Source organism: Lolium perenne, chromosome 4 (assembly GCF_019359855.2).
Source record: "Lolium perenne isolate Kyuss_39 chromosome 4, Kyuss_2.0, whole genome shotgun sequence".
NCBI lineage: Eukaryota > Viridiplantae > Streptophyta > Magnoliopsida > Poales > Poaceae > Lolium > Lolium perenne.
This window is the reverse complement of record NC_067247.2, coordinates 161,173,170-161,245,258: the sequence shown is the minus strand read 5'-3', so window position 1 is coordinate 161,245,258 and position 72,089 is coordinate 161,173,170. Positions and strand designations below refer to the sequence as shown.

At 41.9% G+C, this 72,089-nt stretch overlaps 2 protein-coding genes and 1 long non-coding RNA gene across 3 annotated transcripts; 1 reads left to right on the top strand and 2 right to left on the bottom strand.

Annotated features, from left to right (window-relative positions):
* Positions 1 to 37,226: 37,226 nt before the first annotated feature.
* LOC127294343 (F-box/FBD/LRR-repeat protein At5g22660-like) lies at positions 37,227 to 45,054 on the bottom strand. Its single transcript, XM_051324143.2, has 4 exons — positions 44,289 to 45,054; positions 38,247 to 38,686; positions 38,013 to 38,156; positions 37,227 to 37,892 (listed from the first exon to the last, which is right to left on the bottom strand). The coding sequence occupies exons 1-4, from the start codon at positions 44,932 to 44,934 to the stop codon at positions 37,491 to 37,493; spliced, it is 1,632 nt and encodes a 543-aa protein (XP_051180103.1). The 5' UTR covers positions 44,935 to 45,054; the 3' UTR covers positions 37,227 to 37,490.
* Positions 45,055 to 46,743: 1,689 nt separating this feature from the next.
* Positions 46,744 to 48,671, bottom strand: LOC127347342 (F-box/FBD/LRR-repeat protein At5g22660). The gene is made up of 4 exons (XM_071829229.1): positions 47,643 to 48,671; positions 47,583 to 47,608; positions 47,370 to 47,513; positions 46,744 to 47,254 (listed from the first exon to the last, which is right to left on the bottom strand). Exons 1-4 carry the CDS (start codon positions 48,628 to 48,630, stop codon positions 46,877 to 46,879), a joined length of 1,536 nt encoding a protein of 511 aa, XP_071685330.1. The 5' UTR covers positions 48,631 to 48,671; the 3' UTR covers positions 46,744 to 46,876.
* Positions 48,672 to 52,552: 3,881 nt separating this feature from the next.
* Positions 52,553 to 54,162, top strand: LOC127294342 (uncharacterized). Its single transcript, XR_007846565.2, has 2 exons — positions 52,553 to 53,109; positions 53,368 to 54,162. It is a non-coding gene; the product is annotated as an uncharacterized lncRNA (long non-coding RNA).
* The last annotated feature ends 17,927 nt before the right edge of the window (positions 54,163 to 72,089 follow it).

Sequence of the window (72,089 nt, the reverse complement as noted above, 5' to 3'; positions counted from 1 at the left end):
TGAACCGGTGCAGCAAAACTCACATAAAAGACATATTGTAAACATTATAAGACTCTACACCGTCTTCCTTGTTGTTCAAACTCTTTACTAGAAATTATCTAGACCTTAGAGAGACCAATTATGCAAATCAAATTTTAGCAAGCTCTATGTATTTCTTCATTAATAGGTGCAAAGTATATGATGCAAGAGCTTAAACATGAGCACAACAATTGCCAAGTATCAAATTATCCAAGACATTTTACCAATTACTACATGTAGCATTTCCCGTTTCCAACCATATAACAATTAACGAAGCAGAAACTTTCGCCATGAATACTATGAGTAAAGTCTAAGGACATATTTGTCCATATGCAACAGCGGAGCGTGTCTCTCTCCCACACAATGAATGCTAGGATCCATTTTATTCAAACAAAACAAAAACAAAAACAAACCGACGCTCCAAGCAAAGTACATAAGATGTGATGGAATAAAAATATAGTTTCACTAGAGGAACCTGATAATGTTGTCGATGAAGAAGGGGATGCCTTGGGCATCCCCAAGCTTAGACGCTTGAGTATTCTTGAAATATGCAGGGGTGAACCACCGGGGCATCCCCAAGCTTAGAGCTTTCACTCTCCTTGATCATATTGTATCATCTCCCTCTCTTGATCCTTGAAAACTTCCTCCACACCAAACTCAAAACAACTCATTAGAGGGTTAGTGCACAATTAAAATTTACATGTTCAGAGGTGACATAATCATTCTTAACACTTCCGGACATTGCACAAAGCTACTGAAAGTTAATGGAATCAAAAAATCCATCAAACATAGCAAAACAGGCAATGCGAAATAAAAGGCAGAATCTGTCAAAACAGAACAGCTCGTAAAGACGAATTTTATTGAGGCACCAGACTTGCTCAAATGAAAATGCTCAAATTGAATTAAAGTTGCGTACATATCTGAGGATCACTCACGTAAATTGGCATAATTTTCTGAGTTACCTACAGAGGATTAGGCCCAGATTCGTGACAGCAAGAAATCTGTTTCTGCGCAGTAATCCAAATCTAGTATGAACCTTACTATCAAAGATTTTACTTGGCACAACAATGCAACAAAACTAAGATAAGGTGAGGTTGCTACAGTAGTAACAACTTCCAAGACACAAATATAAAACAAAATTGCAGTAGTAAAACAAACACATGGGTTATCTCCCAAGAAGTGCTTTCTTTATAGCCATTAAGATGGGCTCAGCAGTTTTAATGATGCACTCGCAAGAAATAGTAGTTGAAGCAAAAGAGAGCATCAAGAAGCAAATTCAAAACACATTTAAGTCTAACATGCTTCCTATGCATAGGAATCTTGTAAATAAACAAGTTCATGAAGAGCAAAGTGACAAGCATAGGAAGATAAAACAAGTATAGCTTCAAAAATTTCAGCACATAGAGAGGTGTTTTAGTAACATGAAAATTTCTACAACCATATTTTCCTCTCTCATAATAATTTCCAGTAGCATCATGAGCAAACTCAATAATATAACTATCACATAAAGCATTCTTATCACGAGTCTCATGCATAAAATTATTACTACTCCCAACATAAGCATAGTCATTCTTATTAATTGTAGTGGGAGCAAATTCAACCAAGTAGCTATCATCAAATATAGGAGGGAACTTGTAATCATAATCAAATTTATCCTCCATAACAGGCGGCACCAAAAGACTACTATCATTATAATCATCATAAATAGGAGGCAAAGTATCATCAAAGTAAATTTTCTCCTCAATGCTTGGGGGACTAAAAAGATCATGCTCATCAAAGCCAGCTTCCCCAAGCTTAGAATTTTCCATAGCATTAGCAACAATAGTGTTCAAAGCATTCATATTAATAACATTCCCATTAGCATGCATATAAAGTTCCATGGGTTTTTTAATTCTCTCTTCAAACACATCATGTCCTAATTCAAGATAAAGTTCATAAAGATCTCTCATATTTTTGTTGTTTTCCATTATGCCTAACTAGTGTAAAACAAGAAACAAAAAGATGCAATTGTAGGATCTAAAGGAAATAGCTTCGAGTACTTACAACGGCGGAAAATAGCTTAGTAGCCAAGATCCGGAGTGTGAGTACCTTTTACCTTTCCTCCCCGGCAACGGCGCCAGAAAAGTGCTTGATGTCTACGGGTGCTTCTATTCTTGTAGGCAGTGTTGGGCCTCCAAGAACAGAGGTTTGTAGAACAGCAGCAAGTTTCCCTTAAGTGGATCACCCAAGGTTTATCGATCTCAGGGAGGAAGAGGTCAAAGATATCCCTCTCATGCAACCCTGCAACCACAAAGCAAGAAGTCTCTTGTGTCCCCAACACACCTAATAGGTGCACTAGTTCGGCGAAGAGATAGTGAAATACAGGTGGTATGAATAAGTATGAGCAGTAGTAACGGCGCCAGAAAAGTGCTTTGCTGCCCAGGACTGGCGTGTGGTTGATGGTGGTAATATTGCGGACGATACGGATGCGGTAGAACGATAAACAAGCAAATGATAGCGATATTTAGGAACAAGGCCTAGGGATTATACTTTAACTAGTGGACACTCTCAACATTGATCACATAACAGAATAAATAAATAGATGCTAGACTCTACACTCTCTTGTTAGATGATGAACACCACTAACTGTGTAGGATTACACGAACCCTCAATGCCGGAGTTAACAAGCTCCACAATATTCGATGTTCATATTTAAATAACCTTAGAGTGCACGACAAATCAACACAACTAAACCAAGTACTAACATAGCATGCACACTGTCACCTTCACGCTACGAAAGGAGGAATAGATCACATCAATACTATCATAGCAATAGTTAACTTCATAATCTACAAGAGATCACAATCATAACCTACGCCAAGTACTACACGATGCACACACTGTCACCATTACACCGTGCAGGAGGAATAGAGTACTTTAATAACATCACTAGAGTAGCACATAGATAAATAGTGATACAAAACTCATATGAATCTCAATCATGTAAGGCAGCTCATGAGATCATTGTATTGAAGTACATAGGGAGAGAGATTAACCACATAGCTACCGGTATAGCCCTTAGCCTCAATGGAGAACTACTCCCTCCTCATGGGAGACAGCAGCGGTGATGAAGATGGCGGTGGAGATGGCAGCGGTGTCGATGGAGAAGCCTTCCGGGGGCACTTCCCCGTCCCGGCGGCGTGCCGGAACAGAGACTCCTGTCCCCCAGATCTTGGCTTCGCGATGGCGGCGGCTCTGGAAGGTTTCTCGTACCGTGGTTTTTCCGTATCGAAGATTTAGGTCAGGGGCCTTTAAATAGGCGAAGAGGCGGAGTCGGAAGTTCGACGAGGCGACGACACAGTAGGGGGGCGCGGCCCACACCCTGGCCATGCCAGCCTGGTGTGTGGGGCCCCCAGGGCTCCCCTCTGGTGGCTCTCGGGTGTTCTGGAAGCTTCGTGGGATTTTAAGACTCTGGGCGTTGATTTCGTCCAATTCCGAGAATATTTCCTTACTAGGATTTCTGAAACCAAAAACAGCAGAAAACAGGAACTGGCACTTCGGCATCTCGTCAATAGGTTAGTTCCAGAAAACGCATAAAATCATCATAAAGTGTGAACAAAACATGTAGGTATTGTCATAAAACAAGCATGGAACATAAGAAATTATCGATACGTCGGAGACGTATCAAGCTCCCCCTCTTCTCCTTCATCGCCACCACTGGCCCTGGTGCCCAACGACGCCACCATTCTTGTCTACCTCGCCTAGCACCGACCACATCGCCATAGCCGCCATAGACTCGCCGGAGAACGCGCGCGCAGAACGCGCCAGCATGCCGCTCGCGTCGCGACCATGCACGTCGCGGGCGCACACTAGGCACGCGCCACCCCACCAGCTCGCACTCGCTCTGGCCCCGCTAGCAACGCGTTGAGCATCGCCGTGACACCTCAGACCCACCAGACACGCGCTCGACCCGACCCTGGACCGCTGCCGCCGGAGACGGAGAAGAAAATCCCGTAGACGCCGCCCGACGACACGGAAGCAATGCGTCGCCTACAGACGCCGCCCGACCGTGCCGTTGCTACCTATAGCTTCGCCTGGACGAGGAGAACGCTGCCGCACCGTTGCCTAGCCCAACCGCTCGCCGGAATCGCCGCGCGCTTGTCGACCTTGCCACTGCCCCGCAGCACCCTCGCTCGCCTATAAAAGGAGACCTCCACTCGTCGATCTGAGCACACCATCACCTTCCCCTCTTCTCACTCGACCGCCAGAGCCACTCCACCGTCGACATTAGCCACTGACGCCACCCAATCGAAGCCTCACTGCCGCCAGACGCCGCGGAAGCTCGCCATCGATTGGAGCCGTTCCAGGAGCCGCCGCCGGTACCAGGAGCTTCGCCGTCGACTACACCTTCCCCGAGCACACTGCCAACCACCGCGGGAGCCCTGGTTAGCCCTCCGACCCCCTAGCGCCGCCGTGCCCGTAACCCTCTCTCGTCGGAGAAGACGACGATGGTGAGCCGTTGGATTGCCTTCTAATCCAACGCGCCGCGTCGCTCGTACCGATTCGGCGTGGAACAGCCGCTGACTTGTGGCCCCCACGCTGTCAGCAGGCCCACGCGCAATGGATGCGTTGCTGGGCCGTTTTTCCCTTTTTCAAACCGTTTCGGCCCAACTCAGTTTCCCGCCGGCCCTTTTAATTCAAATCTAAATTTTCCAAATCCATTTAAGTTCAATACTGGCTCCAACTTTGAAAAATCCATGGAATCTGTTTGGCTTGGCCAAATTTAACAAATTTAATATTGTTGGAAAGCTATGAAAAAGATATACAATATGCCACTGGTCCCACTTCAAGATCTATTGTAGAATTAATCTGATAAAAAGATGAAGGCAGGGACTTTTCTCTATTCAAATAATTATTAAAAATCAACCAAAATAGATATTAAGTTAATTCCAACTCCAATAGCTCACACTTGACTTACACTAATTGTTTCTGCAAGAAAATGGTGTGGTCACTTTGCATGATCATGCCCTAGTTTAATTAATGGACAATATGGCTAGTTTAGTTAAGTGATATTGTCCAAAACTATTATGCAAATCATATGGAGTATTTAATTCATTTAAATCTTGTCCCAAATGAATTCATGTGATGTTTGGACCCCTGGCCAAACTCTCTTATATGAATTACTTGGAGATTTAAATCATTTGTAGCATTATTAAATGGTATGAGGTGGTCTACCTCATTTAAATCATTTTCTCAAATGATGATAATGAATGTTTGACTTAGGTCAATATAAGTTCACGTGTGATTGTTTGAGAAATTAAATCTTAAGAATATTTCAATGAGAGGAAATTATTTCTCAAGAACCCTATGGAAACTATCATTTACATATTAAATAAAAGGAAATTATTTCTCCTCAAGCAACACAACCAATGCACCATAATTAGATTAATGGTGTGCTTAGAATAGTTTGTGTGAATATATGTGATGTATGGAATACCCATTGAATTAGTTGAGTGATTATACTCGTATTTAAATTTAGACGCTAGCACCGGAGAATACCCGGAGGAAGAAGGTTGCTACCAAGAGGAGGAGGAGGAGAACTTTGAGAACTACCAAGGAAAGCTAATATTCTTGCAAAGTGCAAAGCCCCTTTGGGGCAAGGCACCATTAGTCTTACCTTTTCTTACCATAAGCCTACCCCAAGTTTTTACCATACAAGTTTTACTTGTTGTTTTCCAAGAGTTACTTTTATAGTTAACTTTGGTCAAAGTGAAAGAAGTTTACTAGAGTAGTAAAGTTAGTCTCAATCTAGCAAAGCAAGGTAGCACCCCTCATGATTTAGAGCTAGTGCTAATGAATTAAAACTTGACTACTCTAGATGGGAACAATGTGACTTGAACTGAATTTTGAAACCTTGGAATGATGAAGCATTCCATTGAATGAATTTTTGAAGGTGAATATGACAAAGAGAAGATGGTGATTTTTGATAAAACTGATATTGGTTTGAATGCGATACCTTTCCAATATTGAGTACCCCCACAATACCTGATTATGGGTAGGGCTTAACTGGAAGTTTATGCGTCTTAGTATGGGTTCCCTCTGAACACACATCATAGGGGTTATGCTTGAGGCTGCCTCCGTTGTTGAGGAATGATGTGAATTGAGGTGAATTCTACGGCCAAGCCTCGTGCGAGTTCCGGGTTGACAGTTGGTCTTCACTGGGAGGCCAAGCTCATGGGGAGAGGTGCTCATACTAGGATTTGTAAGTGAAAGGTTATGGTTGATGATCCGCGTACTGTGTTACGATGCTTCGGGGTAATCCCGACGGATGAAATCAAATGTTGTGGCACAAGTGTGCAACCTCTGCAGAGAGTAAATCTATTCGAATAGCCGCGTCCACGGTTACGGACGGTTGGAAAGGCCATACAGTTTCCGATGTCAAATTCTTGAAAATGATATTGAAATGAAATGGGTGAAAAGAATGGTGAAGTGGTGAATTGAATTGAAATCACCACTTGAATGGTGGGAATGACACTAATGTTCCCACTTGAGTTAGTTAGCACATGAATAAGCTTTTAATAAAATACTTGTGAACTAAAATTGGCTTTATGCAAATAAACTAGAGCTTAGCAAACACTACTAGAATTGTCTAGCACTTACATTAGTATTAGTTTGCGAGTACTTGAAGTACTCACGGCTTTGTCCCTGGCTATTCAAATGGCTAGAGTATGAAGATGAACAAGGAGATGACCAGCAGGACGCCTACGACAACTAGGAGTCTTCCGACGTCAAGCGTTGGCCTGTGGACTAGAGAGTCCTTGTATCTTACGCTTCCGCTATGAACTTGTGTTTGTTCGTTGATCAATAGATCAACTATTCGTGTAATATGGATGATGTGATTCCAATTGTAATACATTATGGTTTGTAATGAATGATGACTGTGATACTTAACTATTATGCCTCGCAACAACAATATTCCTGGGATTGCGATGTATGACATAATAGGCATCCGGACTTAAAAATCCGGGTGTTGACACCAAGTACTTGCCTCCAACCTTTTCAGCCCAGCAAAGGAGGAAATTCTTTTATGACTTAAGGCATTATTTTTGGGATGACCCACACTTATATAAAGAAGGAGTGGATGGTATTCTGCGAAGATGTGTTCTCGAATATGAACAACAAGAGATATTGAGTAAATGTCATGGTAGTGCTTATGGAGGACATCACGCCGGAGATAGAACCGCGCAAAAGGTTCTACAATCAGGTTTTTATTGGCCCACTCTCTTCAAAGATGCAAGAAAGTTTATTTTATCTTGTGATGAATGTCAAAGGGTTGGTAATATCTCCAGACGCAATGAAATGCCTATGAATTATACTCTTGTTATTGATCCATTCGATTGTTGGGGATTTGACTTCATGGGACCTTTCCCTTCTTCAGAAGGTAACACTCATATAATTGTTGTTGTTGATTATGTTACTAAATGGGTGGAAGCTATACCCACAAAAAGTGCTGATGGTGAGACCTCTTTAAGAATGCTTTTAGATATTATTTTTCCTAGATTTGGAGTTCCTAGATATCTTATGACTGATGGAGGTTCTCATTTTATTCATGGTGGTTTTAGAAAAACTCTTGCTAAATATGGTATTAATCATAGAATTGCTTCTGCTTATCATCCTCAAACTAGTGGGCAAGTAGAACTATCAAATAGAGAGATTAAATCTATCTTGCAAAAGACTGTTAATAAATCTAGAAAGAATTGGGCTAGTAAATTGAAGGAAGCACTATGGGCTTATAGAACTGCTTATAAAAATCCCATGGGTGTGTCACCGTATAAAATGGTTTATGGAAAAGCTTGTCATTTACCTTTAGAACTGGAGCACAAAGCTTATTGGGCTGTAAGAGAACTAAATAAAGATCCTAAACTAGCCGGTAAGAAGAGATTGCTACAATTGAGTTCTCTAGATGAATGGAGAAATGAAGCTTATGAAAATGCTAAACTCTTTAAAGAGAAAGTTAAGAAATGGCATGATAGAAGAATTATCAAAAGAGAATTTAACATTGGGGATAAAGTCCTATTGTATCGGTCTCGTCTCAGATTCTTTGCAGGGAAATTACTCTCGAAATGGGAAGGACCATATGTCATTGTGGAGGTATATCGTTCAGGAGCAATTAAAATTAGTTCTCTCCAAGGCGATGCCACACAAGTGGTGAATGGACAAAGACTCAAGCATTATATCTCTGGAGATTCTTATAATGAAGATGTTGATGTTATTCGAGTGGTGACTCCAGAAGCTTTCATCAAAGGTCAAATTGACAGTCCGGCAGAGTTCGACTTTGAATAGGTAACAGTACTGGTAATAAAAAGTCCACGTTTACTTTCCGAACAATGTTTTTGCTATTTTTGGAAAATATGAAAAATTACGAGATCGAAACGGAGTGGAGGAGACGCATGAGGGCGTGCCCTCATAGGCCGGCGCGGGCCCCAGCCTAGCCGCGCCGCCCTATGAGGTGGCTCCCTCGTTGCCCCTCTCCAACTCTGGTTCGACCTGGTACTTTCCTTTTGTCGTAAAAATTTCTGCTATATAATCCCCCGGACCCCTGGAGGTTCGTATATCGTTTTCTCGACGTGTTTTGTTTCGAGCTGTTTCTGCCAGGATCTATTTTCAATCTAGAAGCATCATGGTCTCCAACAACAAGGGCAAGGGGCTTTCGGATGAAGATATTCAAGATCCCGAGTGGAAAGAGGTGGACGAGAGCGTCAAGGAAGAAGATGAAGAAGAAGTGGAGGAAGACTCGCGTGCATACCCGCGTGCTACCATCGCAAGCATCGAGGTGGTGGAGAACCCTTTCAGTGCCAAGAAGAGCGCAAGAATTCGCACCGGAGGAAAGGTTCCACGTCACTACCTAGCTCCAAAGACATCTTCTCCAGGCACCTACAATCCCTTCCGCAATCTAATTTACAGTAGTCAAATTGAAAGGACTCCCAAGGCAGTATTGCCTAGCAATTGGGATATAGATCGTTCTAACACTGCAGGAAGGATGAAGCCTGAAGCTGAAGAGTGGAGAAATAACTCCAAGAGTTGGGACTCGCCATCGGACATACTTCTTAACCGCGTCGAGCACAATTCGGAGATGATCTGCAACCTCATGTACAAGATTGATGAGCTTCAGGAGCTTGTTGAGAAGCTTGTCAAGAATTCATCACCACCACCGCCGAAGGAGTAATTCATCATCGGTATTGGCATCCCCTTGGTTTGTTCCAAGCTTGGGGGAGTGCCGCGGTATCACATCATCACTATCTTTTACTTTTTACTATCAAGTAGTGTCATATCATGAGTAGGGAAGTTATCATATAAGATGGGTTGCAGTACGGAAGTATCTCTCCTTTAGTTGGTTGTCTATGTATCCCTTGGTGTGAGTTATCGTTATGGATTATTAATGAGAAGTCTTATCATTTACATATTGCACATCTTATTTTAGTTTGCAATTTCTATTATATGATTGATCTTGTTGTTAGTATTGGTATCACTTTGGGAGCATTGAATAAATCTATTTGGTTTTGGCAAACTTAGCATTGGTCAATAGCAACAACACTTTGAGGTTTTAGTAGAAAAGAGAAATACATGTAGTTGTTTCATTGTCTTCCTTTCTTGTTAGCTCTTAGCTTATTATTCTGAAGTTAAAATTGTTTGTGCTTACAAGGAAGATGCATGATAGTTTCTATCACATGTATATTTGTTTGTTTCCCTCAACTCTTATGCTTGCTAATTAACCTTGCTAGCCAAAAACCTGTACTCAGAGGGAATGCTTCTCGTGCAGCCAAACCTTAACCCAAACCTATGCCATTTGTGTCCAGCATACCTACCTATTATATGGTATTTTCTGCCATTCCAAGTAAATACTTCGTGTGCTACCTTTAAAATAATTCAAAATTTACTATCTCTTATTTGTGTCAATGTTTTATAGCTCATGAGGAAGTATGTGGTGTTTTATCTTTCAATCTTGTTGGGCAACTTTCACCAATGTACTAGTGGCTTCATCCGCTTATCCAATAATTTTGCAAAAAGAGCTGGCAATGGGGTTCCCAGCCCCGATTAATTAACTTTCATAATTTTACAAATAGACACTCCTCCATGGTATGTGATTGTTGGAAGGCACCCGAGTATTCGGTTAGCCATGGCTTGAGAAAGCAAAGGAGGGGAGGAGTGTCATCTAAATAAAACCAAAATAAAAAGGCACTCCTTCATGGTATGAGAATGATTGGAAGGCACCCGAGGATCCGGTTAGCCATGGTTTGTGAAAGCAAAGGTTGGAAGGAGTGTCAACCAAGAATAAAATTTTATGGGAGCCGCTCTTCGAGAGTTTGTCTGGCAAGGGGGTTAGAGTACCCGCTACCATTCATTGACAACAACAAAAACTTCTCAAAATGTTACTTTTATGCTCTTTATGATTTCAAAATTGAAAAAGCTCTAGAACATGATTTAATCCCTGCTTCCCTCTGTGAAAGGCTTGTCTTTTACTTTATGTTGAGTCATTAAACATATTTCCCTCCATCTCAAGCAAGCATTTGAGTTGTTGTGATCAAACCATTTATATTGTGATCTATTTCATCATGCCTTTTACTCTTCCTTGTTTAGTACAAGTTTTATCTGAATGAATATAGCTTTGAAAGTTATCAATGATTATGAGGAGAATATTATGATTGAGTATGCAAGTTGTGCCATATAAGCTTTAACATAATCTGTTAATTGTTCTCTGACCAAGAACGAAGTTTGCCATCACCAATTATGATTTCTTATGCACCTTTATTTGTGATTACCCTCTACTTGTTTCAAGTTGAATTATATGAGGAAGTTGTTCACTAGAATGTCTTGTGTGAATGAATATGATGCTTCTTGTCCGTATTTTATTTATCGACTCTTCACTCCATAAACATGTGGTCCTGTTTACCGAGTTCAGTTTCGCTTGGGGACAAGCGAAGCTAAGCTTGGGGGAGTTGATACGTCCATTTTGCATCACTATTTTATATCATAATTTAATGTTATTCATTGAAATATTTCGTATTTGGAGATGATACTTATGTTATTTCATCTATTTTGCATGTTTCATGATTATTGGAGGATCGCGCACCGGAGTCAGGATTCTGCTGGAAAAAGCACCGTCAGAATGCAATATTTCAGAAGATCAACAATTGACGGAAATTATATGAAAAATCCTATTTTTCCAGAAGACGAAGGGAGCCAAAAGGAGGAGCCGAGGAGGGCCGCCATGCCCCCCCCCCCTCACAGGCCGGCGCGGGCCCTGCCCTGGCCGCGCCGCCATGTGGAGAGGGGGCCCACAGCCCGCTCTGGCCTCCTCTCCTTCGCGTACTTCTTCGTCCCGAAAACCTAAGCTCCAGAGGATAGTCGCGAAGAGTCACAGCCGCCTCTGCGGGGCGGAAAACACCAGAGAGAAAAGAGCTCTCCGGCAGGCTGAAATCTGCCGGGGAAATTCCCTCCCGGAGGGGGAAATCGACGCCATCGTCACCGTCATCGAGCTGGACATCATCTTCATCATCATCACCATCATCTCCATCATCATCACCGCCATCTCCACCGCTGCACCTCGTCACCGCTGTAACAATTAGGGTTGGATCTTGATTGTTTGATAGGGGAAACTCTCCCGGTATTGATTTCTACTTGTTATTGATGCTATTGAGTGAAACCATTGAACCAAGGTTTATGTTCAGATTGTTATTCATCATCATATCACCTCTGATCATGTTCCATATGATGTCTCGTGAGTAGTTCGTTTAGTTCTTGAGGACATGGGTGAAGTCTAAATGTTAGTAGTGAATTATGGTTGAGTAATATTCAATGTTATGATATTTAAGTTGTGGTGTTATTCTTCTAGTGGTGTCATGTGAACGTCGACTACATGATACTTCACCTTTATGGGCCTAGGGGAATACATCTTGTACTCGTTTGCTAATTGCGGGGTTGCCGGAGTGACAGAAACCTGAACCCCCGTTGGTATATCGATGCAGGAGGGATAGCAGGATCTCAGAGTTTAAGGCTGTGGTTAGATTTATCTTAATTACTTTCTTGTAGTTGCGGATGCTTGCAGGGGGTATAATCACAAGTATGTATTAGTCCTAGGAAGGGCGGTGCATTAGCATAGGTTCACCCACACAACACTTATCAAAACAATGAAGATTAATCAGCTATATGAAGCGAAAGCACTAGACTAAATTCCCGTGTGTCCTCAAGAACGTTTGGTCATTATAAGTAAACAAACCGGCTTGTCCTTTGTGCTAAAAAGGATTGGGCCACTCGCTGCAATTATTACTCTCGCACTTTACTTACTCGTACTTTATTCAACTGCTACATCAAAACCCCCTGAATACTTGTCTGTGAGCATTTACAGTGAATCCTTCATCGAAACTGCTTGTCAACACCTTCTGCTCCTCGTTGGGTTCGACACTCTTACTTATTGAAAATACTACGATACACCCCCTATACTTGTGGGTCATCAGTTCCCCCTAGACATGTGCATCCAATTAAAATTGCATTTGAACAAGGAGCACATCATCTAGGATTAAAAGTCTCTAACATTTTATAGGCTAACCAACAAGTGCAAGGTGCAAGGAGTAAACAATCAAATCCATTACTTGCACTTGAGTAGAGACAAAGCAAATGTGAGTAAAGACAAGTGCTGAGTTTAGAGATCATACCACAAGTAGTCCATTAAGTCTTTACCATAGATAGCTAGATACATAGCAAATGTCTCACATATAAATAAGTAGCCTATGTCTCACACACACATAGACAAGGTCCATAAAACATAATGAGATAGTTCACAACAACTAAAAGCCATAAGTCACAAGCATAAAGAGTCAAAGAAATTGCAAGCTTGTGACTTCCCATGCAAATCCCATACCAACCTAATAGAACTCTTCTCCCCCTTTGACATCAAGACGCCAAAAAGGTTGAAGAGTGATGCTAGCCTCCCGAGAGACTCAAGGGAGGTCCTCGACATCATCGTAGTGAGAAGATTCGACACTATAGGAGGGTCCGGCTTCACCATCAGACCATTGGCTGTGAGAAGAGATCCACTAGGGCTTCAGAATGATATTATCTTCAGATCCTGGAGGAGACACTTCCAAACCAAGATTTCTCATGATGCTCTTATGGCGGCGCCAAGCTTTCTTATCGGCCACATAGGAGTCAGACATCCGCTCCTGGATATCCAGTTGGAGACAAAAGGTCTTCTTCACCTTGATCTTGAGCTTGTTGTACCAAGATGGCTCGAGCATAGGGTCATATATGGAGTTGGTATTTGACCCAAGTCCCATATGAATAGTAAATCCATCGATCTTAGGAGCGGGAGGACTTGTAGAACCTACTGTAGGTGCTGTTGTGGCTGTGGCAGGAGCTGGGAGCCCATGATCTTTGATAAAGAGCTTCTTGCTAGGATGCTCGGTAAGAGGTGAAATCGGTTCAAGGCTCGCACCATCAAATTTCTAATGCCACACTTCACAAATGAGCTTCACGATATAGGGAGCAAATGAAGGAGACCTATTTTCCACCATACGCAGATAAATCTGGTTCCACAAGCAATCCATGGCATCCATCTGCACACCCTTGCCCCTCCGGAGGTGTGTCTCAAGCATCAAGTCAATGACAAATGAGTGAATCTCATCAACGTTACCTACTTTGACGGCAACGGTCTCACGGTAGATGTGAAGCATGATATCATAGATGGGTTGAAGACCGAAAGTGAACCCAAGCTTGCATTTACCAGGCATATAGAGCGGCTCAAGTACATCCTTGGTGCTTGCATTATTGTCTCCTTGAAACCTCCAACCACTAGTTTCCTCCTCACATTTTTCCGGAATGGGATAACCCAGAATGTGTCCAAAGTTGCTCCAAGTGGTAGTGAGTACCTCATCACGAGTCATCCAAGTAATGGACCGAGCTTTATCATCATGAAAATAGACCTTGGCATAAAATTGAGTCACAAGATAGGCATCATAGTTGCATTGGAGAGTCATAATAGGAGCAAACCAAACTCCTGGCAAATCCCGAGTGCTTCATGAAAGTATGCCTCCTCTCCATATGGCCAATGTTGATATACCGTTGATCAACCACTTTTACCTTGGGAGGATAGACTTCATTGAATATTCTCTCTTGAACTTCGGCGTAGAAGTGAAGATTGCGGACTCAAGTAGCCCGTGGCCCCTCATAGGGGTTAGTGGAGCGAAGATCCATGTACTCATGAAGGCGCATCTTGGCATATATAGGACACAATAGTCTTCTTCCCCTTCTTCTTATTGGCCATACAAACACCATGAGCAGTAGTGGAACGGGGCAAAACTTCATCGTTTTCAATAAACTCGTCCTCAACTGACGGAACCCCTCTTCTCTTGCGCGGTCTCGCCGAACCCAATCCACTAGCACCTGTGAATTAATAGAGCAGCGTAGAGGGACATATGGGATAAGTGCACAAGCTCATTTATTTGAAAAGCAAATATATTCTTGACCCAAAATAAAATTCATGAGGATGATAAATTTTTTGGCCACATATTATAGGTGAAGGGTACTACAAACTAGTGTGGACATAGATCAACAAGTGATACTAACTCCATTGCAAGATTTAGCCAAAAATCTGAGCACATAGCACCTAGAACCATATACGTACAAACTCAAAATACGACCAAAATATGCGGGAAAAGGTGCCCATGCATACCGGAGGCCATGGAGGAGGTGGGGATGGGGAAGACCCCCACGGAGCCGATCTGGCGGGAGGGTGGCCGGAGGGCCGGCGGCCGGCGGTGGCGACCGAAACGGGCGACAGGGTTGGGTGGTGCGTGCGGGTTGGGGGCAGCTGTGAGGAAGAGCTACGCTCGACCCCAGCCTGCCCCGTGTAAGTCGTACCTGCCCGAGGCCGGCGGTAGTACTAGCCAGGCCCCGGCGGTACTACCGGCCCAAGGTGGGTGGAGATACCGACCAGGTGGCCGCGGTACTACCGGCCCGTAGAGGCTCGGGTCGGCCAGCCACCTTCCCCCCCTCCCCCCCCTTTTTTTAACAAAAGACAAAATTGGGGCTGTTTTCTTTTTGTAAAAACAAAGGTTTTGGGATAGACAAAAGTTTTTTCCTTTTTGAAAAGACATTGTGGACCTTTTGAAACGAGAATTTTGATTTGAGTTTTTCGAAAATGAGCTCGTGCATAGATAGAAGGTTTTAGAGATGAGTGAATGGCTTATGCTACAAACTATTAAGAGAGGATATGGTATTATGGACTCAACTTTGCAAGGATCAAGCAAGAAAAGGCAAACATTGAGCCAATTCCCATAAGAACATGTAAGACAAATAGAAACTCATTAAGATCCAACTAACATCAACTCTTCATAAGAAGAGGTTGGTGGCCTAGGCCACCATATATGAGTGTTATGGTATGGCAACGCAAAGATATATCTTGGCCCCAAAACCAATACTCATCATTGAAGCTCACATATCAACACATGATATAAATAGAATGATTTCTTAATTTTGGCATTATGGGGGGAGGGATAGCTCAATAATTTAAACCGCACTCCCCCTGTTTTCATGCCCACACCTAAACCAAATAGAAGTTGAGGAATAGGTATGTATGCAAAGTGTTCAAGCCAAGCTACTTGAATCTATGATATTTAGCTCATTCCTAAAGTAACAAAATCTTGCTTCATTAAGAGGCTTCGTAAATATATCCGCAAGTTGGTCATGGTTACCAATGAATGACAATTCAATATCACCCCGGGAGACATGATCTCGAATGAAGTGATTGCGAATCTCAATATGCTTCGTTCTTGTGTGTTGTACGGGGTTGTATGCGATGTTGATGACACTTTGGTTGTCACATAAAAGAGTTACTTTGTCACAAGTGACACCGTAATCCTTTAAAGTTTGCCTCATCCATAAGAGTTATGTGCACCCACTAGTGGCCGCCACGTATTCGGATTCAGCGGTAGAGAGAGCTATACAATTTTTCTTCTTAGAAGACCAACACACCAAGGACCTACCAAGAAATTGGCAAGCCCCGGAGGTTGATTTCCTATCATCCTTATCTCCCGCCCAATCCGAGTCCGTATAGCCAACAAGTGAGAACCCATAACCCTTTGGGTACCATAATCCAAATATTGGGGAATGAACCAAATATCTAAAGATTCTTTTGACCGCCACCAAGTGGCTTTCTTTAGGAGCGGCTTGATACCTTGCACATACACCTACACTCAACACAATATCCGGTCTATATGCACAAAGGTAAAGCAAGGAGCCTATCATGGAGCGATATACCTTTGGATCCACGTCCTTACCACCGGGATCAAGTGCAAGATGGCAATTGGTTGCAATTGGAGTCTTTGCACCATTCAAGTCCTTCATATTGAATCTCTTGAGCATGTCTTGAATGTACTTGGCTTGGCAAATGAATGTTCCTTCTCTCAATTGCTTGATCTCAAATCCAAGAAAGAACCTATTCACCCATCATGGACATCTCAAACTTGTCGGTCATAAGCTTTGAAAATTCTTCATTGAAATCTTTATTAGTAGAGCCAAAGAAAATATCATCAACATATATTTGGCAAGTGAAAAGCTCCCCATCAACCCTCTTAGTAAAAAAGAGTGGGGTCGATTAGCCCAAGTTGAAATCCACGGTCTAGTAACAACTCTTTAAGGTGCTCATACCACACACGTGGGGCTTGCTTAAGGCCATAGAGTGCCTTATCAAGTTGATATACATGTTTAGGAACTCGAGATCCTCGAACCCGGGAGGTTGCTTAACAAAGACCAACTCTTTTAGAGGTCTAGTAAGAAATGCACTTTTAAAATCCATTTGTTGCAATTTAAAGTTATGGTGTGAAGCATATGCAAGAAGGATACGGATGGACTCAAGGCGAGCCACAGGAGCATAGGTTTCACCGAAGTCAATGCCTTCCACTTGAGAGAAACCTTGAGCCACTAATCTTGCCTTGTTCCGAATGACAATACCATGTTCATCTTGCTTGTTCTTGAATATCCACTTCGTGCCAATAACATTGCGACAATCTTTGGGCTTCTGTACTAATCTCCATACTTTGTTCCGCTTGAAGTTATTGAGTTCTTCATGCATAGCATCCAACCAATCGGGATCTTCAAGAGCATCAAAGGCTTTCTTCGGTTCCACCATGGAGATATAAGCTTGATGATCATTAAAGTTGGCTAGTTATCTCCGGGTGGTCATTTGCTTCCTCAAATCACCAACAACTTTATCAAGAGTGTGACCTCTTCTTATCAATGTGTTGGAAACTCGTTGCTTGTGACGGGATTCGATATCCTCAAAAGATCTTCGAGGAATCACTTGGTCTTCTTGACTATTTTGATCCTCGTCTTGACCATCAATTTGAGCTTGCTCAATTTCTTGAGTTTGCTCTTCCTCATGAGGTTGATCTTGGACATCACTTGGGGAAGCACCATCATCATTGAGTTTTTCTTGTTCAACACTTGGTGCTCCTCCATCAATCTCAATAGGGTGATCTTGACCTTGATCTTGCTCACAAGAGGGAGGGTCTTGAGCTTGTTCTTCGGCTGGTGTAACAGTGTCCACAAGATCCGGAGCTTGTTGAGTTTGTGATGATGAGGGCTCCACTTGAGTAGAGCATAGTCCTTCCCGAGGCACCACACCGTGTCCCTCAATGGGGACGTGAAATCTCGTCCCCATTCTTACTATGGTGTCTTGAGGTATTTCACCATCTGCACAAACATCAACTTGCCCCACTTGGGAGCCATCATTTTCTTCGAATGTCACACTACAAGATTCAATGAAAATCGCGGAGACTTTGTCAAAGACTCTATAAGTGTGAGATTCGGCATCGTAACCAACAAAAATACCCTCCAAAGCTTTAGGTGCAAATTTAGACCAACGAACTCCTTTGATTTTATGGAAACACTTACAACCAAATACTCGGAAGTAGGAGATATTGAGCTTATTTCCTCTGAGGATTTCATAAGGATTCTTGTTCAGGCCCTTGCGGAGATAGAGCCGGTTTGAGGAATGACATGTGGTAGAGATGGCTTCGTCCCAGAAGTCATAGTGAGATTTATACTCCGACAACACAGACCTTGCCATATCCATGAGAGTCCGGTTCTTCCTCTCCGCAACACCATTTTGTTGAGTGGTGTATCCAGCGGAATATTGATGTCGTATCCCCTCATCACGAAGGAAGTCATTGAGTGTGTAGTTCTTGAACTCGGAGCCGTTGTCACTTCTTATTGCCAATATAGTAAGGTTGTGTTGACGTTGCACCTCAGTGGCAAAGTCGATGAAGATTTGTTGAGTCTCATCCTTCTTCTTGAGAAAGAACACCCATGTATATCTTGAATAATCATCAACAATAACCAAGCAATGTTTCTTCACACCAAAACTTGCATGAGTAGTGGGGCCAAAAAGTTCAACATGAAGGAGTAGTACTTGTACTCGCTCGTGTATGTGTATGTAACTGTACTCGTTCTTTGTACGCAACTGTACTCGTGCTTTGTACGTAACTGTACTCGGGTGTCCACTAAGTGGTACTCGTCCTTCATTGTACTCATGCTATCTATGCAACTGTACTCATCCTTTATGGGCAACTGTACTCGAGTTAACCTATACTTGATACACGGTATAATCTAAGGCGTTCAAAATAAAAAGAGCTACCTATCTACAACTAGCATGCATGCACGCGATCGATAAGAGAGGTATGTAGCTAGCTGATCTATACTAGGTAGCTAGTAATCGAACATGTACTCATCTCGCGCTAGTTGAAAAATATCTACTTTAGATATATTCCAACAATAATAATAGTTAACCTTGAAAAATGGTTATAATAGAACTTACAAAACTTTAATAAATAGGTGATCCTATAAAATAATATGCAAGTGAACCAAACTCTCAAATAAGAAACCAAGACCTCATAATAATCTTTAAAATGCTTTGAGTAGAAATTATCCACTTTAATAATTCAGAAGAGATTTGTATCTCAAGGAGAAAAAGGAATTTCAAAGAACACATAAATTCATGATTAAATTGAAATCTAAATAGAACTCACGAAGATACAAATAAAATTATGCATTAAACATTTTTTCTGGACAATAAAATAATGCAATGATCATTGTTATTAAATCCTAATTAAAATAGTTAGAAATCTGCAAAAATAACAAAGTTCAAATTTGAATTCAAATAAACAAAACCAAAAGTGGAAATTGAAAACAGAAAATGAAAAAGAAATAGAAAAGAAAAAAAGAGAAAAGATGATGGGCTTACCTGGCTTACCAGCCGCAGCAGCCCAACACCATCACCACACAGCAGCCCAGCCTAGCCCGTATACCGGTTCGCTCGGGATAAGACCGAAGACGAGGTCATCGTCTTCGTCTTTGCCATCGACGACGCATGGGAGAGCACCAGATCCATGAAGAGGGACACGTCCTGGCCGCCGTTACTGACCGAGCGCTCGACGACGACCGCTGGTGGCTGTATAAATACGGGGGAGGAAACCCTAGAGTCTCGATTTTCTTCTTCTCGCCGCTATCCCGAAACCCTAACCCGCCAGCAACCGTACCACCACACCGATTCTGACCACCCCGGAGCCAGCCGATGGGCTCAGGAGGAGCGCCTCGTCATCCTCGTTCACCTGGTGCAGTCACGCGTCAAGGGGAGCTCGGTGGAGGGGGAATTTGGCCGTTCCCTTTCGCAGTACTGCGAGGGAAATGGCGACCGCCTCGTCGCTTCCGTCCTCGATCGACTCCATCGACCAGCTGGAAAGCATCAAGGTGAGATTGCGCATCTCGTGAGCATCCTATTGAGCCCTAGATCATGCAGTAGAACCCTATCACCGCCGACCACCATCCGCCACCGCTGTCCCTCATCGCCGTTCATGATCCGGTGACCAATAAAGAGCGGTGCGACCACCACTAGATTCGCCTCACAGTCTCGGTTCCAACAAGCACGCGCACAGCCCCACGGGATCCACCTAGCGTCGGCGGCGTCCACGACTGGCCGCCAGCCAGCAGATCCATTGCCACGGTGGCAATTTTGACCTTGGTCAAAGCCACGTGGTAGCTAGCATGGACATTGGTCCACCAGTCACTGGTAGTGGGTAGATCTGTCTAGGTACGTTTAGTATTTTCGATCTATTTCAAATTACACAAAATCTCTGAAACTTTGCAAGAATAAATAAAATTTATTTCAATTCCTAAAAATGTAAATAAGATATCAAAATGCTCATAAAAATAAACACTATCCAATAAAAAATATGATTTTTTATTTAAAATAAAAATTTAATTGTTTAACCTTTATTATTTAAGCCTTTTCTTTTATTCTTAATTCAATTAAAATTCAATAATTAGGAAAACTTTCTAAAATAAATAGAGAGAATTAAATCAATAAAGAAAACACTAAAACTAATTTTCCTTTATCATCATCTTATTAAATTCTTATTAAAGGGATTTAAAACCTAAATAATATTTATCTTAAATATTAATCTTCTTAATTCAAAGGTATAAGTAACTTAAACTTGATCACTAAGTTATTACCTTAAGATTTGCATCACAAATAGGAAACCCTAATTCCATATTGAATAAAACCATAATCTTGTCATGTGAGAACTCTCCCCTAAATCCTATTAAGAACCCTAACTCTATTATTTTATGTGAACCCTAAATTTCTTTTAGCCCTAAACCCTATGTTATAAAATGTGATCATGTTACTTTCTTTTGACTTATAGATTCATAATTAGCAAATAAATACATGTTCATGCCCTCATAAAATAATAGAGGCCTATCACTTGTAAGTTGGTATTCCATGTATGCATATCAATAAAACCTAAGTAATCTAGTAGAACCACCTAAATATAAACCCTAGTTCCTACCCTTCAAGTCATCATCCTTAATTGAACATATTTAGTATCAAACCATTTTGATCCATTCTAATAGTAACCATATCTAATACTGGACCCTACATGCTCATACCCACTAAAACCTACTAGTATTAGATATTTATGAACCCTCCTATTTAGGAACCAACTATTCTTTACTTAATGTATCCAATAGCAAAACCTAGACACCACAAGTATAGGGGGTGTATCGTAGTATTTTCGATAAGTAAGAATGTCGATCCCAACGAGGAGCAGAAGGTGTTGACAAGCAGTTTCGATGAAGGATTCACTGTAAATGCTCACAGACAAGTATTCAGGGGGTTTTGATATAACAGTTGAATAAAGTACGAGTAAGTAAAGTGCGAGAGTAACAATTGCAGCGAGTGGCCCAATCCTTTTTAGCACAAAGGACAAGCCGGTTTGTTTACTTATAATGACCAAACGTTCTCGAGGACACACGGGATTTTAGTCTAGTGCTTTCGCTACATACAGCTAAATAATCTTCATTGTTATGATAAGTGTTGTGTGGGTGAACCTATGCTAATGTACCGCCCTTCCTAGGACTAATACATACTTGTGATTATACCCCTTGCAAGCATCCGCAACTACAAGAAAGTAATTAAGAATAAATCTAACCACAGCCTTAAACTCTGAGATCCTGCTATCCCTCCTGCATCGATATACCAACGGGGGTTTAGGTTTCTGTCACTCCGGCAACCCCGCAATTGGCAAACGAATACAAGATGCATTCCCCTAGGCCCATAAATGGTGAAGTGTCATGTAGTCGACGTTCACATGACACCACTAGAAGAATAACACCACAACTTAAATATCATACCATTGAATATTACTCAACCATAGTTCACTACTAACATTTAGACTTCACCCATGTCCTCAAGAACTAAACGAACTACTCACGAGACATCATATGGAACATGATCAGAGGTGATATGATGATGAATAACAATCTGAACATAAACTTGGTTCAATGGTTTCACTCAATAGCATCAACAACAAGTAGAAATCGATACCGGGAGAGTTTCCCCTATCAAACAATCAAGATCAAACCCAAATTGCTACGGCGGTGACGGTGTCCAGCGGTGGAGACGGCGGTGATGATGGTGGAGATGATGATGATGGTGATGGAGATGATGTCCAGCTCGATGACGGTGACGATGGCGTCGATTTCCCCCTCCCGGAGGGAATTTCCCCGGCGGATTCCTGCCCGCCGGAGAGCTCTTTTCTCTCTGGTGTTCTCCGCCCCGCAGAGGCGGCTGTAACTCTTCGCGAGGTACCCTCTGTGGCTTAGGTTTTCGGGACGAAGGATTTCGCGAAGAAAAGGAGGCGAAAGGGGCTGCGGGGCCCCCACACCACATGGTGGCGCGGCCAGGCCATGGGCCGCGCCGCCCTATGGTGTGGGCCCACCCTGGGTCCAGCTGGCTCCTCCTTCTGGCTTCCTTCGTCATCTTGAAAAATAGGATTTTTGGTATAATTTCCTTCCACAGTTGATCTTCTGAAATATTGCGTTCTGACGGTGCTTTTTCCAGCAGAATCCTGGCTCCGGTGCTTGATCCTCCAATAATGATGAAACATGCAAAATAGATGAAATAACATAAGTATTGTGTCCCAATACGAAATATATCAATGAATAACAGCAAATTATGATATAAAATAGTGATGCAAATTGGACGTATCAACTCCCCCCAAGCTTAGACTTCGCTTGTCCCCAAGCGAAACTGAGCTCGGTAAACAGGACCACATGTTTATGGAGTGAAGAGTCGATAAATAAAATACGGACAAGAAGCATCATATTCATTCGCACAAGACATTATAGTAGACAACTTCCTCATATAACTCAACTTGAAACAAGTATAAGGTAATCACAAATAAAGGTGCATAAGAAATCATAATTGGTGATGGCAAACTTCGTTCTTGGTCAGAGAACAATTAACAGATTATACTTATCTCATTGAGCAGCGCTCTCATGTTAAAGTTTATAAGGCACAACTTGCATACTCAATCATAATGGTCTCTTCATAATCATTGATAACTTGCAAAGCTATATTCATTCAGATAAAACTTGTACTAAACAAGGAAGAATAAAAGACATGATGAAGCAAATCACAATATAATGGTTTGATCACAACTACTCAAATGCTTGCTTGAGATGGAGGGAAATAGGTTTACTGACTCAACATAAAGTAAAAGACAGGCCCTTCGCAGAGGGAAGCAGGGATTAAATCATGTGCTAGAGCTTTTTCAGTTTTGAAATCATATAAAGAGAATAAAAGTAACATTTTGAGAGGTGTTTGTTGTTGTCAACGACTGGTAGCGGGTACTCTAACCCCCTTGCCAGACAAACCTTCAAAGAGCGGCTCCCATATTATTTTTATTTTGTGTGGCACTCCTTCCAACCTTTCTTTCACAAACCATGGCTAACCGAATCCTCGGGTGCCTGCCAACAATCTCATACCATGAAGGAGTGCCTTTTTATTTTAGTTTTATTATGATGATGACACTCCCCCCAACCTTTGCTTACACAAGCCATGGCTAACCGAATCCTTCGGGTGCCGTCCATCAATCACATACCATGGAGGAGTGTCTATTCAGTTTAATTAATTTGGGACTGGGAATCCCATTGCCAGCTCTTTTGCAAAATTATTGGATAAGCGGATGAAGCCACTAGTCCATTGGTGAAAGTTGCCCAACAAGATTGAAAGATAAAACACCACATACTTCCTCATGAGCTATAAAACATTGACACAAATAAGAGATACTAAGTTTTGAATTGTTTAAAGGTAGCACATGAAGTATTTACTTGGAATGGCAGAAAATACCATGTAGTAGGTAGGTATGGTGGACACAAATGGCATAGGTTTGGGCTAAGGTTTGGATGCACGAGAAGTATTCCCTCTCAGTACAGGTCTTTGGCTAACAAGGTTAATTAGCAAGCATAAGAGTCGAGGGAAACAAACAAATATACATGTGATAGAAACAATCATGCATCTTCCTTGTAAGCACAAACAATTTTAACTTCAGAATAATAAGCTATGAGCTAACAAGAAAGAAAGACAATGAAACAACTACATGTATTTCTCTTTTCTACTTAAACCTCAAAGTGTTGTTGCTATTGACCAATGCTAAGTTTGCCAAAACCAAATAGATTTATTCAATGCTCCCAAAGTGATACCAATACTAATGACAAGGTAAATCATATAATAGAGATTGCAAACTAAAATAAGATGTGCAATATGTAAATGATAAGACTTCTCATTAATATTCCATAACGATAACTCACACCAAGGGATACATAGACAACCAACTAAAGGAGAGATACTTCCAAACTGCAACCCATCTTATATGATAACTTCCCTACTCATGATATGACACTACTTGACAATAAAAGTAAAAGGTAGTGATAATGTGATACCGCGGCACTCCCCCAAGCTTGGAACAAACCAAGGGGATGCCAATACCGATGATGAATTACTCCTGCGGCGATGGTGGTGATGAACTCCCGTCATCAAACTTCCAAGGAAGAGGTTCTCCATCAAGAAACGACATCTTGGTCTCGGGAATCCTGAAACTAGCAGCACGGCTTATGTATTTAAACCTATTTTCATACTCACAGTTCTGATTCTGAACGTCATAGAGTTGTGCTTCGAGCTTGTTGGTGGTGTCGTGAAGTGAGAGGATGTCGCACCAAAGCTTTGCAGTTTCCTTCTCATGTTCAGCAATGAGTTCAGACACAATCCTGTGGAAGATATCCACCTCACGCTCAGCCATCTTCTTGTATTTGAAAACCTCTTGTTCTAGCTTCTCCATCCTGTCTTCCAAGCTTCCTTCTCCTTTAGGACCCTGGACATCCTTGATCTGCAGTTCTCCTTCAACGAGCAGCAACTCCTTGGGGTGCATCCTCAGCTCCTCCATGTACAAGTTGCCAATATCCTTGCCGGAGCTGTCCTTCGGAGTTTCCGACGAAGACATGATGGCTCTAGATCCGAAGCAAATCCTGGCAGAAACAGCTCGAAACAAAACACGTCGAGAAAACGATATACGGGCCTCCAGGGGTCCGGGGGATTATATAGCAAAAATTTTCACGACAAAAGGAAAGTACCAGATCGAACCAGAGTCGGAAAGGGGCAACGAGGCGGCCAAACCATAGGTCGGCGCGGGCCCAGGTCAGGCCGCGCCGGCCTATGGTGGCACCCCCTCGTGCGTCCTTTCCACTCCGTTTCGAACTCGTAATATTTCATATTTTCCAAAAACAGCAAAAATATTGTTCGGAAAGTAAATTGCGTACTTTTCATTACCAGTACTGTTACCTATTCAAAGTCGAGTTCTGGCGGACTGTCAATTTGTCCTTTAATGAAAGCCTCCGGTGTTTCCACTTGAATAATATCAACATCAACATTATAAGAATCACCTGAGATATAATGCTTGAGTCTTTGTCCATTCACCACTTGCGTGGCATTGCCTTGGAGAGAGCTAATTTTGATTGCTCCTGAACGATACACCTCCTCGACAACATATGGTCCTTCCCATTTCGAGAGTAATTTCCCTGCAAAGAATCTGAGACGAGACCGATACAATAGGACTTTATCCCCAATATTAAATTCTCTTTTGATAATCCTTCTATCATGCCATTTTTTAACTTTCTCTTTAAAGAGTTTAGCATTTTCATAAGCTTCACTTCTCCATTCATCTAGAGAACTTAATTGCAACAACCTCTTATCACCGGCAAGTTTAGGATCTTTATTTAACTCTCTAACTGCCCAATAAGCTTTGTGCTCTAGTTCTAAAGGTAAATGACAAGCTTTCCCATAAACCATTTTATAAGGTGACATTCCCATGGGATTTTTATAAGCAGTTCTATAAGCCCATAGTGCATCCTTCAATTTACTAGCCCAATGGTTTCTAGTTTTATTAACGGTCTTTCCCAAAATAGACTTAATCTCTCTATTTGATAATTCTACTTGACCACTAGTTTGAGGATGATAAGCGGAAGCAATTCTATGATTAATACCATACTTAGCAAGAGTTTTTCTAAAACCTCCATGAATAAAATGAGAACCTCCATCAGTCATAATATATCTAGGCACTCCAAATCTAGGAAAAATAATGTCTAAAAGCATTCTTAAAGAGGTCTCACCATCAGCACTTTTTGTAGGTATTGCTTCCACCCATTTAGTAACATAATCAACAGCAACAAGTATATGAGTGTTACCTTCTGAAGACGGAAAAGGTCCCATGAAGTCAAATCCCCAACAATCAAACGGTTCAATAACAAGAGTATAATTCATAGGCATTTCATTACGTCTGGAGATATTACCAACCCTTTGGCATTCATCACAAGATAAAATAAACTTTCTCGCATCCTTGAAGAGAGTTGGCCAATAAAAACCTGATTGTAGAACCTTTTGCGCGGTTCTTTCTCCGGCGTGATGTCCTCCATAAGCACTACCATGACATTTACTCAATATCTCTTGTTGTTCATATTCGGGAACACATCTTCGCATAATACCATCCACTCCTTCTTTATATAAGTGTGGGTCATCCCAGAAATAGTGCCTCAAGTCATAAAAGAATTTCCTCCTTTGCTGAGCTGAAAAGGTTGGAGGCAAGTACTTGGAAACAATAAAGTTAGCATAATCAGCATACCAAGGACTGTCTCGCGAGCTCACCTTTATTACAGCCAATTGTTCATTTGGAAAACTATCATTAACAGGAACAGGATCATAAGCAATATTTTCCAATCTAGACAAATTATCAGCAACAGGATTATCAACACCTTTCCTATCTACAATATGTAAATCAAATTCTTGCAAAAGAAGTACCCATCTAATAAGCCTCGGCTTAGCATCTTTCTTTGTCATAAGGTATCTAATTGCAGCATGATCAGTATGAATAGTAACTTTTGAATCAACAATATAAGATCTAAATTTATCACAAGCAAAGACTACAGCTAATAATTCTTTTTCAGTTGTAGCATAATTTCTTTGAGCAGCATCAAGAGTTTTACTAGCATAATGAATAACATTCAGTTTTTTATCTACTCGCTGTCCAAGAACAGCGCCTACAAAGAAAATCACTAGCATCACACATAATTTCAAATGGTAAGTTCCAATCAGGAGGTTCAACTATAGGAGCAGTTGTTAAGGCTTTCTTTAGAGTTTCAAAAGCTTCCTTACAATCATCATCAAAAACAAAAGGTACATCTTTTTGAAGAAGATTAGTAAGAGGTTTTGAAATCTTGGAGAAATCTTTAATAAATCTCCTATAAAACCCAGCATGACCAAGAACACTACGAATACCTTTAACATCCCTAGGATAGGGCATCTTCTCAATTGCTTCAACTTTAGCTCTATCAACTTCAATACCTCTCTCAGAAATTTTATGTCCCAATACAATTCCTTCATTAACCATAAAGTGGCATTTCTCCCAATTAAGAACAAGGTTAGTTTCTTCACATCTCTGCAAAACTTTATCAAGGTTTCGCAAGCAACTATCAAAAGAATTCCCATAGACGGAAAAGTCATCCATGAATACCTCTACAATACTCTCACAAAAACCATGAAAAATAGCAGACATGCATCTTTGAAAAGTAGCAGGAGCATTACATAAACCAAAAGGCATACGTCTATAAGCATAAGTTTCATAGGGACAAGTGAAAGTGGTTTTCTCTTGATCTTTAGCTTTAACAGCAATTTGTGAAAACCCAGAATAACCATCAAGAAAACAAAAATGAGTATTTTTAGACAATCTTTCTAGCATTTGATCAATAAATGGTAAAGGGTAATGATCTTTCTTAGTAACTTTATTAACTTTTCGAAAATCAATGCACATTCTATACCCTACAACTACTCTTTGAGGGATGACCTCATCATTATCATTAGGCACAACAGTCATTCCTCCTTTCTTGGGAACACAATGCACAGGACTAACCCATCTACTATCAGCAATAGGATATATAATACTAGCTTCAAGAAGTCTTAATACCTCATTCCTTACCACTTCCTTCATCTTCGGAATTAGACGACGCTGATGTTCAACAACAGGCTTTGCATCATCTTCCATATTAATAGCATGTTGGCAAATAGAAGGAGAAATCCCTTTCAAATCATCAAGAGTGTAGCCAATAGCGCCTCGGTGTTTCTTCAATATTTCCAATAGCCTTTCTTCCTCAAACACTGTAAGCTTAGAACTAATAATAACAGGATATATTTTCTTATCATCAATATGAGCATATTTAAGATTATCAGGCAAAGGCTTTAAATCAAAAACAGGATCTTCCTTTGGTGGCGGTGTTGTACCCAAATCTTCCACCGGTAAATCATGCTTGAGAATAGGTTGGCGAAGAAAAATTTCCTCAAGCTCATCTCTTTCTTTCCTAAAAACTTCACTCTCGCTATCCTCCAAATGTTGCTGCAAAGGATTGTTAGGAACAAGAACAATAGATGCACATTGCTCCATTTTAAAATCATCACTAGGCAAATCAGCTTTATAAGGAGTTTTGGTAAATTTAGAGAAGTTAAACTCATAAGATTCACCAGCAAATTTAGTCAAAATTTTCTCTTTCTTGCAATCTATAATAGCTCCACAAGTATTTAGAAAAGGTCTACCAAAAATAATAGGACAATAATCACTAGTAGCAGAACCAAGTACCAAAAAGTCAGCAGGATATTTAATCTTACCGCATAAAACTTCCACATCTCGAACAATACCAATTGGAGAAATAGTTTCTCTATTAGCCAGCTGAATAACCACATCAATATCTTCAAGTTCACAAGAATCAATTTCGTGCATAATCTCCGTGTAAAGCTCATAAGGAATAGCACTAACGCTTGCACCAATATCACATAATCCATAATAGCAATGATCACCAATTCTAACAGATAACATAGGAACACTAACTTGTTTGGGTTTATTAGGATGTGAAACAATATTAGAAGCATCTTCACAGAAAATAATATGACCATCCTCCACATTTTTAGTCACAAGATCTTTAACTATTGCAACAAAGAGTTCAACTTTTATTTGTTCTTCAGGTTCTATAGGTTTCTTTTCACTTTTATGAACCGCACTATTTATAACAGAGTACTCCTTCATTTTAGCAGGGAAAGGAGTTTTTTCAATATAAGCTTCAGGAATAACATGATCAGCAGTTTCAACTACAACGCATTTATTAATAGATGAATCAATTTTATCTTTATAAGGTTCATGATACTTATCAAAATTCTTCTTTGGCAATTCATAATGAGAAGCAAAAGCTTTATAAAGATTTGCAGCAACTTGAGAATCAAGACCATATGTAGCACTCATATTACGAAATTTATCAGTATCCATAAAAGCTTCAATGCATTTATAATCATAAATTATACCTGATTCTCTATCCTTGTCGTTCTCCCAACCTTCAGTATTTTCTTGGATCCGATCAAGAAGATCCCTTTTATACTCTTCTTTGTTGCGTGTAAATGATCCAGAACAAGAAGTATCCAGCAAGGTCTTGTCTTGAAAAGAAAGTCTTGCATAGAAATTATCAATAATAACATTACCAGGAAGCTCATGAATGGGGCATTTGAGCATTAAAGACTTCAATCTCCCCCAAGCTTGGGCAATACTCTCTCCATCATGAGGCCAAAAATTATATATGCGATTCCGATCCTTGTGAATTTCACTTCGAGGATAGAACTTAGAATAAAACCGGGGCACAATATCATTCCATTCAAGAGAATCCCCATTATCCAGTAATTTATATCAATGCGCCGCTTTACCAGACAGCGATAAAGAGAATAGTTTCTTCCTCACTTCATCCATAGCAATACTTGCACACTTGAATAAACCGCATAATTCATGTAAGAACAATAAATGATCTCCAGGGTGGACAGTTCCATCCCCTTCATAGCGGTTATCCATAACACGTTCAATAATTTTCATAGGTATTTTATATGGTATCACTTCCTCACCTGGCGCCTCATCCACTACCGTTGCAGTAGTAGTAGATTTCCCAAATAAAAATTGAAGAGAAGATCTCTCCATAATGACTTATAGCAGCAGGCAGAAATAAAATCAGCACAAACAGTAAAGGTTTTCCTTACCAATTCCACTTACCAACAGCGCTTCACTCCCCGGCAACGGCGCCAGAAAATAGTCTTGATGACCCACAAGTATAGGGGGTGTATCGTAGTATTTTTGATAAGTAAGAATGTCGATCCCAACGAGGAGCAGAAGGTGTTGACAAGCAGTTTCGATGAAGGATTCACTGTAAATGCTCACAGACAAGTATTCAGGGGGTTTTGATATAACAGTTGAATAAAGTACGAGTAAGTAAAGTGCGAGAGTAACAATTGCAGCGAGTGGCCCAATCCTTTTTAGCACAAAGGACAAGCCGGTTTGTTTACTTATAATGACCAAACGTTCTCGAGGACACACGGGATTTTAGTCTAGTGCTTTCGCTACATACAGCTAAATAATCTTCATTGTTATGATAAGTGTTGTGTGGGTGAACCTATGCTAATGTACCGCCCTTCCTAGGACTAATACATACTTGTGATTATACCCCTTGCAAGCATCCGCAACTACAAGAAAGTAATTAAGAATAAATCTAACCACAGCCTTAAACTCTGAGATCCTGCTATCCCTCCTGCATCGATATACCAACGGGGGTTTAGGTTTCTGTCACTCCGGCAACCCCGCAATTGGCAAACGAATACAAGATGCATTCCCCTAGGCCCATAAATGGTGAAGTGTCATGTAGTCGACGTTCACATGACACCACTAGAAGAATAACACCACAACTTAAATATCATACCATTGAATATTACTCAACCATAGTTCACTACTAACATTTAGACTTCACCCATGTCCTCAAGAACTAAACGAACTACTCACGAGACATCATATGGAACATGATCAGAGGTGATATGATGATGAATAACAATCTGAACATAAACTTGGTTCAATGGTTTCACTCAATAGCATCAACAACAAGTAGAAATCGATACCGGGAGAGTTTCCCCTATCAAACAATCAAGATCAAACCCAAATTGCTACGGCGGTGACGGTGTCCAGCGGTGGAGACGGCGGTGATGATGGTGGAGATGATGATGATGGTGATGGAGATGATGTCCAGCTCGATGACGGTGACGATGGCGTCGATTTCCCCCTCCCGGAGGGAATTTCCCCGGCGGATTCCTGCCCGCCGGAGAGCTCTTTTCTCTCTGGTGTTCTCCGCCCCGCAGAGGCGGCTGTAACTCTTCGCGAGGTACCCTCTGTGGCTTAGGTTTTCGGGACGAAGGATTTCGCGAAGAAAAGGAGGCGAAAGGGGCTGTGGGGCCCCCACACCACATGGTGGCGCGGCCAGGCCATGGGCCGCGCCGCCCTATGGTGTGGGCCCACCCTGGGTCCAGCTGGCTCCTCCTTCTGGCTTCCTTCGTCATCTTGAAAAATAGGATTTTTGGTATAATTTCCTTCCACAGTTGATCTTCCGAAATATTGCGTTCTGACGGTGCTTTTTCCAGCAGAATCCTGGCTCCGGTGCTTGATCCTCCAATAATGATGAAACATGCAAAATAGATGAAATAACATAAGTATTGTGTCCCAATACGAAATATATCAATGAATAACAGCAAATTATGATATAAAATAGTGATGCAAATTGGACGTATCAGTTACCCGAAGGGTAATGCCCACGTCAACAGTACTTATTCATGCTACCAAGTTAATCAAACCTTAATAAGAACCTTGTTTGAGAAGCATTTCTAAAAGTGCAACACACCCTAAACCAATCATTCCAACTCACTAATCCTAAATCATCGGGGTTAGGTTACGCTTAGAGCGATTGCATCTCATACTTATGAATTATAGCATATTTGTGAATCTTTTAAACATCGTCCTTACCGGATGATGATGCTATTTCAGAATTTGGAGTTGTTGCATATCGAAGACCTTGCCTGCATAATCTTGCAGTCAAGAAAGGCAAGTTCATCGCTTGCTCATGTCACTTTGAGTATTTTTACCAAATTATTTGCAAAGTATTATACTTATCACTCTTGCATGAAAAGCAAAAAATACTATTTTCATAACTATGAATATGACTATGTGGTGGGCAATGGAACCAGATGGTGGAGGTTACATTGCAATGGGTTTATATCCATCTAGGATTAACAACAAATGTCGTCCAGTAATTCTTGTGCCGTAAGACCCGTGTTAACCATAAGATCTGGAGTGGGATGGAGTAGTCAGTTGTCTTTGTTCCTCTCGTACATCAATGGATACGCTTACCGTAGCAGTTGTATCTTGTGAGAACAACCGGATGAGTGGGGAACCTTTAAGTCCCCATGGTAATGCGGCCTATGATGGGTTGCAGAAGGCCGGCGAAGGTATCGAGGTCGGATGATACCTAATGGGGTATGCTGACCGGCGGGGATATTAGTCGAAGTCGAGTGATATCCAATGGATATGCTAATCGGCGAGGACCCAAGGTCGGAACTGCAACAAAGGGTGGGTGTGCGGGGTCGCGGAGAAATGCAATGATTGGCTAGGACCTTATAGTGGGCCTGACACCAAGAGAGTGTGGACGGGAATACCGGACCCGGTTGGCACCAAGGTTAAGATCTCTTATAGGTAAAGCAACACACCTCTGCAAAGTGTACCAAATCGTGACCTATCACTCCCTGTTCCGCGTTTTGGAACTACGAACGCGACTGGAAAGGAACTCCATGAAGTTTTAGACACCCGGTGAAGGCTGACGGGCATAGCTCTTCAGAATAAAAGCAACCTTTTGAAGAAATGATTACAAAAACATGCATTATCTTGGACTTTCTGGTCCATGGTTGTAGCTAGTTCATTAAACACCTCTTTCCTATAATGAAATTGTTGAGTACGCTCGTACTCATCCCTCTTTAAATCCCCTGCTTAGATCTGAAGGCATTAAAGGAATATCTACAGTGCAACTCGAAGACTGAGGAGTCAACAACTACTTCGAGAGACAGGATCCTGCCAGAGGAGTCAAACACCACATCCATTGTGGAGAAAACCAGTAGTAGAAGGGAACTAGCTCCCTAATCCTAGCTTCTAATTAGTTAGAACCCAATCATAGCCTCTATAGCTAGTCAAATCCTCTATAGATAGAGTTAGTAATAAGTTAGACTACGCGTTGATCTTCTGGAGTTTATTTGCAGTTTTACCTCATTGTAAAGTAGGAGTCTGTGTTGATCTTCTGTAAAGAGTCGGTGTTGTAATTCTGTAGACATGCCTTGGACCCGCAAATGTTTCTGTTGTACCACTCTGAGGGATGTAATACTAGTGGAACGGTGTTTCATTATGTCAACGACCTGCATAGTACACCATGCAGTGGTATGCTGGGTCACCACAAATGGAGGGAGTAGTAAATGGCCCGGATCAATCATAGAAGCTCACGCAGGGGGTAGCTTTCTCTTTTTTATTAGATCAAATGTGAAAGGCGGTTTGAGCGACTAGGGGGTTCAGTAGGAGCTACTTCAATTTTTTATTGGTTTACAATTTTAGCTGCTTTGCAAGTAAAGATGAGAGCTTTAAGACAAGATGAACCTATATGATGCAAGAGCAAGATGAACTAAGACAATATAAGAGCAACAAACAAAGTAACCAAGGTAGATCAAGTAAAAAGAGCAATGTAAAGTAACCGATACAACCGAAACGAGCTAAAAACATGAGACGTGGGGATGTTTCTCGTAGTTCCTTCCCATGAAAAGTACGTCTAAGTTAGAGACAAGTTCCTTCTTCTCACGGGAAATTGTGTGCTCCTCCTCCCAAACCCACCTCATATACGGTGGAAGGGGTGGGATGGGCCAAGGGAGGCCCATGCGCCCCAAACCAATAAACCCTAGCTGCCCCACCACATGGCCCATGTAGGGGTCGGTCGGCCACCTAATGGGCTCCCCTCCAGGAGGGGCCCATTAAGGTGTGTTGCACCTTTAATTAACTAAATAAATATTTCATATTAATTTATTTAATTAATACATATTACATATTATTTAATATCCGATGATCTGAGACACCCCCCGAACCGCTCCAAACACCCTTTGGATTCTTCTGGAAACCTTACCGATTATCTCTCTCCTTTTGTCCGGTGTTCCCAAATGCCAAAACGATCTCTAAGCATCACCACCCCTTACGTGTATTACCCTACGGTCCGGGAATACTCAGACATGACCTAGACACTTCTCCGATCAATGATCAATAGCATGACCGGGACGCCCATAATGGCCACTGCGAATTCCACGAAAAATATCAGTAATTTAAACCATTACGTTGAGTCATATTCCCTTTGTTACTTCGATAGCGGCACTTGTACGAGATATGGTCGTCAATATCATCATACCTAGTTCGATCTCATTACTGACAAGGCCATTGAACTCGTTTCCGTGATATTCCATCCTCATGACCTAGTCATACGCTGCAGCTGTAATCTCACCAAGTGAGCCAAGAGTATCTATTCGTTATGTGGATGAACAAATCCCTCTCTTGGCACATACGCCTTAACCTACCCCTTCGGAATACCTAAGAACACCTTTATGATCACTTAGTTACGGTGTGACGGTTGATGCACTAAAAGCCGACTGCGGTGATAGCGATTAAATATGATCTCACAATCCAAGGATTAGGTCACTACGTTTTCATAAGTACTACAACGGTAAACTTTGTGACTTGATCGCGTGACAATATTTATATATTAGTTATATACATCATATGATTCACCCAATGATATAATCTCATTATCAATTGACTTAAATATCCACGATTGGGGAAACTTTCGAACATCGAATGACCACAATGAGCTAACCCTGGCTTATTTACATACCACACGTCTACCATGACCCTGTAGTATTTCTAAATTTTCCATTTTTGTGCAAATGCACTTTAGATGTTTTTATTGCACTTTTATTTTGTCCGATGAACTTTTGTTCTGTAGAGCTGCGCTTTTTACTTGTAACTGGACCTTTTTGTGCACTTGCAGTTTCTTGGTGTAATTGCACCTTATACTTATGCAATTGCACATTTTGTTGTGATTTATTTCTTTTCCTTTCGTGCAGCAAAAATAAGCAAAGCTGAGCTAAAGAAAGAGCTAAAATTTTCGTTTTCAAATGACCGGGCACAGGAGAAACAAAGTTCCTCTTAAAATAAACAGAACCAACTAAAACCAGAACACTTAAGAACCATGCTTATCTATCCATGAAAAATAGTTGTGCCATATATACATAATGCTGTTCACAGAAGTATCTGAATCCAAATGTTCACAGTTAATTAGCAACCCCATTTTTATCTGTCTTCACCATCCATCACTCATACCCGATTAAGCTTCTTGCGATGCTCTGTATTTGTTCTATGCAATCTTTATGCACAATATACTGCAAGGATAAAAAATTACTTCACCAACTATATTTGTCAACAAATAGCTGTCAATACAAAAACCTACTTAGTACTTTATGCCCAGCCTATTATCATGGGCCTATAATACCAGCGAATCTTGGTTTCATTTCAGGAAAGGAGCTGGAGCGTCGGTGTTTGTTTATAAAAAAATTCAGTATGCCCTCAAATGTAATGATTTGGGGGATCAGCATTTTGTCAAGCACTCAGCAGCATAAGATAATGAGTACATATCTTAATTTCGTTTAGCTGATTAAAAGAAACTGGGTATATATCATAACAAATACCGAGTTTCAGATCTGTAGTTGCTCACAGTTGATGAAGTTTCACCAAACATTATACTACTACTAAGAAAACATGCCATCCATAAGTAGGTGAACATTGGCTAATACTGAGCGCTTCTACTTCTTGCTGACTTATACAACCAGTTAAAGCTTCTACTTTTTTTCTGAATTATGAATTACAAACCGAAGCTCCAAGTTGAATTAATTTGGTTTGTGGCAAATGATGTGATGCTCATATATTAATGGAAGACAGTTTTTCTTATCTCTCTGTATAGCGGTAGTAAAATGCAAGGTCCAGCTTTGCAGGAATCACTGAGGAGCTGCAAAGATCATGGAATTAGTTATCCAGAAACGTAAATAAGCAGTCACTAAACCTACAGAGATGCACTTGAATGATGGGTACAGACAAGCAAGGAAAAGTTTGAAGACGTCATTACCACAACAAGGACAATTATGTGAATTTTTGCAACAATAGCAGATAACTTTACTCCTCAAAACATATATTGGCCATTTTCGAGCTATCATGTACTTGTAGGCGACATGAAAATGCTTTTAGTTGTAGGGGCTAAAATCTCCCACTGCCTATAAATGATGTAAGCTCGTAGTAAATCCACCTAACTGTAGGCAAAGCTTATGTAATACGCATATTAAGCTGAAACATGGTAGACCAAATTCTAAACCCTACATCCAAAGGATCACCCAACCAAAGCAAAAGAATTTTTCCCTCTAGGAATAAACTTTCAAGTCTCAAGGGAGCAGGAGAAGCGATAAGATAGGATCATACCTGCGCGACTCCTGGTGTGTACCAGATATCTATAGCACATTCATGTATTCCATGGATAATTCTGGCACAAACATGGATACATGATCAAACCCAGACCCCCTCCTACAAAGTCACTAACAGCACCGTGTCTGTGCTCTCCGATGTCAGCCAGTGCCTCCGCATTCTCTAACCAGGGGCATGAAAATCAACAAGGAGGCATCCCAAAATTCTAGGAGTTTGTTTCACACGGCCATGGAACTCAGACTGAAAAACCCTCCAGGGAAAGTTTTTAGGCTAAACACACGCATAAAAGTCGGATTATCTGAAGAGCCAACTGTTGCATTACAGAGGGGGGTAATGGAGGACATAGATAACTAGGTACCAGTAGTACCAGATAATCCGCCATCACGAACTCCTCTTTTGACAGTGAAGAACACTTGTAAAGGAAGCTAGACACCATAGTTTGGTCATTCAGAAAACCATTCCTAGCACTACTCAAGCTACCTTATCGCATAGTGAAAGTGTGAAAGAATCAAATTGGCTTGCATATCAGAGTTCAAATTTCACAACTGAAGAACCAGATAAACCATAAAGAGCTTCAACAATTGTTGACTTGGCTTATCTATGCAAATCAATCAGAACACACAACGGCACAATCCACAACTATCACAATCTCCTGGCTGCTGGAAATAATTTTACATGTAATATACTAGAGAAATTAGGAATACAGCTAAATTTTTTTTTGCGATTTTTTTTTTTTTGCGAAAAGGAATACAGTTAAATTAACATTGATTAATTCGGAAATCACTAATTCTCACTACCATGAAGCCTCCCATGTTTAACAAATACCATGGAATGTAACACTGCTGTAATCAGATAACAGTTAGCTTATCAAATCATATGGAACAGAGATACAGACATACAGCCGTCCCTGATTGCCAACCAAAAAATAATGACTGCAAACAGAATGACAGTCATGTGCATCAACATGGTACTACTAACTTAAGATAGTTGAGATAATCATGCTAGAACAAAGAGACGGCGTTACTCTTCAAACACTGAAACAAATTCAAATAGTCTTGCATGCACATACCAGAGCAACAGATCATTAACAACTTCCAGAGCAATTTACTATGCATGATCAAATGCATTGGGATCTATTATGACTTCAAAAGGGTCACGAATAGAAAAGTCTGATCCTCTCTTGAAGCTCTGAATGTAATCTCCTTGAGGATCAGAATAGCCAGTAACCAGCAGTGAGGAGGCTTCACTGGCCCGTCTCGTGGACCCCAGACTCGCCAATCTGGAATGCACCTCCTCTATCGAAGTGAAACCAGGAGCCAACACAATCAGCACCTCCTTCAGCACTAGCGCGCTCTCAAAGAAAAATTTGAGGAAGGCAAGCTCACTTCGACCCCCTCGGAAACCATGGAAAACAAGGCGCTTGACGCGTGACCGGATGCATTCTATGGTACCAGACTCATGCCAGAATTTCATGTTGAGCTTGCCAGCGGATTGATGCGTTTCTCTAGACTGAAAATTGGATCGAACCAATGCACATTCAGTTCATCAGACATCGGCAGCAACTAGCAATATGATGTATATAAATATAATGATGCAAATGAATGCTAAAAGAAGCATCAGGGTCTTCACCTTCATGTGGAGCGTCTCAACATTTGGAAAGCATCTGAGGATGCTGGGAACCATCTTGGCATCATTGCGGACCCCAAAACGCACCTCGAATGCCAGGATTCTCACACTTGGTACCATGGTTCTTGGGCTCACCTTTGTCCCAGCCTGCAGTTGCAATCCCAATTGATAAGAGAATAAAGATCACAGATTTACATTGTCGATTAAGAACACATTGAACAAATGGGGGCGCCCAACCTTGATGATGGTGTTGCCGACCTTCAGCACGTGATTTCCTGGGTCCAACTCCAAGTAACCCAACAAGTGCAGCTTGGGGGCACGACCAATCTTGACCTTGCTACAAGCGCCATCAGGGGTACAACCTTTGTTACCTTCCGAATGGATGATGAGCCGCTCAAGGCATGGGGCGTCCACGACGAAGATTTCTTGAAATGACCCAATGATCTGCACGCACCGGAGGCTTTGGCTGACAAGGCGGAGGCGAAGCTGGAAGAAATCCCCTTCGACACAGAGCGTCTGGAGCACGGGGCTTCTGTCGAGGATGAAGTCCAAATCTTTGGTCTCCATGAGGACGGTGCAGAGGCCGAGCTGACGGAGGTTGGGGAAAAGGGAGGTGCGCGGGAGGTCAGCCGTGTCGGGGAACTTCCAGAGGCCGAGGTAGAGGCGGGTGAGGGATATGATCGCTAGAGGGTTTTGGTTTAACGATGGGGACTTCCATCGGTTGCGTGTTAATTTATATGCCAACATCGGCAGAGGATGAGTACACGGAAGGTTACAACAAACAGAGAAAAGGAAGGGATGATCCTGATCTTATAGTTACGATCGGATCATCACAAATACATCTGAACTCCTATCTATCTCTATCTGAACTTCCGTCAGGGTTTAAACTGGACTTCCGTATCATAACAGATACTTCAACACCCCTCCTCAATCACAGCCTTCTTAAGGTTGAGGTTGTACTTAAATTCTTCAAACTGCCGAGCTGGTAAAGCTTTTGTGAAGCCATCTGCCACCTGATCCTTTGATGGAATGAATCTAATCTCAAGTTGCCTCTTTGCTACTCTTTCTCTTACAAAATGGAAATCAATTTCAATATGTTTAGTCCTAGCATGAAAGATAGGATTAGCTGAAAGATATGTGGCACCCATATTATCACACCATAAGCACGAGACTTCATTTCTTTGGATTCCCAGTTCTTTCAGTAAAGACTCAATCCAAATGACTTCTGCTGTGGCATTTGCCAGAGATTTGTATTCAGCTTCTGTACTTGATCTTGACACTGTTGCTTGTTTTCTAGCACTCCAAGAAATTAGATTGGGTCCAAAGTATACAGCAAAACCTCCTGTAGACCTCCTATCATCCACACACCCTGCCCAATCTGCATCTGAGAAGGCACTGACTAGTGTAGAAGAAGATCTCTTAAAGGTTAAGCCAAGACTCACTGTACCACTGACATATCTCAATATTCTCTTTACTGCTGTCCAATGTACAGTAGTGGGAGCATGAAGAAATTGGCATACCTTGTTGACAGAAAAGGCTATGTCTGGCCTGGTAAGAGTCAAATATTGTAATGCTCCAACAATACTTCTATACCTTGTGCAATCTTCTGGTCCTAGAAGTTCTCCTTCAGTGACAGAAAGCTTCTCTGATGCTGACAATGGAGTAGGTAGTGTCTTGCACTCTTTTAATCCAACTCTGTTGAGCAAATCTGAAGCATATTTCTCTTGGGTTAATATAATACCCTGATTAATTTTCTTTACCTCAATACCCAAGAAGAAGTGTAAATCACCAAGATCCTTTAATGCAAATGCCAAGCTAAGATCTTGAAGGAGTGCATTGACTGCTTTGTTGGAAGTGCTAGTAACAATAATGTCATCAACATATACTAGCACAAACATAATAATGCCTGACTTATTATATATAAAAAGTGATGTATCTGCCTTTGATGCTAGAAAACCAAGTTCTTGTAGTTTTGAACTTAACTTTGAGAACCATGCTCTTGGTGCTTGTTTCAACCCATAAAGTGACTTATCAAGTTTACACACATGATAGGGTGCATTGGGATTTTCATAACCAGGTGGCTGCTTCATATATACCTCTTCTTCCAGAACACCATGAAGAAACGCATTCTTCACATCTAGTTGCCTCAAGCTCCATCCTCTTGATACTGAAACAGCTAGAACAAGTCTAATAGTAGCAGCTTTAACAACAGGACTAAATGTATCTTCATAGTCTATGCCATATCGTTGTTTAAAACCTTTTGCTACCAATCTAGCCTTATATCTATCAATAGTACCATCAGCTTTCCTTTTTATCCTATAGACCCATTTACAGTCTATCAAATTTGTTCCCTTTTTATATGGTACTAAATGCCATGTTTTATTTTCTATTAAAGCCTTATACTCATCATTCATAGCTTCTCTCCATTTTTTATCAGCTAGTGCTAGTTGCAAAGTTTCAGGTTCATTTGTAGAACAAGATAAGCCATACCTCACAGTTCCATCAGTGTAAACTTTTGGTTTGGCATGACCAGTTTTGGACCTTGTTATCCGGGCTGGAGGTGCTACTGACTGCGCTGCAGATCCACCATGCGCAGAAGATCCGGTCGCTGGCGCTTGATCCGAAGTTGCAGCAGGTCTTGATCCTGTCGGGGACACGTTCCCGCGCGATGGACTGGCCGCATGCCACGCGGCGTCGTTCTGGTGGTCGCCAGCGTGTGGCGACGCGACTGTCGGCGACCGGCCTGTGCGCGCGTCAGGAACATGCATGCGCCTGTGGGGCTCCGTGACGGGACCACGCGACGTGTCGCCCGCGGAATGGCGTGCTGCCGCAGACGAAAAGGACCCCGCTGACGCCTCCCCGGATCCCGACGCAGATTCTTCTCTGCTGTCCGAGGTTTCCGTGATCCGAGGCGAATCAGCCTCGTGTCTTGTGCGATTATGGCTGGCTCCCAAATCTGCTCCGTTTGGCCGCGTTTCTGGTCTGTTTTGCATGGAATTTTCACCTGCATTTTGTTGTTCCTGCAGAGCACTTGCAACACCAGGAATTACTGAAACATTAGATGTTAGATCAGTGCAATGTTGTGCCCCCTCTTGAGCTAACATGGGTGAGTTTTGGAGAGATTCTGGTAGGAGGAGGATTTCTTGACGAAGGCGCCTACCAGCATTGGAGTGAAGGCTAGCAAAGGGAAACACTGTTTCATCAAAGACAACATCGCGTGAAATGTAAACACGACCAGAAGCAATGTCTAGACATTTAACACCTTTGTGCATATGACTATAGCCAAGGAAGACACATTGTTTGGAACGAAAGGCTAATTTTCTTTGATTGAAGGGACGAAGATTAGGCCAGCATGCACAACCAAAAACTCGTAGAGAAGCATAATCTGGTGTTTTGTGGAGTAGTCGTTCCATGGGTGTTTCATGATTAATGACCTTGCTAGGCAACATGTTAATGAGATGTGTGGCGGTTAGGAAGGCTTCATCCCAAAATTTGAGTGGCATGGATGCATCTGCAAGAAGAGCAAGGCCAACTTCAACAATGTGGCGATGCTTTCTCTCAGCAGAGCCATTTTGCTGATGTGCATGGGGACTAGGGATGTAAATGGTACGGATAATTTCCGCTCCGAATCCGCATCCGTATCCGTTTTTGAGGATATGGTATGCATTTTTAGAAATTCGCCGGATATGGATACGGATGCGGATAGTGATCAAGAGGATATCCGGCGGATACGGTAGAGGATATGGTATTGATACTATCCGACGGATAAGGATTATCCGTCATTTTTTGCGGATTATCCGAGGTCCACAAAGAGGATAATCCGAGAAAATTAGCCCAACCCTAAATATTTAGACAATATAGTTAGTTCATCGGCCAAAATATGTATGCTATTAGAACGCAATTTGCTTTGTTGTACGAATACGTGTGTACATTTAACTATAGTCTATAATTACAAACGTATTTTACATAAAAAAACATACTTTTATTTTTTATGTGTATATTTTCTTAATAATCCGCTTCTGATCCGAGTCCGATCCGAATCCGCTCCATATCCGTAATCCGATATAATCCGCATCCGAATCCGCATCCGACAATTATCCGCTCCGATCCGAATCCGTTACAAAAATATGGTAAAGGATATGGTAAGAGCAATATCCGATCCGATCCGATCCGTTTACATCCCTAATGGGGACATGACACATGATGTTCAATGCCTATCTTTCGAAAGAAGGAATTTAATTTCTCATATTCACCACCCCAATCAGATTGGATAGCTAGAATTTTTCTGTCAAATTGGCGTTCAACAAGTTGCTGAAAATTATGAAACACTTGGAAGACATCAGATTTTTTCTTAAGAAGATAAATCCATGAAAATTTACTAAAATCATCGATGAAGCTTACATAGTACTCATATTTCCCTACAGACATAGGTGCTGGTCCCCATACATCGGAGAACACAAGTTGCAAGGGATATGTAGATGCACTAGTAGACCTCTCATAAGGGAGTTGGTGGCTTTTGGCTCTTTGGCAAGAGTCACAAACCGACTCAATGCTAGGTTTATTTGAGTAGGGAAGTTCATAATTGCTAAGAACTTGTTGAACAATGCGAAAGGAAGGATGTCCTAAACGACTATGCCATCTGACAGCTGAAGGCTTGGAGATGCTAAAGGCATGTTTATTCTTGATGGATGGTGAAGATATCAACGGGTAGAGGCCACGCACACATCGTCCTTTAAGAAGAATTTTCTTCGTTGCCTGATCCTTGACATAAAAATACCACGGGTGAAATTCAATAAACACTTGATTATCTCTAGTAAAGCGATGAACTGAGACAAGATTTTTGGTGGTATGTGGAACATGAAGAACATTTTTTAGATGCAAGGATTTAGAGGGGGTTTTAACAATTGCATGACCAACATGACTAATGTTCATACCTTGTCCATTGGCCGCATGAATCTGCTCACGGCCGGTGTATTTCTCCTTCATGGTGAGCTTGTTGAGCTCACCGGTGATGTGGTCGGTGGCACCCGTGTCACCATACCAGTTGGTGTCCACGCCGTATGATGCAACGTTGGCGCCCTTCTCCTCTTCTTCTTCATCCTCGGAGTAGCGGTGCCAGCACTTCCAGGCCTCATGGCCCGGCTTGCCACAGATTTGGCAGGTGACAAGGTCACGGTCCTTGTGGCCGCTCCTGCCTCCTCCACGACGACCACCATTTCCGCCGCGCTGCTGACGGCCATGGCCACGGCTGCTGTAGCCTCGGCCTCCTCTGCGTCCGCCACGTCCACGCGGTCCGCCACGTCCGCGCTGCGCCGAGTTGACGGAGGAACCTCCGCCGGTGTCGCCACCAAGCAGCTCGATGCGGCTATCGTAGGCGCAGACCTGGGCGTACAGGTCACCCACGGTGAGATCTTCTGCTCCATTGACCCCAATGGCGGCGAAGAGAGGGTTGTAGGATTCGTCGAGGCCGGCGAGGAGATACTCGACGAGCTCTTCTTCATCGATTGGTCGGCCCGCTGCGGCGAGCTCATCAGCGAAGCCCTTCATCTTGGTGAAGAACTGGGCCGTGGTCATGTTCTCCTTTTTTGTTTTGGCCAGTGCGACGCGCAGATTGGAGATGCGCGTTCGGGACTGTGAGGCGAACATGGACTTGATCGCGCTCCAGACATCTGCCGCTGTTTTCATCCCAATAACAGAGATGAGAATATCAGGTGAGAGAGTATTTAGCAGGAACGATAGAACCTGCTGATCTGTCGCCACCCATGCGTCGTAGGCTGGGTTGGCCTCCTGGGACGGCTTGCCGTCTTTTTCGACGGTGATGGTTTCCGGCGGAGCATCCGTCTTGGTGTCGAGGAAGCTCGTCAGACGGGCTCCACGGATCGGCGGAAGAACCTGTGACTGCCAGAGAAGGTAGTTGGATCTGGTTAGCTTCTCGCTCACGGCTAGACCGGCTAAGGGGTTTGTCATGGCGACGGTGGTGAAGCGGCGAGGCTGTAGATGTGTTTTAGGAAGTCGGCTCTGATACCATATGATCGCTAGAGGGTTTTGGTTTAACGATGGGGACTTCCATCGGTTGCGTGTTAATTTATATGCCAACATCGGCAGAGGATGAGTACACGGAAGGTTACAACAAACAGAGAAAAGGAAGGGATGATCCTGATCTTATAGTTACGATCGGATCATCACAAATACATCTGAACTCCTATCTATCTCTATCTGAACTTCCGTCAGGGTTTAAACTGGACTTCCGTATCATAACAGATACTTCAACAAGGGAGACCATGTCTAAGAAGGTGGAGGGGAGATGGATGGCGTGTGGCCACCGGGAGTTGAGGAGCACGAGTTCCTGGATGCCCTTGACGGCGAGGATACGGAGCCAGCTGGTGAGCAGGCCAGTGAACTCGTCCGTGTAGAAGCTCCTGATGTGGACGCAGCGGAAGGGGCCTGGGTGCGTGGCGAGGACGCAGGACACGGCGGAGGTGGCGGAGGAGAGGTCGGCGTCGAGGAGGACGAGCGGGGTGGAGCGCCAGACTGGGCGCCAGCGGCGGGAGAGCGCGGCGGTGCGCGCGGCGTCCTTGACGGGGAGGCGGGAGACGATGTTGCCGAGGAGTGCATCCGGGAGGCGGCTGAGGCGGTCGACGGCGTCGTGGGGGAGGAGGGCGCCGAGGCGAGCGTCGGCGGAGACGGGTGGGTCGGGGATGGTGTAGTGGGTGGGGAAGACGAAGCGGGCGACGACGCCGTCGATCCCGCCTGGTTCACGCCAGTGGCGCAGTAACTGGTCCCCCAACTTGAGAACTAGGGTCTCCATGGTCGCCGCCGGAAACTCCGGGGAGCACAAGCTGGCGAAGAGAGGTCCCAACTCGTCGTCGTTGCGGACCAAGTTGAGCGCCATCTGGAGCGCGAAGTTAGACATCCGGGTGTCCATGGCCGCCGCCGCCGGGAGCGCTGCGGTGCGGTGCGGTGGCGACGAGTTTTGAGCGGCGCGTCCTTTCCGTGGAGTGGAACAAGAACGGCGGAAGAGAAGGGGAATTGTTCTGAGCGGCCGAAACAAGTCTAAATGGACTCAATCTTTGGAAACCCGTTGCTCGCGAAGTAGCACATACGGAGTAGTACCTTTGACGAAATCATACAAGCATCATAAAACAATTGAAAAAGCAAGATAAAAAGGAAAACAGCTACTCCGTAATTGTTTTTTTTTTTTCAAAAAATACCAAAGTAACTAGACATTGATCTCCTCTACAACCTTGCTCCTACTCCCTACATTTCAAAGAATAAAAATTGTTTGTATAAAATTAACATCATTAGAAAGTGCCTTTTAATATGAATATAATAATACTAATTACATAATACCTCCGATTCAAGGAATAAGACGCCCTCGGTTTTACGTGTTTTTTGTTTGACCAAGAATTACTTTAAATATATAAAGATTGTTTGTATGAAATTAGCATCATTAGAAAGTGCTTTTCAATACGAATCCAACGATACTAATTACATATAATATAATCAAGATTGTGTTGCTCAATTTTTATGGTCAAAATTCGTCTAGGAATACACGTGCGCCTTATTCCTTGGGACGGAGGTAGTATAATATAATCAAGATTATGTTGCTCAATTTTTATGGTCAAAGTTGGTTTCTGAATGGTGTTTGTCACACTTCAAACTAATTACACGAAAAGTGTCACCGCACTATCTATAACAGCATCTCCACACTCAGTGCACTAAATGCTCTCTAAAGGGCTATGAAGGGTATCGACACAAAAAATCGTGCCCAACCACCACCACCGCCAATTTCATTTTGGCGTTGACGGGGCCAAATTATAAATCCGGCACCCCTAGGCCGAATCCAACCCATGGGAGGGAGGGGCTAGCGGGAACACCGGATGGACGAAATAACGCCACGCGCTAGCCCTGTCGACGAGAGTAGCAAAAAAACCCTCCCCATCTCACCCTTTCCACCTCGCGACGGCCACCCCTACCCCAGATCGCCGCCGCAACCACCCTTCTCTGTCGTCAACCATTTGCCTCCGGTAGAAATCTCTCCATTGGCGCATATACTTTTCCGCAACCCGCGCCACCGCGTGGCCCCATCCCACCACCGTCATCTTGTATAGAATTTTAAGGTGTATGAATGGTTATGAAGCCAAATTATTTTGAACACGTACTTCATCATTTATTTTGGAAGCTTGATTAAGTTTATGATTTAACTCTATTTTCTTTTGGTTGCTAGATATTGATGAGGCTTGAAGCATTAACAACGTTGCGGCTGTGCTACTTGAACTCATCTAATTAGCATTATCACCAGATATCATAGCTCACAAGCTACCAGAATTTCTCAGACTTGCTTCTCAGGTGTTTTTTTTTTCCATGGCAACCTACAGTTCTTGTGCCCATAATGTTGCCAACTCATGTATTGGGTGTCCTCAATAAAACATGAAAACTGGGCTGAAATGTATCCTCAAATTAACATGGAAAACATGAATCATGGGCCAAATGATCGATGTGCGAACAAAACCAAATCTTCTGCTTTCCATGGAAAAAACAATTAGCTCAGACATCACTAACTGTCAGCAGCATGAAGCCTCGTATGTTTAGCAAAAATCATACAATGTACTCTACCATTGCAATCAGATACAAGGCAGCTAATGATATGACATGAAACAGACACACAGTACTCCATAATTGCCAACCTGAAAAAACGATTGATAATCAGGCTAGAAGAACCAAGAGGCAGGGAGGAGCGAGACAGAACATTGAATGAAATCTATAACAGTGGCTTGCATGTACATTGTGGAGCGAGGGAAAACATTAAAATAAAATTCCGAGCAGTCCAGTTTGCATGATGAAATACATTGGCACCTGGTGTGACTTCAGTAGTTGGCAAAAGGGTTGCGAAGAGAAAAATCAGATCCTCTTTTGAAGCTCTGAATGTAATCTTCTTGGGGATCAGAAGAGACATTGAACAGCAGTGAGAAGGCTCCACTGGCCCGTCTCATGGGCACTAGGCTCTCCACTTTGGAACGCACCTCTTCCATCGAAGCCAAACCAGCGGCCAACAGAATCACCACCTCCTGCAGCACCAACGCGCTCTCGAAGAAATATTTGAGGAAGGCAAGCTCGCTCCTGCCCCCTTGGAAATCACGGAAAACGAGACGCTTGATGCACGAATGGATGCATTCTATGGTACTACCAGACTCGTGCCAGAATTTGAGGTTGAGCTTGCCAGTGGATTGATGCGTTTTTCCAGACTGAAAATTGGACAAAGGCAATGCAGGTGATGCAGTTCATCAGCTAGCTATTGAGAGCAACCAGAACTCAATGTAGATGAATGCCAAAATTAAGAAGGATGAGGGGCTTCTTCACCTTGATGTGGAGTGTCTCAACTTTCGGAAAGCATCTGAGGACGCTGGGAATCATCTTGGCATCATTGCGGATATCAAATCGCACCTCCATAGCCAGGATTCTCAGACTTGGTACCATGGTTCTCGGGCTCACCCTTGTCCCAGCCTGCAATTGCACCCAATTAATAAGAGAATTAAGAACACATAGATTCAGATTGATCATTTAAGAATTTACACTGAACAAATGGAATGGTCGGGCACCTTGATGATGGTGTTGCGGACCTCTATCATGTGCTTTCCTGCGTCCAACTCCAAGTATCCCAACAAGTGCAGCTGGGGGAATGGCCAATCCTGACCTTGGTGCAGGTCACATCAGGGGTACCATTTTTGTTTTGATATGAAGCTTTGTTACCTTGGGAATGGATGAGCCGCTCAAGGTGCGGGGCATAGACCACGAAGATTTCTTCAAATGAGCCGATGATCTGCACGCACCGGAGGCTTTGGCTGACAAGGCAGAGACGGAGACGCAACATGTCCCCTTGTACACAGAGCGTCTCCAGCACGGGGCTCCTGTCGAGGATGAAGTCCAAATCCCTGTTCTCCATGGCGACGCTGCAGAGGCCGAGCTCGAGGAGGTTGGGGAAAAAGGAGGCGCGCGGGACGGCGGCCGTGTCGGGGAACTTCCACAGGCCGAGGTAGAGCCGGGTGAGGGTGGCCATGCGTAGGAAGGTGGAGGGCAGAACGAGGACGTGCGGCCACCGGCCGTTGACGAGCAGGAGCTCCTGGGCGCCCTTGGTGGCGAGGATCTGGAGCAGGCCGTGGAACTCCGGCATGCGGGCGCTGGTGAGGTGGACGCAGCGGAAGGGGCCCGGGTGCGCGGCTAGGACGCTGGACACGGCGGAGGTGGCGGGGAGGAGGTCGGCGGAGGTGAGGACGAGCGGGGTGGAACGCCAGACCCCGCGCCAGCGGCGGGAGAGTGCGGCCGTGCGCGCGGCGTCCTTGACGGGGAGGCGGGAGACGATGTTGCCGAGGAGCGCGTCGGGGAGGCGGCTGGCGTGGTCGACGGGCGGGGTGGGGAAGAAGAAGCGGGTGAAGAAATTTTCGCACCCGTTCAGGAAGTGGTTCGCCACCGCGAATATTGGCGCAAGCAGCCCTAGGGTGGCAATGGCCGCCGCCGTCGCCCGCCGGAAGAGTCCGTTTGCCTCGTCCGGGTCGATGCGTAGGCGCCGGAACCCGGCCGCCATCTTGGATTTTATAGGAACGGGCGACAGCATTGTGTCCATGGCCGCCGCCGGAAGCGGCGCGGTGGAGACGAGGGTTTTGAGCGGCGTGTGCTGAGTGTGGAGTGTGGAGTGGGTGGAAGAAGAGGAGGGGAATTGTTTCCATGTTTTCTTCTACAGTAAAACGCGAAGAGAAGAAAGGAATATGCTCCTGAAGAGCCGGTAATTCTCGAGGCCCGTTGGTCCCGGGGTGTCTTTTGCAACATCTTGTACCGAAGCAGAGCTTGATGAACTTCAGATCCTACGAAAGCAGGCTTCCCTCCGGGATAATCAGTGTCAGCCAATTTGAGTAGCGAATGTTTTTTGTTTTTGTTTCCATAGAAGCATCAAATGCACTAGGTTCTTCTACTCCGAGAACGTATCCGGTGAAACAAGCCAATCTATGCACCAGCTGCACCTGGTGTACGAGCCTTTGGATGAAAATTGGGAGTACCAGATCAAACAAGTAGGTGGACTGCAGTCTGCCGGTAAATTTTACAAAGCTAGCCTTTGAGTCTTGTTAAATTACACGATAAATCCTCCCTGATCCATTGACTATCGTCTTCGCCTTGCCCTCTCATGTACAGATGCAGATCAGGATCCATTGCTGAAGTATCTATGTTTCCCATATCTTCCATCGTTCGGTTCCAGCGAAAACGACCGCAGATTTCAATCAAACATAGCCTGGTGTAGTTCAAGCAGTCTCCTTATCTCACAACCTTGCAGCTCCAGTGAAAATCTGAGATCTCAATCCCAGTACCATTCCAAGTTTCTTTCAGACCACAACTTGCAAGGAGAAATCCCCAATCGAGGAATAATTTGTAGAGAGAGAACAATAAGATGGAGAGAGAAACTTGTATTCCCAAGCTCGCGTGTGCTACAGAGGTACAGAATATGCTACGAAGTAGAATGGAAGGGAGAGAGATACGATCTGAGTTGTGAAGAGTTGACCGGATATGTAGAGGAAAATTTGCTTGATTCAAAGACATTACAGGGCCTTCTCTGCAATTGTGCCAGCAGCCCACCTTCTGCCTGGACCATGTCCGTTTGTTTTACATCCAAAAGTCCAAAATACACCGGTGCATGACTTGTGTCGTTTCATAGGATACGTTCTCCTTCTACTCCCTTCGATTCAGAATAATTGTTCTAAAATAAATATATCTATAGATATTTTATTTTAAAACAATTATTTTAAACCGTAGAAAGTATTAGAGCTAACGAAACAAAAAAAATTGTTGCTACACCCCATCTGCAGTAGAAGCTGTAAAACACTAAGGGGTAGATTGATTTGGTGGAATAGCTCAACGCATACAGTGCGGCCTTCTGATATTTATATTAGAAATAACTTGTGTTACAATACAAGCGTATAGTTAGAATATCTACAACTATACAATATGTCTAGCTGAGTTAACTAGACTAAGATTACGCCTACAAGCCCCAAATAATGGTAGAGATAGCGGCCTAGTGAAGATGTCAGCTCGCTGGTCCTTCGAAGATATGAATGGAATGTGTAGAAGCTTCTGTGCAACTCTCTATCGCACAAAATGATAGTCAACTTCTATATGCTTCGTACGAGCATGGAAGACATGATTCGAAGACAGGTATGTGGCACCAATGTTGTCACACCATAGATCCGTTGGACTGTTCTGTGATACTCCTAGCTCCTGAAGTAATGACTGAACCCAGATCAACTCAGCAGTGGCATTGGCTAGAGCCTTATATTCAGACTTTGTGCTAGATTTCGACATTGTGGCATGTTTCCTAACACTCAGGCGATCAAATTAGGGACATAGAAGATGGTATAGCCCCCGTGGATCGCTGATTGTCGGCACTTCCAGGCTTACTTTGGCGGAGATGATTCACCATCAACTTTCTCTGCGTCCTCTAGCTTCGTGCAGTACCTCTCGTACTCTTCCGAAGGCATGGGTGAAACATCTTCTGAGAAAGGGCTGAGGCTATCGAGTATTGAGTCATCATTGTTTCCGGCACATTTAGGGTGCGCAGATCCAAGATTGTTTCTGGCACCCTCTAGCTGCATTGGTGCAACACCTTCCCGAGGAGGGGCGGATCCAGATGTGTGTGCGAGGAAGTGCACTAAGTGGCACCTCTGCTTTTGTAACACCTGGGAAACCCATGCAGATCTGCGTTAGTCTTCCACCGCTAATTCCTACTCAGGGATGGATTGGGTGCGCGTTGAAAATTTCAGATCTAAGGCGGAATCTTCCGAAGAAAGTTCCTGCATCTCAGATCGAATCTTTGCGGCTGCATCCTGCTCAGCGGCTGTCGTAGCCGCAGTACTTACCAGTGTGTTCCCGTCGGAATCGGAATCGGCGGTCTCGCCGATGAAGATGTGTATCCCGCCGATTGGGATGATGGAGAGCTTGAGGGGGTATGTCCTAGCCGGAATCCAGCACTCGTCTGGAGCGACGATCGGAAAGTTGCCGGCATATATACAACACGCGCCCCACGGCGATCGTGTCGACGATGCCTCCGAAGGTAGAACCCTCCCGGTTACTTTGTTCTTGTTACTTGATCTACCTTGGTTACTTTGCTTGTTGCTCTTGTATTGTCTCACTTCATCTTGCTCTTGCATCATATAGGTTCATCTTGTCTTAAAGCTCTCACATTTACTTGCAAAGCCACTAAAATGAAAAATAATAAAAATTGAAGTAGCTCCTATTGACCCCCTAGTCGCTCAAACCACCTTTCACATTTGATCTAAAGAAGAAGAAGAGATAAAGCTACCACCGCTTGAGCTTCTATGATTGATCTGGGCCATTTACTACTCCCTCCATTTCATGGAACTTGTCTTGGATTTGTTAGAATTTAGATGTATCAACACACAAGATACTACGTAGATACATCTAAATTTTGATAGATGTATCAACACACAAGATACTATCTAGATACATCTAAATTTTAACAAATCTAAGACATTTTTAATGGAACAAAGAGAGTAGAATTTCTTGGTGAAAAACTGCGTACTTTGAAGGGGTAGAGTTTTCTTGCGTCCCTCCTGGACTGACATTCGAACCCCAACGCAGTTCAACCAGATTATTTGACTATGGAATTTTGAGAACTTTAGAATTAATAATCGTACACGTGCAACATCCTCTCCACAAATTAAATTAAGCATACTATAGGACAATAAAATTACATGTGATTTTATTTATAGTGTAGTTTATTCTAAATTAGAAACCTTGGGATTATTTTGTATTTTTCTATCTTTTTGGTGCTCTATCTGCAAAGTTTATTGGACATCCGTCTGTTCCGGTCTGTCTTTCAATTTCCACATGTGTTTCTTCGTGTAACTTGATTTTATAAATGAAATACGTGGTTCCCTTCAATAGATACATACATGAAAATATCGGGGTGAAAGTTCTGAATAAATTTAAATTGAAGAAAGATAGCTAGTAACATTCTTTACATGAACCAATTAACAAATGATCATCTAAATATACACGCCAATGTTTAATGCATATAGGTCATAGACAATTTGCAAAATAACATCGTTCCTGCAATTGTTTCCATTAAGGAAAATAAGAATATTACAAAATGCAAGCTCCTCGATGTCTTGTACTTACGAGGGCTAATCCAAAGATTGTGTATGCATTCAAGACGATGGGGGATGTTGGCGAGGAGCACGTCAGTAAGTCTAACAGTTAAATCATGAGTCCACATCCTCATGCCAATATAGTCCAAGTAAAGATTATAGGATACCTTGCTAAAGCATATGTAATCTACGAGCCGGTTGTAGTAATCCGCTTCTTCTAGGTTCTTCCTAGTTCCATCCAACTATTCTTCAAATTCATCAACTCTACATCACAAACTCTTTTGATACACCCGCAAAAAAAAAAAAAAAACCCAAATGCTAAAAAGCGCTCGGAGGCTAGTTTGCTCGTCCGAGCCCTCGCTTCTGATCCGTCCGATGCACTCGATTACGACCCTACCGGGCACGGCGTTCCGACAGCCTCACCTGGTGGCCCCACCTAGGAGAGATTCCCCACATTTCCGATCCCCGCCGTACGCCGCCGCCGCACATCTCCACCTCCCCCGCACCGGCGACAACCTGCGCGACCAGGCGACCCTCCCGGCAGCCCGCATCTCAGACGCCCCCACCAAACCCACCTCACTGGCGCAGCCCCATCGACCCTATTTCTTCCCCGCCGCCGCTTCCTCGCGCCTCCATTTCCGCATCCGTGCTGCTCGCCTTCCGGCAGCCCGTTGAAGATGGCGGAAAGGCTCACCGGACGATGAACCAGCCTTCGCTGCTCGTTCGCGTCGCGGCATCAATCAAGCCCATCGACGGCCAACTCCTTGCCGTCCCCGGTCGCCACCATGGAGGGCAAGGGTCCGAGCGACCCAAGGGATGGGGACGCAGATGCGTGGTCCTGACGGTCGGAGCGACTACGGCTCTGCACCCTTGGACTCCTTCGATGGCCGCGCTTCCGCCGAACCATAGAGGCCCCGCGACTGTTTCCAGAGGCGTCGTCCATCCTCAAGGTATGCCCGATCCCGTTCCAAAATCTGAATCGAACACTAGGATCTCGTTGTGTGCTCCGCTTGTGGTTCTAGGCTGTGCAATATATTTTGGCTACCGTGAACTTGTGTGCAATATATTGTGTCCATACACCTCCATTGTAGCAACAATTCCATAGTAGCTAGCGGCGAACTGTGAATAGATTCAAGATATATAAAGATCCAGAAGTGTAGTTTTGATCATAAATATAGACTTATCTTCTAAGAGCACTAAGCTCCCAGGGTTCTGCGCTTCCCTGGACGATCGGCCTGTCGTTGTCGCCGGCCCCACCTGGGAACGTGTGTGTTCGTTAAACCGGGTCGTCGATCTCTCTGGTCTCATCTGCTGAGGAATAGACACGTGAAAAGGCAAGAAAAAAAGAACTCCTCGCAGCAAGGCGGTGCCGCTCTGCCCATCGGGCATCTCTATCTTGCCTCTCCCGCGGCGAAGCACTGGACCGCCAGCGACTCGTTGTCCCTCGAGCAGAAGGAGGCGACGACCGCCGAGGAGGTGCGGGGGCTGCAGGAGGCTGCCACGGGATTTACGGTGCGCATGTACCACGGGATTAAGTTGCTAAGTTGCTTTATTATCTGTTCAGGTTCATCCGAGTGTTATTTTTTTCTAAGTTGCGGCATACAATAGTTTGTTGGTTCGCACATGTGATAAGTTGCTTTATCATCAACAACGTCTGGGGACCATTGGAACTTCAGCCTTTTGTATCAAAATCTCCAATATACTATACAGCTGCTTGTGTCTTTTGTTCTCCACTTTTGTTCTCCAGAGAAAATGTTGTACAGTGGTACATGTCAAGCGCGTCGCTACTCCCTGATGCCAATTATTCAGATATTCAGGTAAAGTGCTTCCTTATTGGTTGGCCTAGACCTGCTGCAGTTCAACAACATCTTGGATTAGAAAAGATTCAGAGGTTTGGCTTTGAGTTGGGAGGATTTTTTTTTCCTTTTTCATGTACAATAATATAACTTGATTTGTTGATTCTATCCCATGAATCAAGTTGCTTAGAAACGTTTTTAAAGCTCCGACCCGTCACTGTTCAGCCTGGTTCCACGGAGGGTTGAGCACCGGTGGTCTCAAAAAGATATTCACTTCGGCTTTTTGTAGCTCGATCTGCTAAGTAGAATACACACAATTGCTAAGTTGTATACCCATCCACTAGTGCTAAGTTGCATACCTGTAATATCCTAGGTAATGGGGTTACAAAAATATAGGAAACATATGTGTGCATTGCATTCATGCATAGAAAATATGGGAAATTTTCGCGCTTTAAAGTAAAACAGACACAGTAAATGAAGTTTCACTTGACCTTGGTGGAATTTGAAATAGCTCATCAATTCAAGCACTATAAACCTCAATGTGACTTTGCAAAACCTTGTTTTGGGAAGAGATAATTTGATCTAAGGGATTAGATCACATGGAATTAAAATCAACACAAGAACTTATTAATCAAGGATCAACTACCTGATCTTATTAAATATCACAACATGATATTCATTGCTATAACATATGAACATACATCTATTTGGAAATCAAGTAACAATAAATGGTGAAACCATTCTTCACTTATCTTCTCCATGTCTTAAACTAATCCTTGATCCTACCATGAAACCTCATGGTATTCATTCCACTTCCACATTAGAATTATAACAAGGAGATCCACTCAAGAAGTATATATTCTTCTACATTCCATATTATTATACATCGAATCTAGAGAGATGAGAGCTCTATATTATTTAGAAGAGAAGCAATGACAAACTTTGAGCTAAACCCTGGATATGCATCTATGTATTCAAACCATCATCCTTAAGATAAACCCCAGGGTATTATTCAAGACAACCCCTAGAGAGAGATAACCTAATTATGTTAAACCTAGATATTGATGATCACATCAACCTCTAGGGAGCCTAACCTTAGGTTAGTATTGAAGTCCTTCCCAAATAAGAGAACCCATTCATATCAATTCTAGCTTTACCTATTTAAGAATCAAGGACAAACTTTGAACTAAAGTATTAGGAATAACCATTCCATCTTGGAGTGGTGAGATACCTTATTATCACATGGAATAATACCATATCCATGAATTGATAAAGTAAGGAAGAGACTAATCCAACTAAGGTAACCAAGGGGAATCTTAGCCTAGATAACTAAGGAAATATGAAGTACACCATAAACTCTAGAATAAACCATTCCTTTATAAGAGAGCCTAAGCTATGGTGTTACACTCAAGTTAGTTGAGGCAACACTTGAATTTGAGGGAGAGAACTATACATATACCAGATGAGTATATCAACATTGATTAAGTAGAACCCTAACATAATATCTCAGGCATTCTCCTGGGATATAAACTTTAGAGGCAACCATAGTAGTCCCATTCACGAAGGTAAATTAGAAGTGCTATACCCTAATTGATCAAGACAATGCTTGATCATGGAAGTGAGAAACCTATTTAATGAGAGATACCTTAGGAAGCCAAATCTTGATCATTATAAATTGAGTAATAATCATAAACCCTAAGAACTTGAGGTAGATATATTAAGAACAAGTTGATCATGCCTAATCCATGATCATATTCTTGAGGTATTGAGGATAAACCCTAATAGGATAAGTAGATATCATTCACCACATGAAATCATAGGGAGGTAACTAGTAAGCAACCCTAGGCTTATATCCCAACCTTTACTTGTGAACCACTTGGTGATCATAAGTAGAATCATACCATATCTATATTTTAGAAATTAAAGAACCTAAGAAAACCTTAGAGTAAAACTCCATACTTTATATGGTGAGAAACCATACATCCATATGACCAAAGTTAACTATAAAAAGAACTATAACCAATGTAGTTACTTTAATGATAAGTTGGGGATAATAATAGAAGTTAATTGGTAGAAGATGAAACCAATTCTCAAATCCTTAGTAATTAGAGAAGCACATAAGATATGAAGCAAGTAACCATATTACCATGGTTAGGGGAGATTAAACCCTAGCCAATGCACTATAGTGTCATCCCATATCTACAAACTAGAATTATATCTCAACCTAGTTTGTATACCACTTGGGTGAGCACAACTAAAACCCAATGAAGCCATATTTGAGTTTCAAACCCTATGTCAGTAAGCACATAGAATTAGAACCCTAGCATTGCACTATCATGCTTAAATATTGAACATAAGAGACATCTAGTGCTAAACTCTATAATTAAACACATGTGTGGTTATCAACCACTTATTCTTGTAACCAAGGTCAACCTTGAGGGAGATAATACCTACCTTAGGTCCTTTCAAAGATAATAATAGTGTTAACTTTACAAGGGGGTTGTAATAGAAATCATAAAACCCTAATAGATTTAATGCTCACATAAAATCATATGTGAACAACCAACTTCTCAAATAGAAACCAAATCCTAATAACTAACTCTGAAATACTTTGAGTTGAGATTATCAACTCTATTAATTCCAAATAGATTTGATTCGTATAGAAAAAGAAATTAAAATGAGGATACCAACTCATGTTTAATTGCTATATTGAATAAGCCCACATATGTGAAATTTAATCAACTATAAAATACTTTCTTCAATTGGGAGAGTGGTGTAATAGTCATTGCCCTAGATATTCAGTAAATTAACATAATTGAGACACCTGCAAAAAATAACAGAATTCAAATATGAATTCAAATGGGCAAATACAACAAAGAAAACAGAAAATTAAAAGCAGAAAAAGAAAAGGGGAGAAAAACTTTACCTGGTCTCATCTGGCCGCAACAGCCCACCAGCAGCCCAACCAACCTCAGCCCAACACGGCCCAAACCAGCCCAGTACCTCTTCGTTGAAAAATCAACGAGAGGAGCTCGTCCTCATCCCCTTCCTCGCGCATGGAGGCCAGCGTGACGCCGTGGCCGTCTTCTCCTCGTCGTTGTCGATTCCTCGACACTCAGCTGCGTGACGAGGCAGGCCACAGAGCCCTATAAAAGCCCCTGGACGAACCCTGGCCTCAGTTTCCTTCTTCCTCCGCTCGAATTCATCTCATACGGAAACCCTAGCTCGCCCGGCCACCATTACCGCCGACGACTGGAGCCTTCCCAAGCATCGCCGTGGTCACCGTCGTCATCACCGTGCTCGAGTTGCCCACTAGACAAGAGGAATCAAGCCGTAGCCTCCCGGAGCGCCCTCAACGACCTCATCCTCTCCGACAGCCGGAGCTAGCAATTTCGGCGATGCCGACCTCCTCTCGCCTCACCACCAAGCTCATCGTGCTCCTGGTGAGCCATTGAACCTCCAGAGCATCATAGCCCTCTCGTTCTCGCCCTACATCGTCGTCACATCGATCACCTGCGAGCGCCGCCGCTCGGTCTCGCCGTCGAGCTTGCTCCGGTGACCATTTCGGGGCGGCGCTGGTACTATTACGTTCACCACGATGCCCTGAGTCCAATAGTCTAAGTGGTTCGTCCGCGCGAGTCCTGGATCGGTGGCGATCGTCGCTTCCCGCCGGCCACCGTGAGCTCCTGGATGTGGTCTCGATTTTGACCAGTCCACGCTCACGTGGCAGTCCACGTGGACCACTAGGCCACTGGTCAGTCTCTGCGTGTAGTTTAGCCCGGGTGCGTTTAGAATTTCCATTTTCGTTTTATTTTCAATTCAATAATTACTGCAACTTTGCAAATTTATATAAAATTCATAATAACTCAGAAAAATGAAAATAAGATATCAAAATTCTTAGAAAAGTAAACTCTATCCAATAAAAATATAATATGAAATTTTTATTTTTAATAAAAATTCAATTATTTAATACTTATTAATTAAGCCTTTTCTTTTAATTCAAAATGCAATTAAAATTCAAAAATTAGGAAAACTTTCCAAATTAAATATAAACCAGTAAATAAATAAAGAAAACATTAAAAATAATTTTCTTTATTTGTTAAATTGTTAAATCCTTATTAGAAGGATTTAAACCATGATTAGTAATTACCCTAATTATTAATTCATTAAAAATAGTAAACAGCCCCAATCCAATATTGATTTTATTTCAAAGTTAATAATTACTTCAACCTTATGATGAATTTATGAACTTAAGAACTAAATGGTAATTGGGAACTCCTTGTTCCATTATAAACCAAGTGATAACCTCATAATTTTATGTGGAACCCTAAAACCCTAATTCAATTATGCACCAAACCCTAGCTCCATTAATTCATATGAACCTTAATTTGCTTCTAACCTAAAACCTAGGTTAGAACATGTGATCATGGTACCTTCTTTCAAATCATAGAACCATAGTAGCAACTAAATGATACATCTCAAACGTATCTATAATTTCTTATGTTCCATGTTACTTTATTGATGATACTCACATGTTTTATACATACTTTATGTCATATTTATGCATTTTCCGGCACTAACCTATTAACGAGATGCCGAAGAGCCAGTTGTTGTTTTCTGCTATTTTTGGTTTCAGAAATCCTAGTAAGGAAATATTCTCGGAATTGGACGAAATCAACGCCCAGGATCTTATTTTTTCACGAAGCTTCCAGAAGTCCGAAAGGAAAACGAAGTGGGGCGACAAGGCGACGCCACGCTAGGGCCGCGCGGCCAGGGCTTGGGCCGCGCCGCCCTACTGTGTGGGTCCCTCGCATCGCCCCTAAACCTACCTCTTCGCCTATAAGAAGCCTTCGTCGATAATAGTTCCAGTACCGAGAGCCACGATACGGAAAACCTTCCAGAGACGCCGCCGCCGCCAATCCCATCTCGGGGGATTTAGGAGATCGCCTCCGGCACCCTGCCGGAGAGGGGAATCATCTCCCGGAGGACTCTTCACCGCCATGGTCGCCTCCGGAGTGATGTGTGAGTAGTTCACCCCTGGACTATGGGTCCATAGCAGTAGCTAGATGGTTGTCTTCTCCTAATTGTGCTATCACTGCCGGATCTTGTGAGCTGCCTAACATGATCAAGATCATCTATTTGTAATGCTACATGTTGCGTTTGTTGGGATCCGATGAATAATGAATGCTATGTTCTGTTGATTATCAATCTATCATCTATGTGTTGTTTATGATCTTGCATGCTCTCCGTTATTAGTAGAGGCTCTGGCCAAGTCGTTACTTGTAACTCCAAGAGGGAGTATTTATGCTCGATAGTGGGTTCATGCCTCCATTAAATCTGGGACAGTGACAGAAAGTTCTAAGGTTGTGGATGTGCTGTTGCCACTAGGGATAAAATATCAATGCTATGTCTAAGGATGTATTTGTTGATTACATTATGCACCATACTTAATGCAATTGTCTGTTGTTTGCAACTTAATACTGGAAGGGGTTCGGATGATAACCTGAAGGTGGACTTTTTAGGCATAGATGCATGCTGGATAGCGGTCTATGTACTTTGTCGTAATGCCCAATTGAATCTCACACTACTTATCATAACATGTATGTGCATTGTCATGCTATCTTTATTTGTCGATTGCCCAATTGTAATTTGTTCACCCAACATGCTATTTCTTATGGGAGAGACACCACTAGTGAACTGTGGACCCCGATCCATTCTTTTACATCGAATACAATCTACTGCAATACTCGTTCTACTGTTTTCTGCAAACATCATCATCCACACTATACATCTAATCCTTTGTTATAGCAAGCCGGTGAGATTGACAACCTCACTGTTAAGTTGGGGCAAAGTATCTTGGTTGTGTTGTGCAGGTTCCACGTTGTCGCCGGAATCCCTGGTGTTGCGCCGCACTACACTCCGCCGCCATCAACCTTCAACGTGCTTCTTGGCTCCTACTGGTTTGATAAACTTGGTTTCTTACTGAGGGAAAAACTTGCCGCTGTACGCATCATACCTTCCTCTTGGGGTTCCCAACGGACGTGTGCTTTACCGTCACAAGCAGCAAAGCTTTTTCTGGCGCCGTTACCGGGGATATCAAGACACGCTGCAAGGGAGTCTCCACCTCCAATCTCTTTACTTTGTTATTGTCTTGCTTTACTTTTATTTACTTCTTTGTTTGCTACATTAAAACAAAACACACAAAAAATTAGTTGCTAGCTTTACTTTATTTACTATCTTGTTTGCGTTCTACATATTAAAAACACAAAAAAATTAGTTACTTGCATTTACTTTATCTAGTTTGCTTTATTTACTATTGCTAAAATGGGTACTCCTGAAAATACTAAGTTGTGTGACTTCACAAACACAAATAATAATGATTTCTTATGCACACCTATTGCTCCACCTGCTACTACAGCGGAATTCTTTGAAATTTAACATGCTTTACTGAATCTTGTTATGAGAGGGCAATTTTCTGGTGTTAGTTCTGATGATGCTGCTACCCATCTTAATAATTTTGTTGAACTATGTGAAATGCAAAAGTATAAGGATGTAGATGGTGACATTATAAAATTAAAATTGTTTCCTTTTTCATTAAGAGGAAGAGCTAAAGATTGGTTGTTATCTCTGCCTAAGAATAGTATTGATTCATGGACTAAATGTAAGGATGCTTTCATTGGTAGATATTATCCTCCTGCTAAAATTATATCTTTGAGAAGTAGCATAATGAATTTTAAGCAATTGGATAACGAGCATGTTGCCCAAGCATGGGAAAGAATGAAATATTTGGTTAAAAATTGCCCAACCCATGGACTAACTACTTGGATGATCATCCAAACCTTTTATGCAGGACTGAATTTTTCTTCGCGGAACTTATTGGATTAAGCTGCTGGAGGTACCTTTATGTCCATCACTCTAGGCGCCGCAACAAAGCTTCTTGATAATATGATGATTAATTACTCTGAATGGCACACGGAAAGAGCTCCACAAGGTAAGAAGGTAAATTCTGTTGAAGAAACCTCTTCCTTGAGTGATAAGATTGATGCTATTATGTCTATGCTTGTGAATGGTAGGACTAATGTTGATCCTAATAATGTTCCGTTAGCTTCATTGGTTGCCCAAGAAGAACATGTTGATGTGAACTTCATTAAAAATAATAATTTCAACAACAATGCTTATCGGAATAATTCTAGTAACAACTAGAGGCCATATCCTTATAATAATGGTAACGGTTATGGTAATTCTTATGGGAATTCTTACAATAATAATAGGAATACACCCCCTGGACTTGAAGCCATGCTTAAAGAATTTATTAGTACACAAACTGCTTTTAACAAAACTGTTGAAGAAAAGCTTGGGAAAATTGATATACTTGCTTCTAAAGTCTATAGTCTTGCTGCTGATGTTGATCTTTTGAAATCGAAAGTTATGCCTAATGAAAATAAAGATATTAAGTCATTTTCTACAGCAAACGCCATCCAAGTTAGAATTAATGAGAATATAAGATTGATGGCCGAATTGCGTGCTAGGTGGGAAAAAGAAGAAAATGCTAAAGATAACAATGTAGCTAAAGTTTGGACTATTACCACCACTAGCAATGCTAATGCTTCACATGTTGCTACACCTCCTACTATCAATGGTAAAATAATTGGTGTTGGCAATGTTTCCATTTCTAATGCAAAGCCTGCAAAACTGCCGGAACCTGCTAAAACTGCTGAAACTGCTTGTGATAAAACTACTGAATTTTTTTCCAATATTGGGGACAACGATCCCATTGCTTTAGATCATAATGGTTTAGATTTTGATGATTGTCACAACTCTGAATTTATAAAGTTCTTACAAAAATTTGCTAAAAGTCCTAATGCTAGTGCTATAAATTTGGCCTTTACAAAACATATTACAAATGCTCTCATAAAAGCTAGAGAAGAGAAATTAAATCGTGAAGCTTCTATTCCTAGGAAGTTAGAGGATGGTTGGGAGCCCATCATTAAGATGAAGGTCAATGATTTTGATTGCAATGCTTTATGTGATCTTGGTGCAAGTATTTCCGTTATGCCTAGGAAGATCTATAATATGCTTGACTTGCCACCATTGAAAAATTGTTATTTGGATGTTAATCTTGCTGATAACTCTACAAAGAAACATCTGGGAAGGGTTGATAATGTTCACATTACGGTTAACAATAACCTTGTCCCCGTTGATTTTGTTGTGTTTGATATTGAATGCAATGCATCTTGTCCCATTATATTAGGAAGACCTTTTCTTCGAACTGTTGGTGCTATTATTGATATGAAGGAAGGTAATATTAAATATCAATTTCCTCTCAAGAAAGGTATGGAACACTTCCCTAGAAAGAGAATGAAGTTACCTTTTGATTATATTATTAGAGCAAATTATGATGTTGATGCTTCATCTCTTGATATCACTTGATACATACTTTCTGCGCCTAGCTGAAAGACGTTAAAGAAAAGCGCTTATGGGAGACAACCCATGATTTTACTACAGCACTTTTGTTTTATATTTGAGTCTTGGAAGTTGTTACTACTGTATCAACCTCTCCTTATCTTAATTTTGTTGCATTGTTGTGCCAAGTAAAGTCTTTGATAGTAAGGTTCATACTAGATTTGGAATACTGCGCAGAAACAGATTTCTTGTTGTCACGAATTTGAGCAGTAGTCTCTGTATGTAACTCAGAAAAATCTGCCAATTTACGTGAGTGATCCTCAGATATGTATGCAACTTTAATTAAATTTGAGCATTTTCATTTGAGCAAGTCTGGTGCACCTAAAAAATTCGTCTTTACAGACTGTTCTGTTTTGACAGATTCTGCCTTTTATTTCGCATTGCCTATTTTGCTATGCTTGATGGATTTCTTTATTCCATTAACTTTAAGTAGCTTTGTGCAATGTCCATAAGTGTTAAGAATGATTATGTCACCTCTGAACATGTGAATTTTTATTATGCAATAACCCTCTAATGAGTTATTTTGAGTATGGTGTGGAGGAAATTTTCAAGGATCAAGAGAGGAGGATGATACAATATGATCAAGGAGAGTGAAAGCTCTAAGCTTGGGGATGCCCCGGTGGTTCATCCTTCCATATTTCAAGAAGACTCAAGCATCTAAGCTTGGGGATGCCCAAGGCATCCCCTTCTTCATCGACAACATTATCAGGTTCCTCTAATGAAACTACATTTTTATTCCATCACATCTAATGTGCTTTACTTGGAGTGTCTGTTTGTTTTTGTTTTTGTTTTGTTTGAATAAAATTGGATCCTAGCATTCATTGTGTGGGAGAGAGACACGCTCCGCTGTTGCATATGGACAAATATGTCCTTAGGCTTTACTCATAATGTTCATGGCGAAGGTTGAATCTGCTTCGTTAATTGTTATATGGTTGGAAACGGGAAATGCTACATGTGGTAATTGGTAGAATGTCTTGGATAATTTGATACTTGGCAATTGTTGTACTCATAAGGATCATGTTTAAGATCTTGCATCATATACTTTGCACCTATTAGTGAAGAAATACATAGAGCTTGCTAAAATTTGGTTTGCATGATTGGTCTCTCTAAGGTCTAGATATTTTCTAGTATGGGTTTGAACAACAAGGAAGACAGTGTAGAGTCTTATAATACTTGCAATATGTTCTTATGTGAGTTTTTCTGTACCGGTTCATACTTGTGTTTGTTTCAAATAACCTTGCTAGCCTAAGCCTTGTATTGAGAGGGATTACTTCTCGTGCATCCAAATCCTTGAGCCAAAAACTATGCCACTTGTGTCCACCATACCTACCTACTACATGGTATTTCTCCGCCATTTCAAAGTAAGTTGTTTGAGTGCTACCTTTAAAATTTCTATCCTTTATCCTTGCAATATATAGCTCATGGGACAAATAGCCTAAAAACTATTGTGGTATTGAATATGTACTTATGTATCTTATTTCTTATTAAGTTGCTTGTTGAGCGATAACCATGTTCCTGGGGACGCCATCAACTACCCTTTGTTGAATATCATGTGAGTTGCTATGCATGTTCGTCTTGTCTGAAGTAAGGGTGATTTATCATGAGTTGAATGGTTTGAGTATGCATATTATTAGAGAAGAGCATTGGGCCGCTAACTAAAGCCATGATCCATGGTGGAAGTTTCAGTTTTGGACAACCATCCTCAATCTCTTATGAGAATATTATTTGTTGTTGAATGCTTATGCATTAAAGAGGAGCCCATTATCTGTTGTCTATGTTGTCCCGGTATGGATGTCTAAGTTGAGAATAACCAAAAGCGAGAAATCCAATGCGAGCTTTCTCCTTAGACCTTTGTACAGGCGGCATAGAGGTACCCCTTTGTGATACTTGGTTAAAACATATGTATTGCGATGATAATCCATGAAAATCCGAGCTAATTAGGACAAGGTGCGGGCACTATTGGTAATCTATGCATGAGGCTTGCAACTTGTAGGATATAATTTACATAATGCATATGCTTTATTACTACCGTTGACAAAATTGTTTCTTGTTTTCAAAATAAAAGCTCTAGCACAAACATAGCAATCGATGCTTCCCTCTTCGAAGGGCTATTCTTCTACTTTTATGTTGAGTCAGTTTACCTATTTCTCTCCATCTTAAGAAGCAAACACTTGTGTTAACTGTGCATTGATTCTTACATACTTGCTTATTGCACTTATTATATTACTTTATGTTGACAATATCCATGAGATATACATGTTACAAGTTGAAAGCAACCGCTGAAACTTAATCTTCCTTTGTGTTGCTTCAATGCGTTTACTTTGAATTTATTGCTTTATGAGTTAACTCTTACGCAAGACTTATTGATGCTTGTCTTGAAAGTACTATTCATGAAAAGTCTTTGCTATATGATTCAATTGTTTACTCATTGTCTTTACCATTGCTTCGGATCGCTGCATTCATTACATGTGCTTACAATAGTATTGATCAAGATTATGATAGCATGTCACTTCAGAAATTATCTTTGTTATCGTTTACCTACTCGTGACGAGTAGGAACTAAGCTTGGGGATGCTTGATACGTCTCAAACGTATCTATAATTTCTTATGTTCCATGCTACTTTATTGATGATACTCACATGTTTTATACATACTTTATGTCATATTTATGCATTTTCCGTCACTAACCTATTAACGAGATGCCGAAGAGCCAGTTGTTGTTTTCTGCTGTTTTTGGTTTCAGAAATCCTAGTAAGGAAATATTCTCGGAATTGGACGAAATCAACGCACATGATCTTATTTTTCCACGAAGCTTCCAGAAGTCCGAAAGGGAAACGAAGTGGGGCGACGAGGCGACGCCACGCTAGGGCCGCATGGCCAGGGCTTGGGCCGCGTCGCCCTACTGTGTGGGTCCCTCGCATCGCCCCTAAACCTACCTCTTCGCCTATAAGAAGCCTTCATCGATAATAGTTCCAGTACCGAGAGCCACGATACGGAAAACCTTCCAGAGACGCCGCCGCCGCCAATCCCATCTCGAGGGATTCAGGAGATCGCCTCCGGCACCCTACCGGAGAGGGGAATCATCTCCCGGAGGACTCTTCACCGCCATGGTCGCCTCCGGAGTGATGTGTGAGTAGTTCACCCCTGGACTATGGGTCCATAGCAGTAGCTAGATGGTTGTCTTCTCCTAATTGTGCTATCATTGTCGGATCTTGTGAGCTGCCTAACATGATCAAGATCATCTATTTGTAATGCTACATGTTGTGTTTGTTGGGATCCGATGAATAATGAATGCTATGTTATGTTGATTATCAATCTATCATCTATGTGTTGTTTATGATCTTGCATGCTCTCCGTTATTAGTAGAGGCTCTGGCCAAGTCCTTACTTGTAACTCCAAGAGGGAGTATTTATGCTCGACAGTGGGATCATGCCTCCATTAAATCTGGGACAATGACAGAAAGTTCTAAGGTTGTGGATGTGCTATTGCCACTAGGGATAAAACATCAATTCTATGTCTAAGGATGTATTTGTTGATTACATTACGCACCATACTTAATGCAATTGTCTGTTGTTTGCAACTTAATACTGGAAGGGGTTCGGATGATAACCTGAAGGTGGACTTTTTAGGCATAGATGCATGCTGGATAGCGGTCTATGTACTTTGTCGTAATGCCCAATTGAATCTCACACTACTCATCATAACATGTATGTTCATTATCATGCTATCTTTATTTGTCAATTGCCCAACTGTAATTTGTTCACCCAACATGCTATTTCTTATGGGAGAGACACCACTAGTGAATTGTGGACCCCGGTCCATTCTTTTACATCGAATACAATCTACTGCAATACTTGTTCTACTGTTTTCTGCAAACATCACCATCCACACTATACATCTAATCCTTTGTTACAGCAAGCCGGTGAGATTGACAACCTCACTGTTAAGTTGGGGCAAAGTATCTTGGTTGTGTTGTGCAGGTTCCACGTTGGCGCCGGAATCCCTGGTGTTGCGCCGCACTACACTCCGCCGCCATCAACCTTCAACGTGCTTCTTGGCTCCTACTGGTTCGATAACCTTGGTGTCTTACTGAGGGAAAAACTTGCCGCTGTACGCATCATACCTTCCTCTTGGGGTTCCCAACGGACGTGTGCTTTACCGTCACAAGCAGCACTAAACACTAGTCTTGGTCACATAAAATGTAGAAGACCATCACTAATATATGGGTATCCCATGTGTTCATCTTCATCAAACCTAGATAATCAAATTAGGATTAACCAAGTGTAAACCCTATATCCTACTGCCAAAACCATCATCCTTATTCATTCATGCTTAGCATCACACCATTGTGATGAATACTAATAGCAATCATACCTAATGTCTTGCATTATATACCATACTCCACTAAACCCTACTAGTGTGAAATACTTAGGAACCATCCCATTTAAGAACCAACCATTCTTTACTTAGGGAATTAAATAGCAAACCTAAACAACCTCAACCTAATTGATATACTTCTTATTATTTAAGAAGTATGTTCTTCAAAAGTTATTCTTTTGAAGTAAATAGAGAACCATCATCAACCCTCCTTATAAGAACCTATAAACCCTAGCTAGCTATCACCAACAAGATGAACCAATCTTGATAGCAACCTTATATGATTAAATTGCTTAGGATGCCTAGGCTTAACTCAACCTTACAAGCTCTTGGTGTTGATGAATCCAACTAGGTTGTGATCCATCTACTGCTTACTCCAGAAAACAATTAGAACCATGGAAAACCATAGAACCCCACAAACCTAATTATCATACTTGTTCTTTATTAAAGAACATGTTCTTCAAAAGTTATTCTTTTGAAGTATATAATAAACAACCATTAACCATGCCATAGAGTGCTAAAACCAACAACTGTTCGTTTCATGTCAGGATTATACCAATTCTCCTTGATGTGCTTGTAATATTATTGTTGTGATATATTGCATTGCGTATTTATAATACCAAGTAATCAACCCTAATAAGAACCTTGTTTGTGAATCACTCCAAAAGTGCAACACACCCTAAACTAATCATTACAACTCACTAATCCTAAATCATCGGGGTTAGGTCACGCTTAGTGCGATTGCATCTCATACTTATGCATTATTGCATCCTTGCCAATCTTTTAAACATCGTCCTTACCGGACGATGATGCTATTTCAGAATTTGGAGTTATTGCGTATCAAAGACCTTGCCTGCATAATCTTGCAGTCAAGAAAGGCAAGTTCATCGCTTGCTCATGTCATTTGAGTATTTTTACCAAATTACTTGCAAAGTACTATACTTATCACTCTTGCATAAAAAGCAAAAGTACTACTTTCATAACTATGAATATGACTATGTGGTGGGCAATGGAACCATGGTATGTGTTGATATGGTGGAGGTTCCATTGCAAGGGTTTATATCCATCTAGGATTAAACAACAAATGTCGTCCATTGATTCTTGTGCCGTAATACCCGTGTTAACCATAAGATCTGGAGTGGGACGGAATAGTCAATCGTATTTCCACCTCTTGTACATCAATGGACGCCCTTTACCGTAGAACACTTGTATTCCAAGGGGGCAAGCGGTAGGCTGGGGAAGCCTTAATTCCCCACGGCAGAGACCGTAGTTACACTTGTCGCCCGAGGATCAGGTTGTAGGGTGGGGGTCCCAGCTAAGTCCCCACGGTATTGCGGTCTATGAGGGGTTGCATCTACCGGCGAAGGAGTTTGGTTCGATCCCAGACTGTCGTCGTGGTCGGGGTCCATCCTTAATTGGTGTAAGAGGGCCGGCGAGGACCCAGGGTCGGGGATGCAACAAAGGGTGGGTGTATGAGGTAGCGGAGGAATATGATTGGCTATGACCTTATACCGGGCCTCACACCATAGGAAGTGTGGACAAGCCTGCAGCTTGGTTGGCACCAATGTTAAGATCTCTTATGGGTAAAGCAACACACCTCTGCAGAGTGTAATGAATCGTGACCTGTCACTCCCTGTTCCGGGATTTGGAACTGCGAACGCTGCCGGAAAAGAACTCCATGAAGTTCTAGTAAACCGGTGAAGGCTAAGGGACATAGTTCTTCTGAATAAAAGCAACCTTTTGAAGAAATGGTTATGAAAACTTGCATTTGTATTAGACTTTCTGGTCTAATGCCGTAGTTAGTGCATTAAACACCTCTTTCCTATAATGAACTTGTTGAGTACGCTCGTACTCATCCCACTCTTAAATCCCTTGCTTAGATATGGAGGCAATCGAAGGAGGATCTACAGTGCAACTCGAAGGCCGAGGAGTCAACAACTACTTCAAGAGACAGGACCCTATCAGAGGAGTCAGATACCACATCCTACTAGGAGAAAACCTAGTTTAGCCATAGAAGGGAACTAGCTTCCTAAACATAGCTCCTACTTAGCTAGAATCTATTCTTAGCCTCTATAGCTAGTTAAATACTCTACAAATAGAGTTCGTGATAAGACTAGACTACGAGTCGTTCTTCTGGAGTTTATTTGCAGCTTTACCTCATTGTAAAGTAGGAGGTTATGATGATCTTATGTAATAGAGTCAATGTGTAATTCTATAGACATGCCTTGGACCCGCATATGTTTCTGTTGTACCACTCTGAGCGATATAATACTAGTGGAACGGTGTTTCATTGGTGTTATATCAGACTTGCATACTACACCATGCAGTGGTATGCAGGGTCACCACAGTTGGTATCAGAGCAAATGCTTCGACCCTAGGATTAAAACCCTTTAAAGGAGACCTATAGGATTGGTAGTGTCTATAGGAAGTCGTCCTAGGTAAACCAAATACTTCTTATGACTTGAGATGGATATTCACTTGGGAATAATCCTGACACACTTGAGTCAACATTTCTTACCTAACTTACCAAGATAGAGTAAAGATAGTCAGCTAATCCCAAACATGTAGTGCACAATTAAGTTCCTAAACAATAGATGAGTAGATCACAGTTGGTATACAATACATGGTAGTCCAAAGAGAGGATACAACCATAAGGAAGATGTCCTATTGGAAGATGTGTACCAACACCTGTCATTAATAAATAAGAGTTATTCATACCTGTAATAGGAACGATATCAAGTGATGAAGATAATTAAGATATTCTAATAGAAGATGTAGACCAAGATAAGTAATGAGTAAGTAAAGTTATCTAGACATGTGAAACAATTGATAGTAAGTAATAACTATGAGTCTTATGAGGTAGTATAGACCATGATGAGTCAATCATGGGAAATAAGGAAGAGTGATAGGAATAATATATGTCTACTTACATGGTAGAGTTGCTAATCATATATGATTCACCTGAGAATCATTATGTGATGGAATAGAACATCATAAACATTTAGGAGGGGAACAATAAGATGCCAGACAATAGTGCAAGAACTGTGTTCCAAAAATATGGGAAGTGTGCCAAGCACATCATGACCATATGCTTATGGTAGAAACGCTTAGAAGTATAGGAACTATATCCTAATAAATATGTATTCAGAGTAACCATATTAGAACTAGTGGTATCATACAAAATAGTCCTCAACAAAATGGAAGCTAAGTTAGTACGTACTTCCAAAGAAAATTAGGTTAACCTTAAATATCCTAGACCACTTTGTTTCAAGTTTATCTCATTGCAATTGTGCAATTAAGGTAAAGGTTGAGACAAATAGTAGAATCCAATATATTCGTGCTAAGTATCACGATATAAACCTATCTTATGAGGTGTTATATACTACACATCTCAGCCTGATGTTTAGAGATGTCTTACTCAACTAGTATATTCAGGCTTACGATGATGTGTATTATAAGCACAAAGCTGAATCTTCTTGGGAATTTTATTGGATTTTCATTGTTTGACTAGATCCATACATGATGTTAGACTTTGATATGCAAATGCATGTTGCAATATCAAGTCATTACTTGATGCTATAGATCTAGAGGGTAATGGTAAACGTGTGAGGAAGTGACGAATTCTGGAAGATCCCGAAGACAAGAGGAAGGTTCATCAGAAAAAGGAAGCAAAGTTGTGGGAAGAAACCACAACACTCTGAAGGAAGTACCAATCAAAACTCATGCTTTACCTCAATAGAGGAGTACTTTAGTACATAAGAAGCATGCATGAAGGTGAGAAATATGATGACTATGGAGTAGTAGAAGTAGAACCATAGTCATTAGGGAAGAGGGAATGCATGGGAAATCACTTCGGATACTATATTCATAGTGTCAGCTAGTGGTTTTCTTGCAAATTAAACCCCAGATGAAGGAAGATGATATATGAAATCATAGCAGATATAAGAAGACCATAGTTGATATCAGAAAACCACAATTGGTATAGGATCAATACTGCGAGATAAAGTAGAGGATGTCTCGTCTAGTTGATCAGAACCTATAATAGAATCCATTTCTAGATAACAAATAACCACAATTGGTATCAAGTAGTCCACCATTGGATTATTTGTACCAAGAAGTTGTGAACAAATAATTTTTTTTTAGCCAAATAACAATGACGTATAATCATTTAGTCGGAGGATTCACATTGGATGTCCACAATTGGGTGGATACATCACAAACATTCTTCGCGAGACCTTAGAAGAAGTACAAACCATAAGCTAGACCCAGACCAATATTCTAACCAGAAGTCCAATGGTTGGAAGAAAAGGAGTTGAAGACCATAAGAAAACTCTAAGGGGTAGAGTAAAGATTGAGTTGGTTGTACAATGACTCAATACTTTAAGCAAAATAGAAGAAGAAGGACGGAACTGAGAGGAAGTTCAATCTTATTTTCATAAGATTATCGAACACTACTTTCAGAGAGATGTTAAACCAGAAGCCGAGGTTTATACCTCGAGGAAGTAAGAATTGGACTATAACTTCAGAAAGGGAGTAATATCTACTCAAAAGTACGGAAGCTCAAGTAAGTCATGGATAAAGAAGTTGAATTAAGGTGATATCAGAGACCTAATAAAGCTCAAATAGGCCAAAGACCGAAGGAGATTGACTATACCAAAACTAAAGTCTATTTGAATGATTCCTTTCATGGAACCTAAATAACCCAAAATAGTTATAGGTATCAACAATAAACCATGATTGGATAGACTAAATGAGTCTAATCCATTCTTAGTGAAATAAACCGTCAAGACCAATTCTATGGTAAGTACCTTACCAAGTACCATTATTGCAGTTTTGGTAGTAAGGGAAAACAAAGACCTATTTACCAATTAGGAGTATGTTGTTAAATTAGTCTTCAGTTGAGACTAGCAGCATCAGAATAAGTCCCAATCATTGAATCTTCAATGGGAAAGGAAACAAGATTATGATATTGAAAGAAATCATGGAATTGAAGTAAGGAGCCATGGTTCAGAGACAAACCATAATGGATTTCAGGAAGACTCTGGACAATGGATATATTCAATTATATCCAGTAAGATCAATACGGAGTTCGAGAAAAGGCGTAGTCTACACAAGTCAGATCCACACTCCGGAAACGTGAGAGAGTTCAAACTTCGAGGACGAAGTTTATTTTAAGGGGTAGAGACTGTAATATCCCAGGTAATGGGGTTACAAAAATATAGGAAATAGATGTGTGCATTGCATTCATGCATAGAAAATCTGGGGAATTTTCGCGCTTTAAAGTAAAACAGTCAC

Coding starts and splice junctions, on each gene's coding strand:
- LOC127294343 (XM_051324143.2), bottom strand. CDS start 44,934: ATGGACACCCGGATGTCTAACTTCGCGCTCCAGATGGCGCTCAACTTG. Junction 38,687..44,288: donor CTCCACCTTCTTAGACATGG/TCTCCCTTGTTG, acceptor CTCTAGCGATCA/TATCCCTCACCCGCCTCTAC. Junction 37,893..38,012: donor TTGAGACGCTCCACATGAAG/GTGAAGACCCTG, acceptor TCCAATTTTCAG/TCTAGAGAAACGCATCAATC.
- LOC127347342 (XM_071829229.1), bottom strand. CDS start 48,630: ATGGACACAATGCTGTCGCCCGTTCCTATAAAATCCAAGATGGCGGCC. Junction 47,514..47,582: donor GACCATTCCATTTGTTCAGT/GTAAATTCTTAA, acceptor GTGCAATTGCAG/GCTGGGACAAGGGTGAGCCC. Junction 47,255..47,369: donor TTGAGACACTCCACATCAAG/GTGAAGAAGCCC, acceptor TCCAATTTTCAG/TCTGGAAAAACGCATCAATC.